A 70,510-nucleotide genomic window follows, 5' to 3' on the forward strand; every position below is an offset into this window, starting at 1 on the left:
AAAGGGCAGACCTGGACCATGCCAGCCCCTCATCCGCCTTCCCCCTGGATTCTGCACGTACGGAATTCTAAAACAGTTGACTCAGACAGTTCCTGCCTGTTCAGTAGTTGTTCCAGGGCAGGACGGATTCCTGGAGGTTTCTACTCTGCCGTTTTCCCACAGTTCTTTTGAGCTGAGTTTTAAAGGATGATTTAGCTGGTCAATGCAGGGCGTGGGAAGTGTACTCCAGGATAAGAGGAGAGGTCACAAGAGCACGGGGGCCAGTGGCTGGCCTGGTGCCTTCTGATCCCTAAAGTATGCACCCTTCTATCACCCCAAACACCTGTTTTTTGAGAAAAGCCAAGGCTGTCTAAAAATCAGTGTTTTGTAAGTAGACATGATTCTGTTTTGCCACATGTGCAAAACAGGGAGAGAGAAGAAAGCTGGCAGACCTTAAAATGTCCTGCTCAGGCTTAAAAATGAGCTTTAAGTAACCTACACACATCTCTTTAACTCATTTACTCTCCATTCATTCATCCGTTCATTCACTCAGCCAACCTTCCCTTAGCCGGGCCCTGGTTCCAGGCACTGCCGAGAGCTAAGGAAGCAGAGCTGAATCGGAGCAGATGGGCTTCAAGGGGCTGAGCGCCTTCTTCCCACGGGGGAGGTGCCAGGCTGCATCGCCGGCGCCTCCTGAAACACAAAAGCGAACAACAAGCAAACCAAAGGAAGAAAAACACTCAGGGGAGCTGATGTGGCTCAGTGTTTGAGGGCCTGCTTCCCACATTTGCGGTCCTGAGTTCAAAACACAAAAAGAAAAAAGTTGAGTCTGATGGTTCCCACTGCTGCCAAGAATCAGAGAAGAGGATAGAGCGAGCACGGTGCCCAGGAGCTGACCGGCACGTGGGTGCCCCGGCAACATGGGCACTCCTGCAAACCACGAGGTCATAAAAAGAAAGCTGGGCCACGCCGAGAGGGGAGAAGATGGTGCTTCAGGGCTCTGTCCCCTTGAGAAGCTCTGAACAACAGGGACTGCAGAAACACCTTTCTACAACAGCTGAAGGTGACAGCTACAGCAGGAAAAAGGCCATGTAAAGTGAGTCGGACCGCATGGCGCCCTGGACGGCCCCTGCCTGCCCCATCTTGGCAGATCCAGCCCACGCTCCCCGCGCGGTCCCGGCCCTGGCTCTGGGAGCAGAGCGGCCCTTGTGCGCACACGGGAGCAGGGCTGTCTGGTGCAGTCTGTCGGTGCCCTGTGTGCGGGAGCAGCTCGCTAAGGTCACAGGGCACTGGGAGAGCGGTCAGGCCGTGCCGCCTGGAGCAGGGGCCTGCCAGCTGCAGGACACAGTGCATGCCTGGAGCCACGAACAGCTGCTTCCTGGAGAGGAGAGGACACTGCAGAGCACGTAAATGAGGGGACTCGGGCCACACACACATGCCGGAACAAGAAACGTGCACAGAAAGGGCCAGGGAGGGCCTGTGCTTGTCCAAACTCACTTTATGGATATGCCCTGAAGTCGAGCACTCGTCCAGATCAGTTGCAAAGAATGGGAAAGGAGTTTTCTCTTTCTTGTTTTTTTTTTTTTTAAATAGTTCTTAGTATTTAAGGCAAACTCTTGTCATAGCATTAGCTGGTTACAAGCTTAAGGGACATATGCCACAGAGTCTATCCAGCAACAACACACTAACATATCAAGATGTCCAAGTTTCCACAAAAGATTACAAAATATACAAGAAACAGGAAGTGATGACCCAGGCAAATGGGAAGATTCAAGCACTAGAAACCATCAGTGCCTGACAAGACCGGGACATTCTAGACAAAGGCTTTAAAAAAAAGTTCCTAAATATTGTCAAAGAGTGAAAGAATCATGGAAAAAGAGCTAAAGGAAATCAGAAAAACAAGACATGAGCACAAAGAGAATTTCAATAGAGCTGGAAATTATGAAAAAATCTAACAGTGATGAAGACCACAGGAACAGAAATTAAAAATTCCCTTGGAGAGGTTGAACAGCAGATGGGAGCTGGCAGAAGAAAGAATCAGTGAACTTGAAGATAAGACTACTGACACCATCCAGTCTGAGGAGCAGAAAGAGGAAAGAATGAAGAAAATGAACAGAGCCCGAGGAGCCTGTGCGCGCCATCAAGGGACCAGAACGCGCACTGCGGGCATCTCAGAAAGAGAGAAAGCGGCAGGCAGAATATCCGAAGAAGTGATGGCTGAAAATTCCCCAATTTAACAAGAGACATAAATACACCTAGGTGTTCAATGAAACCCAATCAGGGTAAACTCAGACCCCTACCACACCACGCTATAATCAAACTGGTAAATGTCAAAGATACAGAGAGAATTCTGAAACCCAGAAAAGCATGTACAAGAAAGCCTCAACAAGATTAACTGCCAATTTCTCATCAGAAACCATGGAGGCAAGAAGACAGTAGGAAGGCATTTAAAGTGCTAAAAGCAAAAAAAAAAAAAAAAAAGGAAAAAATATTGCCAACCAAGAATTCTCTATCCAGCAAAACTGTCTTTCATACATGAGGGAGGATTAAGACATTCTCAGATAATCAGAAGCTGAGGGACTTGTCAGCACCAGACCAGCCTTGCAAGAAATACTAAAGGAGGCCTGCAGATTGAAAGGAGAGGACTTTAGACCAAGCACTGGCGTCACATGAAGATCTCCAGTAAAGATAATGACATGCGTAAATGAAAATATCACTTCTATTATATTTTTTATTTGTAACTCAACTTTTGACTCCCTATAGGATCTAAAAGGCAAATGTGTAAAATATAATGATAAATCAATGACTTTGGATGCGTCATGTATAAACACATAACTTATGACAAGAACTACATAAAGGTGGGGGGACAGAGAGGTACAGGAACATAATTTATGTGTATTATTGAAGTTGGTAAGTTGGTATCAAAGCAAATGAGATGGTTATATATTTAGGATGTTAAGTTTAAGCTCCATGATAACCACAAAGAAAGTATCAGAGAATATGCAAGCTCATAGAAACTGTAGAGAGCACAGAGTACCCGGGGTGGGAGGAAGGCACAATGGTGACGGAATGCAAAATGAGCACGGGCTTTCCGTTTGGGGTGAAGGGAATGTTCTAGTAATGGATGGTGGTGAGGGAAGTACAATGTTGCGAAAGTGATCAATCCCAGTGAATGCTGTGTTTGGGAGGGTTGGGATGAGAAGACTTACCTGTATATGTTACCACAATAAAAAAAAATAACTAAAGATATATTAAATGCAATACATGATACTGGATAGGCTCTAAGAATGAGAGAGAAAAGGCTCAAAAGTACATTGGATTGGGAAGCGGATGTGGCTCAACTGATAGAGCGTCCGCCTACCATATGGAGAGTCCAGGGTTTGATACCCAGGGCCTCCTGACCCGTATGGTGAGCTGGCCCACACGCAGTGCTGATGTGCACAAGGAGTGCCGTGCCATGCAGGGGCACGCCCCCTGTGTAGGGGAGCCCCACATGCAAGGAGTGTGCCCTGCAAGGAGAGCCGCCCCATGTAAAAAAACACACAGCCTGCCTAGGAGTGGCGCCGCACACATGGAGAGCTGACGCAGCAAGATGATGCAACAAAAAGAGACGCAGTTTCCTGGTGCCGCCTGATAATGCAAGCAGACACAGAAGAACACACAGCGAATGGATGCAGAGAGCAGACAACTGTGGGAAAGGGGAGAGAAGGAAAATAAATCTTTTAAAAAAAAAGGACATTGGATTAAAAAAGAAAAAAGACATTGGGACATAAGAAAAACTGCAATACAGAATGTAAGATTTATATCAGTGTTAAATTTCTTGAAAATAACCATACTCAAGGTGATTATACAAATGAATATCCTTTATAGTAAATGTATGAGTTCAAGGAGTATGATACATGTAACCTACTTTCAAATGACAGATGATAGTATGATACAGCAAAAGCACAAAACGTTACAATTGGTGGATCTGGGTATCTAGGGGGTAGGGGTGTACTGGAGTTCTGTATGGAGTTTGTATCATTTTTGCAACTATCCTTAAGTTTCAAAACATTTCAAAATAAAAAGTTAAACAAAATGAGATTTTTAAGAATTCCTTCTAGAAAATTAGAATGCAAAATTGTACATAAGTAATTACAATGAAAACATTTTATATGGGAAAAAAAAGAATGAAAAGAGATATACCAAAACATTAACAGTAGCTGTTTTGGGGTTATTTTATTATTTGGCAATTATTGGTTAATACTTTTTCTTTTTTCTGGCCTATTTGATTTTAGACATTAGACTATTTCATATGCTGTGGTAATTGTTATTTTGCATTTGTAGCGATAGTAACCATTTACTGATTAGCGACTCTATACTAGTCACTAGTTAACCCTTCACCTGAATTTTCTCAGTAAATCCTCAGAATAACCTTTTGAGATAGGTATCAATTTAAAGTATGCAATTTGATGAATTTGACACCTACAACCAAGATACGCAACCTTTCCAACACTTTCAAATGACTCCTTGGAGAGCCAATAATTTTGTCTGTTTCTATTTCCATGACGTTTTATATCTTCCTTCACAAAAACCTTAGAACATGAGAGCTAGAGGGAGCCTTAGTGAGTCATCTACAGCTGCGGTTCGAGAGTCGTGGAGCTCCAGGCCTGCTGGGAACCTGGTGAGCTCCGCAGGCCACTGCCCTGGACAAGTATGCATGCGCGTAAACCTTGCATACTCTTCTCAGGGTCTGACAGTCATCCATCCACCTTTCTTTATTTTTCATTTTAAATTTTATTGTGGTAACATATATACAACGTAAGTTTTCCCATTTTAACCATTTTTTTGCTTTTGTGTTTTTATTAGAGAAGTTGTAGATTCATAGAAAGATCATGCAGAAAATGTAGTGACCATCTACCTGCCCCCATTTTATAACATTTTCATTAGCATGGTGCCTGTTACAGTGGATAAAAGACTGTTACTGTAATTGTACTATGAACCATAGTCCATGGTTTATATTAAGGTTCACTGTGTTATACAGGACTGTGGCTATTGTTTAATTTTTCTTCTAGCGACATATATACTACCTAAAATTTCCCCTTTGAGTGACACTCAGAGATATAATTCCATGGTGTTAATTACATGCAGAGTGTTGTGCTACCATCACCACTATTCATTACCAAATTTTCCCATCACCCCAAACAAACTGCACCAACTAATTAACTGCCCATTCCCTACCCCTACCTGGCCCCTGCCAATCTGTGTTCTAGTTTCTGATTCTATGAGTTTAATTATTCTAATTATTTCATATTGGTGAGATCATATAATATTTGCCCTTTTGTGTCTTCTTTACTTCACTCAACAGGATGTCTTCAGAGAACATCCAAGCTGTTGCACATATGGGAACTTCATTCCTTTTCACAGAGGAATAATTACAACGGTATATGCTGCATTTTGTTTATCCACTCATTGACTGATGGACACTTGGGTTGTTTCCCTCTTTTGGCAATTGTGAACAACGCCACTATGAGCATTGGTGTGCCAACATCTGTTCGAGTCCCCGCTTTCACTTCTTTTGTGTATATACCAAAAGGATTGCCAGGTCCTATGATAATTCTCTTTTTAAGATTTATTTTTAAAATTTCTCTCCCCTCCACCCCCAGTTGTCTGCTCTCTGTCCATTTGCTGTGTGTTCTTCTGTGTTTGCTTGCACTCTTTTTTTTTTTTTTAAAGATTTATTTATTTATTTAATTTCCCCCCCTCCCCTGGTTGTCTGTTCTTGGTGTCTATTTGTTGCGTCTTGTTTCTTTGTCTGCTTTTGTTTCTTTGTCCGCTTCTGTTGTCGTCAGCGGCACGGGAAGTGTGGGCGGCGCCATTCCTGGGCAGGCTGCTCTTTCTTTTCACGCTGGGCGGCTCTCCTCACGGGCGCACTCCTTGTGCGTGGGGCTCCCCTACACGGGGGACACCCCTGCGTGGCAGGGCACTCCTTGCGCGCATCAGCGCTGCGCATGGCCAGCTCCACACGGGTCAAGGAGGCCCGGGGTTTGAACCGTGGACCTCCCATATGGTAGACGGACGCCCTAACCACTGGGCCAAAGTCCATTTCCCATGCTTGCACTCTTATCAGCAGCACCAGTAATCTGTCTCTCTTTTTGTTGCATCATCTTGCTGCGTCAGCTGTGTGTGCGGTGCCACTCCTGGGCAGTCTGTACTTTTTCTGCGCGGGGCGGCTCTCCTTGAGGGGCGCACTCCTTGTGCGTGGGGGACACCCCTGCGTGGCACGGCACTCCTTGCGTGCATCAGCACTGCGCATGGCCAGCTCCACACGGGTCAGGAGGCCCTGGGTTTGAACACTGGACCTTCCATATGGTAGGCAAACATTCTATCAGCTGAGGCAAATCCGCTTCCCTATATTAACTTTCTAAGGAACTGCCAAACTATCTTTCACAGAGGCTCCACCACTTCCCACCACCAACTAGTATGTATTCCTATTTCCCCACATCCTCTCTAACACCTGTTTTATTTTACTTTTGGTAATAGCAGCCATTTTAGTGGGTGTGAGATAGCGCTTTCTTGTGGTTTTGATGTGCATTTCCCTAATGGCTAATGATGTGCAGCATCTTTTCATGTGCTCTTTAGTCCATTCACATCTTCTTTAGGGAAATGTCTAATCAAGTCTTTTGCCCATTTTTAAAAATTGGGTTGTCTTTTTGAGTTGTGGTGTTTCTCTATTTTAGATATTAAACCCTTATCAGATATGTGGTTTCCAAATATTTTCTCCCATTGTATATATTGTTGTTTTACATTTTTATCTGTTTTTATTTTTTTATTCCGTCTCCCCCTTGCGGCTTGCTTGCTATCTGCTCTCTGTGTCCATTTGCTGTGTGTTCTTCTCTATTTTGATTTATCCCCCGCCCCTTTGCGGCTTGCTGCGTGTTTGTTCTGTGTCCATTTGCTGCATGCTCTTCTGTTTTTACTTGTCTCCCTTTTTTGTTGCGTCGCCTTGCTGAGTTGGCTCTCTGCAGTGCTCATGTGTCAGCTCTCTGTGATGTGTGGGCGAGCCTGCCTTCACAAGGAGGCCCCGGGACGTGAACCCAGGGCCTCCCACATGGTAGACCGGAGCCCAACGGATTGAGCCGCAGCCGCTTCCCTGTTATTTTACTTTTGTGTAAAGTTCTTTGAGGCACAAAAGTTTTTAATTTTGATGAGGTCTGATTTATCTGTATTCTTTTGTTGTTTGTGTTTTGGGTATAAAGTCTAAGAGATCACTGACTAACACAAGGTCCTGAAGATGTGTGCGCCCCTACATTTTAGTTTTATAGTTCTGGTTCTTCTATCCGGGTCTCTGATCCATTTGAGGTAGTTTTTGTATATGGTAGAAGCACCGTCTGTTGAAGGGACTATTCTTTCCCAACTGGGTGGACTTAGCGCCTTTTTCAAAAATCAATTGGCCATAGAGATGAGGGTCTATTTTTGAAGAATTTCTTTTTTTTAAATTTTTATCTCTCCCCTTCCCTCCCCGCCCGCCCAGTTGTCTGTTCACTGTGTCCATTCACTGTGTGTTCTTCTGTGACCACTTCTATCCTTATCAGCGGCACCGGGAACCTATATTTCTTTTTGTTGTGTCATCTTGTTGTGCCAGCTGTGTGTGTGTACGGCGCCATTCCTGGGCAGGCTGCACTTTTGCGCTGGGCGGCTCTCCTTATGGGCGCACTCCTTGCACATGGGGCTCCCCTATGCGGGGGACACCCCTGCGTGGCAGGGCACTCCTTGCGCGCATCAGCACTGCGCATGGGCCAGCTCCACACGGGTCAAGGAGGCCGAGGGTTTGAACCACGGACCTCCCATGTGGTAGGCGGATGTCGTATCCATTGGGCTAAGGCCGCTTCCCTATTTTTGAAGAATTTCAGTCTTCTTTTTCAAGATGGTTTTGGCTGTTCAGGTTCCCTTATCTTTCCTACTAATTTGATGATTAGCTTTTCTACTTCTGCAGAGGGCTGATGGGGTTTTGATTGGGACTGCATTGAATCTGTGTATTACTTTGGGCAGAACAAACAATATTTAGTCTCCTAATCCAATAAACACAGAATGTCCTTCCGTTTTAGGTTTTCTTTGATTCCTCTTAGCAGTGTTTGTAGTTTGCCGTGAAGCTGTTTGTGGAACACGGGAACACTGAAAGCAGCCTGCTTGATGCACAGGGTCTTTGGATCCCCTGCGAACCATCCCGGCATCTTTAGGAGATGAAGAGCCCAGCTTAGGGAGCCTGGGCTAGAGCCTGGTCTCCTCACTTCACTGTCTTCTCAGGTCCCCAAGTCCCTTCAGTGACTAGTCGTCCACCTAGAGAAAGGTGGAGCCAGGCTGGAACACATTTCAAGCCACGTCGGTCTACCTCCCAACTTGCTGGAAGCATCTGTGTGAAAGGCACATGCTTCACGTGTGAGGGATGATGAAGCGCCACACCTGACAACAGCCTCTCGGCTGGCTTGTCTGCCTGGACTGCGACTTTGGGCAGCACCTGACTTCTCTTGAGCCTCAGTTTCCATATCTACCTACGTCTGCTACATTATCAAGAGGGAACCCGTGTGAAAGGGCCAAAGAACTGAATAAATGCAGGCTCTGTAGCCACCTGGGGTCAGTCTCTTCCTGGTCACAGTCCTGCCACATCAAAACGGGAGGGCAAGGAAGGAGGTGTGCCCAGGACACCGCGGGCCCTGCCGGCTGCCTGCTCTCAGGGAGAGCAAGCAGGAGCCGAGGCTCTGCGCGCCCCTCGCCACGCTGGAGCACCCTGCCTCGTGGTCCATCCCCAGCACGTGAGGCGCTTGCCTGCCTGCCACCTCTCAGGCCTGGGCACTCGCTGGTTCTAGAAGAATACACAATTCCTTTAGAAACTGCATTTCTGGAATCCCTGTAAAATGCTAGGCAGGCACTCTGTCACAAGCCAAAGCTTTGTCACTGGCCCCCGACCAAAGCCGCACACTGGTATGCTCCCCTCTACGCCCAGCCTGGCCCCTGGGTGAGCGCCGCACGGCTAAAATTAGCCTGGCCAGCTGCCGAGCCAGGAGCCGGGCTATTCTGGGCCCAGCAGGCCTGCCTGGGAGTGGGGCTGGGCCCGGGGGGAGCGCGGAGAGGCTGGTTGCTCCAGTCAAGGTCAGCGACGGGGAGGCACGTGGAGGATGAAGCCACAGGACCACGGGCCAGTGTTGCAGCGACGCTTCAGCCTGAAAGGTGGGCACGGGGGGCCACTCCAGCCTCAGGCCCCGCCTCGCTCCTCCGTCCTGTTCTCTGCTTTCTCCTTTTTACCCGGGGCTTCCTGTTTGGGCTCAGCCTCCAGCAAAATTGTTCCCTGGATTTCAGCCACAACTGCGGACTGGCTGATGGACCGAGCGTCGCATCACAGGTCGGCACCACACTGTGCACTTCATAGGGATCAACGCACATTCTCAAACACCTGTACGAGGCAGATACCAGATCGCAGGCATCCTTTTTGCGCAGCCAGTGAGGACGAGGCTTGTGGGGATGGGCCAGGCAGTGGGATGCCGATTCAGACCAGGACCCCAAACTCTTCTCAAAACAAGCCCCCAAAATGCATCTTATCATCTAGATTTCCTACTTCAGAGACACCAAAGAAACAACAAGAAAGCTGGCACTTTTTTTTTTTAAAGATTAATTTTTTATTTCTCTCCCCTTCCCTCCTCCCCCGCCCTAGTTGTCTGTTCTATTTGCAGCATGTTCTTCTTTGTCCGCTTCTGTTTTTGTCAGCAGCACTGGGATTGTTTTTTGTTGTTGTTGTTGCGTCATCTTGTTGTGTCAGCTCTGTGTGTGGCGCCATTCCTGGGCAGGCTGCACTTTCTTTCGTGCTGGGCGGCTCTCCTTACGGGGCGCACTCCTTGCCCGTGGGGCTCCCCTACATGGGGACACCCCTGCGTGGCAGGGCACTCCCTGCACGCATCAGCACTGTGCGTGGGCCAGCTCCACACGGGTCAAGGAGGCCAGGGGTTTGAACTATGGACCTCCCATGTGGTAGATGGACGCCCTAACCACTGCCAAGTCCACTTCCCTGGCACTGACTTTTAAACCATAAAAATGGGCATCTCTGAGCAGTCCTGGAATGGGCTGCTCATTTCCCACCAGAGTCAGGGAGCAGAAGTGTGGGCGGGCACCGCAAGCTGTGCTCACCATCACCTCGGACCCTGCCACCTGCTCCCAACCCGCCACAGACCCCAACACGCAGGGTCTCCCTGGGGAAGTGGTGGGAAGAGCCTTCCTTAGGAAGGTACTCCCAGTCTTGGGAGTTGAAACAATGACTTTAAGGGAAAGGAAATGAAACTGCTTATGGTTATGTGAAATCTTACTGAAGTACCTCAATTTTTAAAATGTCAAATCAGCCAGACAAGTCAAATATAAATTCCGACTTGCAAATCTGAGCAGTCACAAGTTTCTGGAGAAAGCCAAAGAACAATGCACCTTGATTTGTTTTTTAAGGAGGTATGGGGACTGAACCCAGGACCTTGTACATGGGAAGCAGGTGCTAAACCACTGAGTTATACCCATTGCCCCTTGGTGACTTTTAATGTTGAATAAACAAAATATAATCCTTATGATAAAAGATGGAAACACTTGAGGTTATTTGGTCTATAAAGATTCCAGGTAGCTGGGTCTCACCCGGGACATGCGGGCTACCACTGGGCTTCATTCCAGGGACAGCAGCGCTCAAGGCGACCCAGGATGACGTTCTAGACAAGCCACTCTGCAGATACAGAGGAGCGGAGACTCTCAAGGAGCTGCTCTCCACCTTCACGGGAGGACAAGCGACACCGCGAGTGAGAACGGTCAAGGCAGAACCACTGGTTACCACATCGGAGCAATGGGCTGCTGGGAACTTTAAACGCATACCAATGTGTCACCGCGCAGGACAGCAAGGCCCGAGGTGAGCCAGGCACAGCCGTGGCAGCAACTGCCACCCAAGGGCACCGCCAGGCAGAGGCCTGGGGAGAGCACTGCCCCGGGGAGGGAGAGAGCACCCCGAGTCTGTGCAAGGTTTCCTTTTTTCTTTTAAATTCACTACTTGTATTTTAGTCTCTCGTCTAGGATGGACTTGAATTTCTTTAAAGAAAGAAAAGCAGAATGTGAATGTGGGTAACGTTATATTAGAAGGAAAATACAGATTTGGAAACGCCAATCTCTTAAGAAACCAGTTTTGGGTATATGGCACCCATTCTAACCTAAAGATTCTTAAATTAAGTACTCCGTGTTTAACTGCCTCTCTCTGTGCTGATGATAGAGTACTCAGGGTGCAGGGAGCCCCAGAGCCTTACTGAACAGTTTGGCTAATCAGGTCTGAGGGTCTCCAGCTGGAAATCACAGACACTGAAACGTGAGGAATGAGGACTCCGTTACCCAACTGATTTTATCAGGAGCCGTCTTCCAACTTTACTTTTGGCTGACGTGGCCCTCAAAGCTGTTAACTGCACAAAGTCACAGACACGACTAGAGGACACAGCTCCACATAACAGTGCACAAACGCGCCGCTGGTCACAAACACTGAGATGTCACTCACAGACACCTAAGTGCTTTTCCTTCTCCATTTCCGGTCTTGGGTGAGGTCTGTCCTGTTTCACTCACTACAAACACAGGAGTAGCCTTCGGGTGAGACGGCAGCCCCAGCGTGGGGGCGCTCCCTGCTCTGCTGAGGCCGGTTTCTGGAATCCCCCCTGTGGCTTAAACGCCCTCCCAGGGCACGGAGCTCCGCAGCCTCGGCTGTGCCAGGGCCCGGTGCCGCCTGCTTCTGGCCCGGTGACTCCACCTTCCGGCTCGCAGCCCCCTCTGCCCTTCCGTGCAAGGCCAGCAGTGAGAGGAAGACACAGGCCTTGGGCGTTCAGCGCCTCAAATGTAAACATTTAAGCATCACTCAAACGTAGTTGTGGCTGTACGAGGCAGAACAGCCTATGTGAAATAATCTTCCTCAGGCGGAACGGGCGGATACGTTTTCACCACTGCAGCGCATCTGGTAAGCTGGAGAAACACAGGTGCTCCTCCTGCCGGCCCCTGTGGCTGGCTCCGTCCTCGGGGGTGCTCCCCGGGGCCGCTGCCCGCCGCATCCTGGGGTCTCGGCAGGGGTGGGAAGAAGCCCTCCGTGGCCTTGTGGGGCCCACACTGCGCTGATCAACCACGTCCGCATCGGCACAAGACTGAACACACCACACACACAGAGGCCGTTTCGCTTTAATTGAGAACTATTAGCCCTTGAGCATAGCACTGAGTTTTAATTTGGAAGACAAAACTGAGCAGAAGACAGCCAAGAATTTCCAATGTAACTTTTAGTTTACTAAACTATATATTCTGAGGGCTTCCATGTTCAAGTGTTTCTAGAAAAGGAAAGCTCTCTTTGTCTCTAGTAAAGAGAAACTAAATGCTCCCTCTTTTTGGTCTCCCCATACTCCCCACAAAAAAAAAAAAGAGACAGAGAAAGCTAAAAAGGGAGACATTTAAGTGCAAAATAAAAAGAAAATCTAATTAGTATGAAATTAGTTTTTATTTTTACCTCAAAATAAATGCTTAACATTTTTCTAAAATCAAAACTAAAGATAAACACTTACGAAAAGGGTAGAAGCATATTTTTTCCTTCCTGGAGAAACTAGTAAGGCAGATATCCTAATGTAGCTTGGTACTTCTGTAGGACTAGTCTAGGCAGTTAGAAAAAAAAAAAAAGAAAAAAGGAAAACCAAAGAAACAAACAAACTTCCCAGCTTTTCTTCTATTGTCAGTTGTACCTCATAAGGCTATGCCTGGCAGGCAAAACCCCAAAATAACCCCCCCCCCAAAAAACACCCCAAAACAAGGGATTTGAAATGTTTGGAGAAACCTTGTAACAGGTGACCATCTGTTCATGTAAAATCCTTCCTAAGGAGATTCCGTAACGGTAGCATCCACCGGCAACCCGGCGGGAGTTTCTGGGAGGCGGTGGAGGGACGCCAGGCAGAGCCACACCGGAGCTGCCGTCAGCGCTCACCACAAGGTCGTCTTGAAATTGAATTTCAGTTTCAGCAGATACTTCAGATTTACCTGAGCAACATCATAGACAATGTACCTAGAGGGAAGCATGTCAAGGAGCCAACGGTTTGACGAGTGGCGGATTTCCCAACCCAGCAGGCTGCCAGGAGCTACCCGGAGGCTTCCTCATGGGTCTGGGGGCCTCGAGTCCCCAGTCGGCGGCCCTCCTGGGTTCAGGATGGGCAGATAAAGGAGGGGACACGATCCTCTGGAAACTGGGAAAGGGGATCAATCCCCCACAAACCAGACCTCTCGTCCCCTCAGTGCAGGGAGAGTCCACTTAAGGGAAATACAGGCCCCAGGCCAACTGCCGGCACAGAAGCCCCAGAATGGCCTGGGGCTCCCAGCAAAGCCATCAAAAGATACTCGTTATACAGCAGACAGGTGTCATTCACACCAGACGACACCCCCGGCCCGAGAGGCACCTCGACCCCATCCAGAGTAATGCTTGCTGAAGGGTCAGGGGTGGTTTTGCCCAAACCTGCAAAACAGGAGGCAGAAGCGATCATTTGTGGGAAGATGTTGAAAACTTCCTGGAGAGATGAGATTTACTTCATGTGGGGCTTACACGTTCATGTTAAAGACATATCAATCCCCCACTCTATCCTCCTTCCAGATATAAAACTAAGCCGTAAATCCAACGTCCAGGGTGCCGGCCTTGACTGACTTTAATGAGGAGAGTGGCAGCCCCTAATGGTTTCCGTCTCTGCTGAACTGAGCTCCAAAGAAGTCACTTCCCCCAGGTGGGCAGAGAGAGGCCCTAGGTCCCCGTGTGCCGTCCAAGAGCTCCCGGGGCTGCTGGTCCCGAGAAGCCCCTCCTCTGAAGCGCAAAGCCGCCCTGGCTGCCGGGGCCTGCCTCTGTGCTGACAGCTGCAGCCACAAAGAGCTCAACGGTTTTTAATGGACCTCAAGCTGCGGAAGAGCTAGACACAGGAATCAGCCTCTGGGGGAAACGAGGCCCCTCCCCGGCCGTCCCGGGGGCCTGAGCTTCGCAACACGATACCTTTGACACTGTGCTTGCCCTTGGGTAACTTGCTGATATGTGACGCGTGCTTCAGCTCGTACCTGTTCAAGAGAGGACAGTCTCAGAAGATCCGCCAAGGACTCCGGGCTCCCAGTCAGCCGTTAGCAGAACACTGAGAAGACGGGTGAACACCCAGGAAACCCCGTCTACCTCCACTGCTTTGAGCTCCCTCCTCCCCAGGTCCAGATGCTGCAGGGGAAGCTTTCCGCATGTAGCCTATGCCCGATGGTCACCACTAAGGGTCCCCGTGACAGGAAAGGGTCTGCCGGGAGCTGAGGCACCGCTCAGGAGCTGGCTGTCCACTCCACAATGAGCTCCGGACCCCTGGTCTGGTGACAGGACCAGGTGGACACCTGACTGAAGCGGGCCTGGCCCTGGGACTGGGACCCCAGCTCGGTCTGGGCTGGCATAGAGAAGGCAGCCCTCTGGGCTCACAGGGGGTCTCCTGTGCGTAATTCGCCCCCTGCCGCCTCAGCACACAGGAAGCAGCGCTGCTGCCCTGGCCGCCGAGGCCCGGCCCTCCCCTCCCCGGGGCGTGAGGCAGCCCTGTACCTCCAGCTGCGGGTTCTGTGCCAATCAGAGGCCTGACTGACGGGTCCAGAGACTGGAGGGGACGTCCCTGGCCGCCTCTCCTGCCCACGCTGCCTGTCCCCACAGGCAGCGCCAGCCCCAAAGCCGGGCTACTCACATGTTCCCAAGAGCGACCTCGCCCAGCAGGACCAAGCCCGTGGGGTCTCCCTGGGACGTGTGGCAGTAGTTGGCGCTCTTGGAGACCATGTCGGCGAAATAGATTCCTTTCCCAAACATGTAGCCCGTCTGCAGGGTTGGAAAAGGGACAGCTGAGGACCTTGTGTGGGGGCCAGGGGCGCCGGTTTTTCACTGAGCAGAGGGCTGCAATGTCACTTCCAGCTCACAAGGTCCTGGCAAGGTGTGCAGCCAGAGGCTCCGCTCAAGGCCAGAGTGGCCGTGAGAAGTTACGTAGCCTTTCCAGACCCCAGCTCTTTCTTCTCTGAAATGGGGGAAACAACCTCCAGGACTGTTATGAAGAAAAACAAGTTAATAACCATTACTTAAGACTGCTGCCTGGCGCATGTAAACATCTGTAAGCACTGCCTACTACTTCTATCCGTTATAAGGGAAACGTGAGGTTCAGAGCTCAGATAATTTGCTGGGTCACACTCGAGCGCACAGCACCAGCAGGGCATTAAAACTCTCTGCTCCTGAAGCCGACACAGCCGCTGAGAACCCTGGGCTCACTCCGTCTACAGTCCAGCGGGCGACAGGACAAGCCTTCTGCAGGGCTCACCCTAACATCTGTCAAAGTCACATTTTACTGATGGAGACCGAGCCCACGGAGGCTGCGGAGCGGAGGAGCGCACCGAGCCCACGGAGGCTGCGGAGCGGAGGAGGAGAGCACCGAGCCCACGGAGGCTGCGGAGTGGAGGAGGAGCACGTCCTTCCAGTCACCATGTCCCGCGGCGTTTCAGAGCAGGGCCTGGCCCTTATTTTTCTTCCAGGAGTTATGTGTGACACGCGCACAGCCGCACGCTGACCGCCTCCCCGGCCACAGCAGAGCCGTCGCCTGCGACGCCCTTGAGCAAGGCCCCTCTGGGGCCGTGCGCATCTCATCCGGCATCCACAGGGGAACTGCGGAGACAGGCTGGCCCACGCTGCGACCCCAGTCTCCCGGGCCAGACACTTACCACGGGTGCCTCAGGTGGAGCGATCCGGAGACCCTGGGACAGGATGCCGGCAAAGTTGGTGGCCCGGGACCCGTGCCACAGCAGCCTTCGGTTGTGCAGCTGCCTGAAGGGCTTGTAGCGCTGGCCCTCCCCTTCACGCTCTATCCTAAAGATCTGCCAGGCACAAGCAAGGGCGACAGAGGGTCATCTGTTGACTCGGTCAATGGAAACACCCGACCAGATATGAGAAAACCCACCAGCTGTCTGCAGAGCAGGCTGGGATGAAGTAACTGACTTCTCAAGGTCTTGTCCAATAATGAAATTACGTTTAGCATATTTTCTGATTCTAAAAATGCTAGGTTTTGACATAGGACGTGTCCTTTAAAACGTAATAGGGAGGGAAATGGCTGTGGCTCAAGCAACTGAGCTCCATTTACCATACGGAGGACCCGGGTTCAATACCTAGGACCTCCTGGTAAAAAAAGAAAAAAGGCGCCCCAGACCGACATGGTGAGGCACAGGCGCCAGCGCAGCAAAGCGACACACCAGGAAGACCGTGACACAACCAGATTAAAAAAAAAAAATTAACAGGGAGCAGATGTGGCTCAAGAGGTTGAGCACCTGCTTCCCAGATGGGAAGTCCTGGGTTTGGTCCCTGGTGCCTCCTAAAGATAAAAACAAACCAGAGGGGCAGCGGACTTGGTCCAGTGGTTAGGGCGTCTGTCTACCACATGGGAGGTCCACGGTTCAAACCCCGGGCCTCCTTGACCCGTGTGGAGCTGGCCCATGCACAGTGCTGATGCGCGCAAGGAGTGCCCTGCCACGCAGGGGTGTCCCCCGCATAGGGGAGCCCCACGCGCAAGGAGTGCGCCCCCTAAGGAGAGCCGCCCAGCGCGAAAGAAAGTGCAGCCTGCCCAGGAATGGTGCCGCACACACACAGAGGGCTGACACAGCAAGATGACGCAACAAAAAGAAACACAGATTCCTGTGCCGCTGACAACAACAGAAGCGGACAAAAGACGACACAGCAAATAGACACAGAGAACAGACAACCAGGGTGGGGAGGGGGAAAGGGGAGAGAAATAAAACAAAAACAAAAACCAAGCAAACTAAAATTCCAACTCAGGGGAGGGCTGTGGCTCAGCGGCTGAGTGCTGGCTTCCCGCATACGAGGCCCCAGGATCGTTCCCTGGTCCTGGTACCATTGAAAAAAAAGCACACCGAAAAACCAAACAAGCAAAAAATCCAGAGTAAAAAAGCCACCCCCAAATTGCAAGTCCACTAACTTCTCTGCTCGACTGACAAATGAGTCGTTTCCTCTGGTTCTCTACAGCCCAGGAAACCGCCCTTCGCCGGGGACCAGGGCTGGAGGGAGCGGGAGCAGGGCGGGGGCGCAGGGCGGGGGCTTACATCCTCCACCTCCAGGTCGTAGGCGTTGTGCGTGGCCGCGTGCGTGTTCCGGACGTACTTCCTGATGATCTCGGCCTCTTCAGAAGCCCTGTCCACCACCTGGAGGGAACGGCGCCAGAGTCAGGGAGCGCCGCCCCAGGGCTCGTGCCGGGGAGCTCTGCGCGGCCCAGCGGTCCAGGCGGAGCCAGGCAGACCCACGACTGTGCCAGGCGCCACCTCGCCACTGCGGATCTTTTCCGTCTTAAAATTCTAACCTTTGGGATATCAGAACGGCTAGAAATATGGGACTGTCTGTGAATAGGGAATCTCCCAGAACAAGGAAGTGGCTCTAAGACAACAATCCAGTTCACTGTGTGGAGTTAAAACTTGATGGGCCCAATATTTCTGAAATTTGAAAAAATATAATTTATTTTTGATAACAGCTCTTCAATCTTTAAAACACCCCCTTTATTTCCTTTTGACTGTTAGGAGTTCTGTGCTGTTATAAACAAACCCGATATAATGCACTTTAAGATGGAGTGCAGTTAAGAGGTAAGAGTTTTTCTTTGTTTATTTGGAACAGTGGGAATCAATGCTTTGTTTTTTTTCTTTTTCATTTAAGGCTACTGCAGGCATCCAACACTTCTGCACCTACTGTAGTTTCTAAAAAACAGATATCACCTTTTATAGTTAGGTGAACCCATATTTGTTCTGCATCTCTCCAATTTTTTTTATTTTTTTAAACATTAGCCCATGGTAGTAATTTATGTAGAACAAAAGCATTAAAAAGAAGTAAATCATTTGCACTCTATAATTTGTGGTACAGCATTGCTTATTTTGACTTTGGTATGTATTTCTGCAAACAAAATGTTTTAAGATTTATACTACTGACAGTTTTACTTTACTTATATACATATACGCATATCTGGAACTGCATTTCTAGAAACTATTGCATTTGGCTATCTAAGCAAAATACCTGTAACCAAAAAAAAAAAAAAAAAAAAAAAAAGGGAGTTATAAGGAAATACTCTTGAAGTTGTATAGAGTCTTACAGCATCTTTGATAAACATTTCTCAGCAAAAGCTCCGGTTAGGCAGATTTGTTGAAAACATAGCAGGCAAACGGATTCTGGCAAGTCTCTTTAAAGACATTTAATTGTACAGAAAACTTAAACTGTAACATTGCCTTGGCACTCATGGACGGCTGTAAATTACCTTCATCTGTGTGCAGCATGAGGCGCACTGCACAATACCTGTGACTTATCGGCTTCTGCTGTGGGTAGTTTAACTTGTAGCTGAAATGCTGCTTTCGCTCAAAGTGCCCTGTTGTTCCAGTGCCCTGTTGTTCCAGTTACTTTTAACTGCCACGTAAAAACAGAACTGTGTGTTGGGTTCACCCGTTTTCTCCTGCACAGGCCACACATGAATTTAAAATGACCTGTGCACATTCTCACGGTTCTATTAGGGCTTCTCAGGACCTCCGCGAGGGAAGCAGGGAGGGGGCCCCTGGCCAGCCCGGGCACCTGGAAAGGATCTGATTAGCATCTCTGTGCCGTCTATCCAGGCAGTGCACTCCTGGCTGTCTACAGGCTTTTTCCTCCCTCCCAAGGAAGTTCTGTTTACCTCTCAACCTTTCGGGACGGTACGGTCCTTTAGGACCAATTAAAACACGAGGCTGGAGCCAGTACTGTATTTGGCTGACTCTGGTTCAGTGTATTCTTAGGTCATCACATCTCTCATACAGTTACAGGAAATTAAGATGCCAGGTAACATGAAGTGAGTCCAGAGCAATAAAACTGACGGGAACCGAGCAGAATTCCGCTGCTACTGCCCGTGCCTGCCGAGGCCATGCCACACCAGCCCTGACCGATCCACACGCGCTCTCCCTTGGAGGCTGGGCGCTGTTTGCAGGCCCATGTGCTGTCTGCCCCATGCTTGGCACTGCGCGAATGGTGGCACACAGCGTGGGACAGTTTCATCACCAGTTTGACAGTTTATTAACCACAAAATAACAATAAACCCCGAGCTTCTACGGCAGGCCCGGTAGACACACAGGACAGCGCTCTCAACCCGTGCAGACCTGCACTTCCTGGTGGCACAGGCAGATCCGCTGCAGGGCTCGGGGACACTCACTTCTGAGTCCTCAGGGCCCAGTGCCCACTGATGGCCGTCCAAGGGGGCCCAGACTACACTAAACAAACACAGGTAACACAATAACAGCCGTCCAAGGGGCCCAGTCTACACCAAACAAACACAGGTAACACAGTAACAGCCGTCCAAGGGGCCCAGTCTACACTAAACAAACACAGGTAACACAGTAACAGCCGTCCAAGGGGCCCAGTCTACACTAAACAAACACAGGTAACACAGTAACAGCCGTCCAAGGGGCCCCAGTCTACACTAAACAAACACAGGTAACACAGTAACAGCCGTCCAAGGGGCCCAGTCTACACTAAACAAACACAGGTAACACAGTAACAGCCGTCCAAGGGGGCCAGTCTACACTAAACAAACACAGGTAACACAGTAACAGCCGCCCAAGGGGCCCAGTCTACACTAAACAAACACAGGTAACACAGTAACAGCCGTCCAAGGGGCCCAGTCTACACTAAACAAACACAGGTAACACAGTAACAGCCGTCCAAGGGGCCCAGTCTACACTAAACAAACACAGGTAACACAGTAACAGCCGTCCAAGGGGCCCAGTCTACACTAAACAAACACAGGTAACACAGTAACAGCCGTCCAAGGGGCCCAGTCTACACTAAACAAACACAGGTAACACAATAACAGCCGTCCAAGGGGCCCAGTCTACACTAAACAAACACAGGTAACACCAGTACCACAAGTAATAGCCGTCAAAGGGACCGAGTCTACACTAAAGAAACACAAGTAACACCAGTACCACAAGTAACAGCCGTCCAAGGGGGCCCAAGGCTACGCTAAAGAAACAGGGGCGCACCAGAGCGCAGCATCCTCACAGCCACCCCCTTATTCTTCGTCAGAGTTCAGACTATCTGGGAATTCTGGTCTTCCTCACGGCCTCCTGCTTAAGAGGCTCTGAAGTGTAGGACATGAGAATAACCCCTCATAAAGAGCGGGCCCAGAGCGTTCCCATCCAGCAAGTGGCAAGCCAGCACCCTAGGAGCCGTATCCTCCAGGGCCTCACACACCTGCGCTGTCCTAGGCAGGGAGCAGAGGCTCTTGTGGTGTAAACACCGTGCCAGGACCAAGAGAATCTGAGGCGCTGTAGCCCTGACGCACCGGAGGGGAGGGGGCAGGGGCCGAGAGCAGCGAGGCTCCGAGGAGGAGCCCGGGCTCGCCGGAGCCAGCCAGGACTTGGCGCTCGGCTGGCCTGGCGGGTGACGCCCACCTTAGCGTCCAAAAAGAGCGAAGCCCCAGGGCTGCATGTGGTGTCAGCCGGGCCCTGTGACCCTGGGAAGACTGAGCCCAAGTGTCACCACGACCGCTGGCACCAGCACTTCCATTTCTGAAGTGGGACACTGGTAGCCAACCTTCTCGTGTTCTTGTCAGAGTCCCACCAAAAAAGAACCTTCCATAAGGCCCTCTGAAAATCAGGCTGTACACTAAATAAGGGTCCAGATGCAAACAAATGCCAGCGACCCTGACGCACACTCGCGTGGGAGCCCCTGTCAACTGGTGCACGGGGAGGGGCCGGAAGGGCTGTGTCACCTGAATGTTGGTTTTGAGCTTGTCGTAGTTGACGTCGAGGGGGTCTCTGCTGCCATCGTCAGAGCCCCCCCTGAGCAGGCTGTAGGCCACCTCGATGTCCAGCAGGTTGTCCAGCATCTCCACCTTGGCCTGGAAGGCAAGAGGAAGACCTGGCTGAGTGCGGGGGGGAGAAGACCTCTGGCCGGCAGAGGGCCCTCGTGAAGACGGGACCCTGCAGGGACGGCGGGGGGCGCCGGCAGGGGGACGCTGAGCAGGAAGAGGCCCCTCCCCACCGAGCGCCAGGGCGGGGCGGCACAGCATTCTGCTGGGCGGAGGCTCCCTTCAAAGCCGCGGCACGCCCGCCCTGCGCAGCCCACGCTCCCCGGAGCCACGCTACCTGCACGCTGTCGGCACTGTTGAGCAGCGGAGGCTTCTTCATCCCAAAGTCGTGGGGGATCAGGGTGTAGAAGCGGTTCGAGAGGTCCAGGACCTGCGAGTCGCTGCTGCCCTGCGACACTGCCTGCAGGGTGAGACGGGAGCGCCGGGCAGCAGCCGCTCCAGGCGCCCGCCGGGCCAGAGGCCGCTGCCGCGAGCAGACTGCAGGGCGCCTGCGCAGGCCAGGCCCCGCAGAACCCCGGGACACCTTGTTTCTCCCCTCAGGAGGCACCGGGCACTGAACCCGGGACCCCACACATGCAAGAAGGCGCCTGACCACTGAGCTGCACCCACGCCCACCCACTTCCACCCTTCTTGTTGCTGTTGCACCCCCAGGCGGGGCAGGATCCTCAAACGCGCCAGCACAAACACAAGGGGCTTCCCGTGCGACAGCACCCTTGCGTGGAGAGCTGTGTGGTCGTTACGTGAAGTGCTGCAACACCAGAGTCTAGCTGGTAGGCACCCGGGTACTGGCTGCACAGTTCTTTCAACTTTCTGGATGTTTGGAAATTTTTCATCATAAAATTGTTACACCGTTCAGTCAGGCCACCTTCGCCTGACCTTCACGTTGGGATGTGGACGTCGTTTTCACTGTCCCTGGAGGTCCAGGTGGCCAGGCAGTCAGGCTAAATACCCTCTTACTGCCAGTGACAGCCAATGCTCTGTACACAGAGGGAGCGCGATAAGCGCACAAAGAGACAGTGAGCTGGGGTACCAGGTCCTGGGCAGACGGTCCCAGGCGGCCGGGGGTGGGGGGCAGTGGGCTGGCCCTCTGCAGGCCGGAAGGCCGGGTGTCCTTCTCCTGGGACAGTGGAGCTTCCGTCAGGGCTGTGGCTCAGGACTTGTTTTCCTGACCCTGGTTAAAGGAACTGCTGCCGGCCCTGACACGGAGCCCTGAGGCAGGGCCCGGGAGAACCGCTCAGGAGTCCAGCCCGGCTCACCTGCTGGACCTCGCTGAGGATGGAGTAGGCGGCCTGGATCTGCCTTCTGCTCAGCTTCCCCAAGGGCATCTTCTGAAGGTCAATCTGAGGAGAGGGCACCGAGCGGCAAGTGAGGGGCGAGTGGGACTGAGCACACCCCTCAGGCGTCCTGCGCTCTGGCAGAAGCAGCCGGAGCCTGCCCAGGCCGGGAGGCCTGGAGACCCAGTGCCACACAGGGGACGTGCAGGAAAGACTCTAGCTCACTGCATCACTGCTGGATACGCCAACGAGGGCTGCCCCCCAGCAGCTCTGGACGAAGATGCAGCACAGCCCTCTCCGCAAAGTACAGCTAAGGGGTCCCAGGAAGGAGAACCATAAAAATACAGAGATGGAACGTATTTTTAAAAGATACACATCTGAATGTGTGTTTACATTCAAATCAATGCTATCCCTTTCAAATCAGCCACCCAAAAAGGTTAAATATTTGTTCCAACAATATCGCTACTGCTCAAAACACTTCGGAACCACCAGCAAGGGCTCAGCGAGCTGGCGGTGCGTCCGTCGGAGCCGTGGCTCCACTTGGGAGGGGCTGCCTTGCTGCACAGGCGGCCTCAACCCTGCCCCTGGGCGGCCCTGCCTCCCCCCTCACGTCCAGCAGCCCTCAGTGCCAGAACAAGAGGCTGAGCAAGCACCTGAGAAACGGACTGCTGTGAAGACTGAACAAGATGCTGTGGAAGGTGGACACCGACCAGGGGTCAGCGCTCAACGACCCTGCAGCACGGGCGGCGGCGCAGGCGTCCCGCACCCTCAGGGACAGGACTTTCCGCCCAGGGCAGATGCGGCCCTCGGAGCAAAGCCTGGGAAGGAGGAGCATCTGCTCTGGACCAAGAACAAGGTTCAGTAAAACCAGTGACTGAGGGAACTGCAAACAAGTTCTTTCAAGGGCAGCACGACCAGAGGGAGTAGATTCTGAAGGGAGCAAGCTCCCAAGTTGCATAATCCTGTTATTTGCTTAAAAAAGCAAACATCCAGTCTCAACACAGACCCCTCAGAATGTGTCACCAGCCCCCCTGAAAAGAGAAGAGCTGAATTATCAGACATCCTGCTCCAGGCCCCCAGGTACCAGGAGCCTGAGCCACAGGGCAGCCAGCGGGCGGCGTCATGGCCTGGCCTGGCCACAGCATGCCCGTCCACGCACCGAGGGCGCCGCGCCGCTCCTGCCAGCCCAGGGTTCGCCTTCCCAAGGGGAGCCCCAGGCGCCTCCGACCCCACGGGTGACCACGCTTACCCAGCCACGCGGCCACACACCCCACCGGCTGCATCCAGCCTGCTCCAGCAGCAGGGTACCTGGCCCTTTTCTTCCTGCTGAACTAGTTACGTGTCCAAGTGGAAAACAACACAAAAATGCCGTTCCACAAGAAGGGGCTCGGGCCTGAGAACAGTCAGGAACTTCTCTCCATCACGGGTAAACAGTAAGGGAAGTTCCTTCTAAAATGTGCATGAATCTGAGCCCTCTTCTCTCCCTCCCCCAGGCACCCACACTGGGCAGCCCACCCACAAGCAGTTCAAACTAGTTAGAACTCGCAGGCTGCAGGTCCAGGCAGAAGTCAGGTTTGTTTGGAAGGACAAACCCTGGCCCCTTGCAAACCCGTTCGACACCCAGGCCGTAACGCCACACCCTGCTCTCCAGCAACGGCCGGGCCACGGCAGCCTGCCAAGCTCCCGACCGCCCCGGGCCGCCTCCCTGCGAGGTGCTGGGGTGCTGATGCCTTCGGGGGTGGGGAAGAGGAGGCTGCTGGTGGTTCCCACCACCCCGGGCTGACCCGTCCCCACTTCCAGGCTGGCCAGTGGCCTCTAGGAAGAACATGTGAAGGAGCAGGACTAGTCTGAGGGTGACCCCGAAGAAGGGACGAGGGGACAAGGCTGATGAGCGAGTCTCGCCTCTTCACCAGGTCCCCAGGAGCCCGGGAGAAGTGGAGGTGAAGAGCCCGCCCACCCACCCACCCTGGCTGCCGGCGTCAGCGGCCGAGCAGCTGGGGGGAGCAGCGCGTGTGTCTGCAGAGGTGATGCAAGCCGGTCCCAAGTCAAGGCCAAGCACCACTCTGAAGTGCCGCCAGAGGCAGAGGCTGCGAGCAGCAGCTGGCATCACCTCCAGAGGAAGGACAGACAAGACGAGGCGGGGGGGAGTGCTTGGCTCCAGCCGTGGGTCCTGCTGTTCCGCCTCGAGCAGGAGCACGACTAACCCGACTCCCCCCACCCCCCTTCTTTCAAAACCGCCGGTCCACAGGCTATTGGATGGGCAAGGGTCACAGCACTCTTCTGTACGAGGGCTGTCCTGGTCTTTCCTAGGCAACGCCAGCTGGTCCCTTAGTTGGGCGACGACAACCACAGCTACGTGACAAGGGGCAAAGTGGCGAGGAAAGCGCACGGGGACTGGGGAAGCCCTGGACAAGACACCACAGGCGTCACAGCAAAGCAATGGCCCTCCCCAGGGAGCAAGCACCAGGGGCCCAGCACTCTTGGGCCGGAGAAGAGGCAAGAGAAGCTGACACATGAGGTTTTCTGTTTTTGAGAGAGAAAGAAAGAAATGCAGCTACAGAGGTCTTCACCAGCCCAGCACCCAGATCCTCCTCCTCCTCAGTAAATGATGGCAGATAAAACAACTAAGTGCAGTGACCTCGTACTCCACCATGGCTTTCTTCATACTTTCCACATCAAAGATCATCTTGATGAGATCCTGAACCGGCTTGGGGAGCTTGGACTTGGTGCCAGGGTTTACCGTCAGCTTCTTCACTGCCTCTTCATCCTTGAGGGAAAAAGTAAATTATTAAGAAAGACCCAATTAAATACCCAAGTAAAGCAGCGGTGTGGCCAGAGGGACAGGATGGGGTTAAAGCACGCAGGACAAGCGGCACCAGCCACATGCTGCGCTGTAAAAAGGCTCGGGCAGTCGTTTCCAGGAGGTGCGTCAGGAGGTTGCCACCTCAGACGCTTCACCGCACGCACCCCAGGTGCTCTCGATGGCTCCAGGGTCTTGCCCCAGCCTCCGCAGCTGTGTCCAGCTCTGATGGGCTCTGACCCGAAGGTGCTCAGGCCCCTCAAGCTGTCACCACCTCCCGTGCATGCCTGCGCCCAGGACGGCTGGCCTCCTGCCTGCGACCCTGCAGTCCCCAGGGGCTAGGCGCGAGGAAGGTAAGCTCGACCAGCGGGACACTGGGAGATGGGCACGTCTTCTCCTTTCCACTGCACGCCCTCGTCTAAGGGCCAGCTGTGGAAGCCTAAGTTCACATGGCCGTCTCATATGTGCCAAAGGACCAGCCATCAGTCCCAGGCACTGGCGGCCAGCGTGACACGCTGAAGTGCGTGCAAGCTCTAACGCCTGCCCGTCTCCTCCTGCTCTCTGATCTGCGCTTCCTGGTCACCTAACAGCACACGAGACTCTACGCCTGCTACCTGCAGAGCCCAGGCTTAAGCAAGACCACCCTTCTGAAAACTGTCCTCACCACCCCACTTTCAGACTTAACTCCAAGAGGGCAGGAGTTGCACTCTCTCTACCACTGTGTCCCTAGAAATAATATGGTATGTGGTATTTGCTTCAAAGGAAGGTTAACGGGATCGGGCATGGATGCTGGAGCCTGCCTGGCTTCCCCAGGCTGCAGAGGGCTACCTGCTGCGCTGGTGCTCGTGGCAGCTGTTACTACCATCAGAACGGACCGGCTCTTAATGCTGAAACACGAGCTGAAAGGCAATCTTTCATCCTCTGGGTATAACTTTGTTGGAGGGAAAACTATGTGTTAGAGTCTTATATAAATGCATAGACCCTGTGACTCTGAGTCATGATAGCAAATACCTGTTAATCTAGAGGCTACACAGAAGGGGGAAATTGTTTTGACTAACTATGAATTATGGCCCAAAGGGTGGAATTCTCTGCAGGCCTAAAAACCAGGCTCCAGACTGAGGCAGTCAATACAGCAGCCACTGAGTGAGGTCTGAGATGTGGCTACCCTGAGCGGAGGTGTACCTACATACAAAACACATACCAGGTCGCAGAAACTATGTAAAAAGGAATGTAAAATACCTTATTAATCGTTTTACTGATATCAACCACATGTTGAACTAATATTTTGGATATACTGAATTAAGTTACTAAAACTAGTTTCACTGTTTTTGGTTTTTCAAATGTGGACACTAAGAAAAAATTTTAATTATGTATGTGGCTCTCACAGTGTTTCTACTGGACAGAACTGCTTTAGATGACAAGGAAATGCTACTGGTATACTAGAACAAAAGTGGACGGTTACAACCCAGCATGTAAGATAGGACTCCAATTTTATGGTGGAAAAAGTGATGTGAAATGAAAAGATTCACTGTGATTTTAAGTGTGGTTAATCCTTGGTGGTTTTTCTTTTTTTGTTTCCTGTGCTTTTGTCTATATTTCTCAGAATTTTCTAAACTAAGATTTAATATTTTTGAGAGCAGACAACAGTAACCTCAGAAGGGATACTACTGAGTCAGCTTGAACTTGACCAAGCTTTTAAGTTCAAGGCCTCAACCTCAACATTATACAAGAGCTAATTCTATGTTTAATGCTGAGAGCTCAGAATACCCTCTGTAAACCAAATTATTTCCCTTTGACACATGCTAAGGCCCCAAAGGATTCTGAGCTAAAATCTAAACCCATGTACAAATCTCTCTCCATCCACAGAATAAAAGCATATTGTTTTCCTGATTATAAAATATTCTTATATATAGGTATTTTGCCAAAACAAAGGGTCACAAAAATATGAACTGAGAGACAATTCGAGGCTGTTTGGTAACCTATACAGGGATATACTCAAACTACAGATAGATATTTTGCCTCCTTTCCTATTTTGGGTCTGAAAACTGAACCTAGCAGAGCATGTCAAGTCATTAAAACTGTAGTCGTGATGACACACCAGGCCACATGACCCATGACCAAAGACAAGTTCAGATAAAAAGCCCTAGACAGCATCTGTGAATTACCCCCCAAGCTGACTCAGGGAGAGACACACAGCCATACGCCCTGTGCTGCTTTCATCCACACGCTGCAGTTCATGGCGTGGGTTTTATTCATGAGAGGGTGCTGGCTTTTATTAAATGCTCTTTCTGCATCTACTGAGAAGATGGTGTGTTTTATTCATCTGGTTTATTATGTTGCCTGATTTTTGAATGTTGAACCGACCCTGCACTCTGGGATCAACCCCACCTGGCTGTGGTGTGTGAACCCTTGTAAGTTCTGCTGGATTCAGTCTGCTGGCAGTTCGTCATGGGCTCTGTGCCCGTACCTGTAAGGGCACTGGACTGCAGCTTTCCCTTCTTGCCAGGCCTGTCTGGCTTTGGTGTTAGGGTAACACAGGGCCTCAAAAGGACTGGGGTCACTTCTAACTTGCTAAGTTCACTCGTGATGCCACAGCCTGTGTCTGGTTTTGAAGGACTTGGCTCCCTTTACTAGAGCAGAAGGCATAAGGACAACGAAAGGATTACCTGGCCATAGTCAATCTCCAGCGGGTAGAACTTTTTGGGATACTTAGTGAAATTTTTGGAGTCCCAGGCATTCCCGGTTTTTTCTTCATATAATTTCATGAAGTGCTCAACGGCATCTTCCCTGGATGACATCTGCTCCAGCTTGTTGCTACCAATCACTGTGCCCACACGGCCCCAGGACCTGAATATCCAGTACCTGTGTGGAGACAGGGGCGAGTAAAGGGAACGGGGCACGGACGGGGCAGCCGGCCCTCTGCTTCCCTTCCCTGCCTCCTAGGGGTGGAAGAACCTCAAACGTGCAAAGATGATGGTGACTGGAGAACAATTCTGACAAAGAACAAAAGGAACCTCTCACAATAAAAGACTTTATTTTTGTTTAAATTAATTAAAGTAATTAAAGAATGCTCTTTTGTATCATACTGGCAAATGGACTTCAAAAATACCAAAGAATAGATTAATCTCTGATCTGGCAGCCAGCTTGAGGAGAGAATCCTGGGTCTTGTACCACTGTATATCAAAAACAAAAACAAAAACAAAAACTTCTGTCCCCAAAGAAACAGACCAAGTACTGTTCGGAAGTCCCATGTTCTAAGAGACACAACCATTAACGACACCCCCTAAAACTGAGGGCAGGCGTCTCCCTCGGGTTCCAGATGCTGATGTGCAGTGATGAAGCAACAAGAGGCCAGCTGGCCGCTTACACGCCTGGCTGCCGTCCGCCCATTCCACCTCGACAAGAGTGCACAGGGGTCCCAGATGCTGTGTCGATCTACCCCAAAACCAAATACAAGATTTGTAAGCATTTTTAAGATCAAACCAGAGAATGAAAGGAAACATAAGGCTTCCTGCTGGCCAGCTGGAGCCACTGTAGAACTGTTTGGGAAGCACTACAATAACTTATCCTGAACACTCTTCCTGACCTTATCAGTTCTCAATATCCTTTCACTCTAAAACCAATTAATGGGTGTGTGGGGGGTGCTGTGGGAAGCTGGTGGAGGAGGCGGCTGCAGGAATTGGTCCCTCCACCAAAACAAACCTCGAACCACGACCAACTGTCTGAACAAACTCTAAACGCTAGTGTACAAACGCGGCATCATCCAGGGAAGAGTTGGAGGAAGAGCTGGTAAGCTGCGTAAGTAGGGGTGAACTCCACGCACCACGCAGCAGCTGCCCCCCATCCTCCAGCCACGTGGAAGGCAGCAACGGGCACTGCAGCCCGGGCTCCCGCTCAGCTGCCCAGGAAGGACCCACAGCCCCAAAGCCCAGGGGTAGGTGGTCTGACTGCTGCCCGCTGCTCCTGATCCGCTATTTCAGATCAGTGAGGCCACTGCTCCAGTGCCCCTCAGTCAGGAGGGGAGGGGGGTCTTAAGAGCCAGTGGCTATTTTTTTCTCCCTCTTTTCTTTTTCCTCTTCCTGTTTGGGAAGAAAAGTAATTTGGAAAAGCTACAAATTCCCAGCTCCAGCCCTAAACAACAACAAACCTAGGAATCTCAGGAATTGTAACAACATAATACTCAGAATGTCCAGTTCTCAATAAAAAATTACCAAACACACAAAGAAATAGGAAAGCATGGCCTATTCACAGGAAAAAAAGAATTTGCCAGAAATCATCTCTGAAGAACTTCAAATACTGGACGTAGTAGTGAAAGACCTTAAAACAACGATACTAAATATGTTCAATGAGTTAAATCACCAATTTACAAAGAACTAAATAAAATTAGAAAAATGTGTCCTGAACAAAATAAAGAGAAAGAAATTATAAGAAGGAAACAAACTGAAAACTAGGAGCTGAGAAGTATAGTAAATGAAATGAAAAAGCCACTATTAGATCTCAACAGCAGATACTAATAGGAAGCAAAAAGTGTCAGCAAATGTGAAGACAAGACAACTGGAATTATCCAGTGTAAGGAGAAGGTGCAGAAGGAAACGGAAAAAAATGGAGAGTCTGAGGGACTTGTGGGGTGAGGCAAATGAAGCAAAACAACACGTGCCTGTGAAATAGGAACATGGGTAGAACTGCACATGTAAGACAGGTCTTTGAAGCTGAACAAATGAACGTTAATACTACGAAAAGTTAGCCAGACCAAAAAAGCCACCATTATGCTAGGTGAAAGAAACCAGACAAAGGCGGCGGACTTGGTTATGGCATCCGTCTACCACATGGGAGGTCCAAGGTTCAAACCCCGGGCCTCCTTGACCCGTGTGGAGCTGGCCCATGCGCAGTGCTGATGCGCGCAAGGAGTGCCCTGCCACACAGGGGTGTCCCCCACGTAGGGGAGCCCCACGCGCAAGGAGTGAGTCCCGTAAGGAGAGCCACCCAGCGCGAATGGAAGTGCAGCCTGCCCAGGAATGGTGCCGCACACACAGAGAACTGACACAACAAGATGACGCAACAAAAAAAAGAAACAGATTCCCGTGCCGCTGACAACAGAAGCGGACAAAGAAGAACACACAGTGAACAGACACAGAGAACAGACAACCAGGGTGGGGGGGCAGGGGAGAGAAATAAATAAATCTTGAAAAAAAAAAAGGAAACCAGACACAAAGTACTATCTCTTGTAGGACTTCATTTATATATGAATCAATTTATGAAAATAAAAAAAAAGAAAAAACAAAACAAGCAAAAAACAACATATGCATCACTGGAGTCTCAGAAAGACAAAAGCAAAAGGGGCAGAAAAACTGTTTGTAGAAAGAGTGACCAAGAGTTTCCCAAACCTGAAAGACATGAATCTACAATCCAGCAAGGCCAAGGAACCCCAAGCAGGACAGACTCTAAGAGAGCCACACCAAGACACAGTAGTGCGAGACTGTTACACTCCAAGGCAAAGAAGATTCTGGAAGCAGCAAGAGGGAAGCAATTTGTCACACACAGGGATCCCCAAGGGATGAACAGCGACGTCTTATCAGAAACCACGGCAGCCAGAAAGCAGCGGGTGGCGTGTGTAAGTCCTTCAAGACCAATGGAGCAAGTCACAGAGCAGCGCAGGTGTCCAGCCACCACCAGAACCTAACATGTGCCCACTCGCTGTGACAAGCCCTTCCGTGCCGGCTGTGCGGGGGCAGTGCACTGGATGAGGATGCCGTCTAGCTGTGCAGGGAAAAGCCAGCCCATCCCTCCACCACGTCCTGAGCTCCACGATCCACTCTTGCCTATCTCCATATTAAAAAACAACCGAGAAAGAGCAAACCCGAACACCCTCAGCAACCAGGTGTGGCAGCTGGACATCACTTTTTGAGTCCCAAAAAAAGAAAGACATTATGAGTGTAACAGCCTTTAATTACATTGGCCCTTGATTAAATTACCTCTTAGGGTTAGGGCTTTGATTAGAGACGTCAGTAAGGCTGACTCAGTGGAGCCCCTGCCCCTTGTGGGCGTATCTGGACCAATACTCATTCTAGAAGACGCTGGAAAGGAGAGAGCGCTGTCACTCTTTATCCTGGGCCCCAGGGAGAGAGGGACCATATGCCCGAGAGCTTACAGCTGACCGTGGGAAGACAGCCGAGATGCAGGAAACCGTGAGACCAGCCCTAACCAGGAGAGAGGGGACTAGAAGCCGAGGGAAAGGGGAGGCCAGGCAGAGCAGTGACCGTCCTGCTTCAACACGTGGCGACTGGCTTTGGTGAGATGGCAACCTTGAGTTGGACTCTTTACAGCCTTGTAACTGTAAGTTTTTACCCCAAATAAATACACTTTATATAAAAGGCAACAGATTTCTGTACTTTGTGTTGGCACCCCTCTGGCAGACTAATACACTAAAGAATCTGAATTAACAGTAAAGAGTAATAAATTTGGTGCCTGTCAAACTGTACTGGCTCCAGAAGTTGTATTACGTGCATAAAGGTATCAGAAAACCTGGGTTCTTCAACTGGTTGCAAGAAAAGGAGAATATGTGAAACCACATTTCGGAAACAACTGGGTGGAAGGACAGATGCTACCAGGAGCTGAGGGGCTCCCCTCCTCCTCGCTGAAGGCAGTACGGTATTTTTTTGGTTGGGACTGGATTTAATTCCCCAGTTACCTTGTTAAATAGCTTCAGTTTCACGATGCTGACAGCTGAGCACTGACTGGCAGGAAATGCCCATTCCTCTTAAGAGCGCTCGCTGGCATCAACACGCTCCCTTTCCCAGAACACACCTGCTTTCCTTGTCGTCCTCCAGAAGCTGCAGCTTGTAGTAGGAGTTGGTTCCTTTCACGATGTCCACCAGGCCGAGGGTGGCACTGAAGACCTTCCCGCCCTTCTCCAGGACGTGCGCAGAGTGCTCCAGGCCTGTGACGGAAGCAAGGCTCCTGGTTTTCTCTTCCGCTACGAGGCCAGCACTCTTAGGGAGAGGGGGGTCGCAGCCCAGGGGTGCACAGCCCGGACAGACTAGCACCAGCTTTGGGAGGCATGCTGCTGGCCAAGGCTCAGCCCGCCCCCACCCCGCTGCCGGGAAGAGCGTGGTGGGCTCTGCGCACGTCTCCGCTTGCTTACCAGAATCAGGATCGACTGCTGCTCCTCCCTTAAGAGTTAGCTTCATTCTCTTTTCAGATTTGTTGATACCTTTGAAGGGAAAAGGAAATGTAAACATTAAATTAGTAAGAGAGTGGAAGGCCAGTGAGTTCTTTTCACTTTCATTTTTCACTCATGCCATCTGTGTGCTGCCCCCACCACCCCAAAGCAGCTCCTAGGGAAAGCTGGTCTGGACAGCATGCAATAGGCATTTCGGGGGCCCAAAGGGAGAGGCTCTGTGCAGACCTGCTGGGATGGGAAAGAAAGGCTGGGGCCTGTGGCAGAGCAGGACTGCCCGGCGCGCGCCCCAGGGAGGGAGAGCCAAGGGGCCTCACCTTCCTCCTTGACGGGGCCCTTGCTCTTCTTGGAGGGAGCAGCCGACTTCCCTCTCGGGGCCACTGCTTCTCCAGGCTCCGTCTTCACCTCGGCCCCCCAGGGGGACAAGACGTGTGCTGAGAACAGCTCCTGAAGGCTCTTAGTTGAGGTAGAGACGTCCTGCAGGAAATCCTCAGACACAACGCGAATATTGGCTTCTTTTACTTCCTCCATCTTCTTATTCATCTTCTCCACCTCCTCTGTTCAAATGGGGGAGGTGTGACGTGACTAAGCAGTAAGTTTAAAACTAAACTTAAATCTCCACTCACGACAGTTTTGTTGACTTTGTACTTCCAAACCCGCAGCATCACAGCTTTCCTTTCCTGCCTGAACCTGATGATCATCCGGTTTCTCATGCTCACACTTTCCTCTTATCAGCAACAGGCCCTCTGTGGAACACCAGCACATGGTCGGGGCAGCCTTCTCCAAGGCACTGCAGACTGAGCCGTCAACCAGCACCGGCAGGGAAGGCCCTCGAGTCAGTTACACTTGGGCAACGCTGTGCCCTGCCTCCCTCGTCAGAGACCGAGGGCAGCCACACCAGCACGGGGAAAGCTCGTCACAAGACTTGCAGCCAAGAAACCCACTTAGCTTTAAGTCTGCGTTTCCCCAAACACGCCAGCACTGTGAACCTGTTTCGGCAGCAAGCCTAACACCTTGTGGCACAGCGCGAGTGCTGAGAAAGCAGCTTACGGCCTTTTGTCAGGAGCACGGCACGCGGGATGCACACACCAACACGAGCAGCAGTGCAGAGTACAAAACACTGTTTATCTCGGTAAAGAACCAGAATGACGACGACAGTGAGAGGCCCGGTGTCTGAGTGCCACACAGGTGCTGGGCCTGCCCCGAGTGTGGTGCACCCGCCCTCCCCGTGGTCGGGAGCCGCCCCACTGGCCGCGGGCACTCACTCCGAGTGCCGCCGCACAGCGAGGCCTTGCCGGCCGTCCTGAGCGTGGCGCACTCGCCCTCCCCGTGGTCGGGAGCCGCCCCGCTGGCTGCGGGCACTCACTCCAAGTGCTGCCGCACGGCGAGGCCTTGCCGGCCAGCCCCGAGCAGGGAGCATCCAGCCCTCCCCGTGCCCACTGGCCGTGGGCACTCACTCCGAGTGCCGCCGCACAGCGAGGCCTTGCTGGCCGTCCTGAGCGTGGCGCACTCGCCCTCCCCGTGGTCGGGAGCCGCCCCGCTGGCCGCGGGCACTCACTCCGAGTGCTGACGCACAGCGAGGCCTTGCCGGCCGTCCCCGTCAGCTTCCCGCCGAGCTTCTCCACGGTGGCCTTCACCTCATCCCTGCTCCGCGAGAGCTTCCCGAGAGTCAGGATCTTCATGTTGGAGAGTGGTTTATCTGGCAAGGAGACCAGAACATCAGGCAAGGCCGGCTCTGGAGGAGGCTGGGCGCCCCGGGTCTGGGTGGCCTTGCACCCCTCCATCGGCTTCTCCTTGGGGGACAGAGGCTGGGGAAGCCGATGGCAAGGACAGAAACACCGAGAACGCACACACCCCTCGCACAGAAAGGACACGGTGGGGGGGCGTGAAGCAGGCCGCTCGTAGACAGGCCAGCTATGCTGCCTGGTCCTGGGCAATCGGGGGCCGTGCTGGGGGAAGAGGGTCCAGGAACCCGAGGGGGTGCGGGAGGAGGAAGAGCAGGAGCCAGGCGGCCTCCAGTCCTTTTTACTCTCTTCCCAGCCCAGCCTGCAAACCCAGAGCGGCTGTCAGATAATACACATTAACACCAGTCAAAACGGTGGAGTGTGCAGGACAGCCATTCAGAGCTCCTGGCCAGCATGACCGCAGAGCTGACCTAACGAATTCCAGACAAAACGAGGGACCCTGGTGCTGCAGGTGTCCCACACGATCCCGGCAGGAAAGCCTGGGACAGGGGTGCCCTTTGCCTGCTGCACGGGGGAATGCAGCGGTGGCGACACCTTGGAACAAGAAATGCCCTAAGGAGACGTCTCCAGCCGTCCCCGTGACAGCCAGCAGGAAGGAGCACCAGGCCTGGGGAGAAGTGGAGCAGTGCCCCGGGGTCGAGCAGGAGCTTGGGGACACGCTGCAGGCAAGGCTGCCGGCTGGCCCTCCAGAACCCGCTCTTTCAGGACATTTACGACAGTGGAAACTGGGGGGTTCCCTCATCACCAAGCCACGCCACTGGCGGGGAGTGGGCAGACCAGCCCTGGGGAGAGGCTGGCCTCTGACCAGGGTCCTTGGGCCTGTACCTGCTGGAGCGGAGGAGTTCAGGGCAGCGGGCGCTGAGGCAGCGGGCAGCGGGGGTGCTGCTGCTGGGACACTGGTCTCTGGGGCAAATAAACGGTCCTGCTTCTTGATTTTCAATTTCTTGAGGTAAGAGATTTCCCGGAATTCCTAAAGGATGTAAGTTTTAGTGGTTAAGAAACTAGCTCTCCCTAAAAATAACCACCAGAGCAAAAGAAACGCGGCCTGTCCAAATTAAAGAACAGTGGCCTGTACACAGCAGTTACGCAATAAACAAGAGAAGATTTTTACACCGACGGAAAACCATACTCCAGTTAGAAGTCTTTTGGTTCTGTGTTGGATATTTTGCGAGCACACAGAACCAGCACTAGGGTTTTACGCTCTGACCGTGAGGCTGGCCCAGCCGTGCACAAGCCTGAGCGGCGCTGCCCTGCTCCCGGGGACCTGGGGTGTGGTGAGCCCATAGGTGGGAGCCGTTTGCCTGCCAGTGAGCCCCAGGACTCCCCTCACCTTTGGGGTCACCCATTCCTTCCGACCGGGTGTCTGTGTCTTCACTGTACACTTGGTCCAGGCAGTGACATCGCCGGTACAGTAGTAAGCGTCGCTCTTGAAGACCAGCTGGCCCGAGCACTCCCCACAGGGAAGGAGGGCCCCAAACGCCATCCCGTCAGCAACGCGGTCCAAGATCTGAGGTCAGGCAGAGAGACACGTCAGAGAGGCAAGGCTCAGAGGTGGACGCTTCCCAATGCCGGATGAAGAACTTCCAAACTTCGTTCACTGATAAAGGAGAGGCCGCTGGGCCAGGGGCAGCTAGTTTACACTAGGAGCTTAGGAGGCTGTATTTCCACGTGCAATGTTTCTGGAACGTCCCCGTCCCTCACTGACTTAGAATAAAGGAGAGCCGCAGCACGGTTACTGCACAAGGTACAGCACCAGCCTCAGTTCCAGGAAATAAGAGCTGGTACACCGTCGCCCACGGGGGCCTCTCCCTCCATCGGCAGCCCCCAGGGAGTGTGGACAGAAGCCGGTGGACTGTGCTTCTCAAGCCAAAGCACGTAGCATGGAAATACAAGGCAAAGAGGGAGCCCGCCTCAGTCCTCACTGAAATTCTAAGTCAAAAGCTAACATGCAGAAGAGAGCTGGACAGGCATGCGAAAGGCTGCAGTGTCCAGACCCTGGCAGAGTGGCGACCACGACGGTGGAGGGGACAGTGCAACACGATGGACCAGGAGGTGCCCAAGCAGAGGGCCTCCCACACTCCCCTGGGACGGGCACGCCACAGTGGCCCGGCCCCACACGCCCACCACCACAGGGCAGCTCACCGCTGACTCCCCGGAGGGCACTTGCTGCTTGTTGAAGATGAGGAGCTCCTTCAGGTCGTTGGTTGAACACACTTTCTTCAGCTCATCCTTGATGTTCCAGATCAGGTCATTCTGGGCCTATGGACAAGACCCGGTGGCTGAGCTGTCCCTCCTGAGAAGTGACCCTCTTGTGGCTACCAAATTAACCTGGAGCACGGCGGTAGGGCCCCAAGGAACAGGGAAGGCGTGGCCTTCGCCGCCTAGGACCAATTCCTGAGAAACAAACCCCAGGAGGTGCAGAGAAGACCTGGAGTGAGAGGCTGGGTCTAGGGCCCGTGCTTACCACCCACCCACGCCTGCCATCTTCAGGGTGGGATGGGATCCATGGTTGCTCTCCACCAACCCTGAAGAGTCGGGGTGATTCCCAAACACCTCAGATTGCCCTTAACAGTGTTTTACATTCAGCACCGCGCAGGACTAGACCTAGCTCTGCTAAAAACCTGGTTTTACACCCTTGTTTCCGATCTATCCAGTGCTGATCTGTGCAGAACACGCTGACATGCCTTCTCACTCCCCTCATGACCACCCGCTGCTGCTGCTGCGCCCCCAGCCTCATCTCGGGCCGAGGTCTGGGTGAGTCTGCTCCCTCTGGGGGACCCTGGCGAGGCAGACCCCACCTCTTCAATGGAGGTGAGAACGCCGGGCCACTTGCAGAAAGAGCTGGCCAGGTGGGGGTGGGTTTTTATGTTCGGACTTGCTTTGTAGCTTGACAATGCTGGAGACAGAAGAACGGCAGACCCCCCAAGGGCCCTACTGACTGGGCGCACGCAGGCATACTGTTTGTTCAAAGACAAGTCTGCCAAATCTGATGCGCTGATAAAGCAAGGGGAACCAGGTGAGAGCTGCTTCCACGCTTCGCGCCACCAGTAAAAGCTGAATAGCGTCCCGAGCGCCAAGCACATGGCTCCCCGGACCACGTTCCTAAGAGGAGACCTCCTGCTCGTCCCTGGTTTCCCAAGCCCTTCCTGAGGACCCCTCACCCTGCTTCACCAAGGACACCCTCGTTTAAACCCAGCCAACGACCACCAATTTAAGGGGCGAACATCCTCTCTCATCACCTGCTTTCTAGTCCTCTAATTTTTTATGACAAGAGGTGGTCCTCATTTTAAAATATGGGAAACCTTTATCGCTTTCCATCTATCCTTTGGTATCCTTTATTTTTATTTTTTGTTAATATTTATTTTTTTAAAAAGATATTTAGATTACATAAATGTTACCTAAAAATAAAGGGGAGTCCCATATACCCCGCTCACTCCCCCTCGCTCACACCCCCTCCCAGACTTTCCCACGTTAACAACATCCTCCATTAGTGTGGTATGTTTGTTACAATATTTGGTTTCCGCTGTTCGCCAGCGACCCCGGGGGTTCAGATGGAGAGTGGGGGATACCTGGGCCACAGCACAGATTTCACATCATTTCAGGGTGAGGCTGGCGAGGGGAGCAGACCCCTGATCAGCAACTGCTTGAACCCTGCTGACACCAACAGCTTAATGTGGGTTCTGGCCCAAATAAGAACTTTTGTTTCTTTGGGAAGAAGGAAGAAAACAGTCTGGTGTGAAAAGTCACGCTTGGGAACTCTTAAAGGTCTTGGCAAGTGGCCACACCTTCCCAGAGGGAGGGCAAGAACTGGAGACACTAGCTCGCACTCACCTTGAGGGCCTTTTCTAGCTTACTATCCTTGTCTTTTTCTTTTTTGGATTTCTTCTTGGCCACTTCATCAATTCCATCTACCTCATCACCTTTTCTCTTTCTGAAAGAGACACAGGATATAATAAGAAAAAGAACCACTAAGATGGCATGACAGAATATCTACAACAAGGTACGTGTTTTTAAACATTTTAACCACTCTGCCAGGCCCTGCGCCACGTGGCACCCCCTTCTCCCAGGGCCCTCGGGTGCTCCCTGGAGCGGGAAGCCCCTCTATCTGGCCGTATTCTCAACCAAGGCGGCAGGTGACTCCACCCACTGCAGAAGCCACTCGCCCAGCCAGGCGGGCGGCAGGGGCTGCGCGGAGCCTTGGAACACCCAGGACAGGGATCCAGGGCTCAGGCCCCGCTTGACAGCAACGAGGCCCCGTGGAAGGGTTCAGCAGGGACTATGCTGGAGGCAAGCCCATGGCTGAGACAGGCACTGCAGGGAGGGGAAGGCAAGTCTAGGGGCCGCGCTTCCACGCTAAGCTCCAAGCTGTCCCGAGCAGGCTGCTCCAGAGGTGGAGCTGTGCTGCCACCTGAGCCAAGTAAGAAACGGGCATCACGCTGAACTCAAGGGAGGAAACCCGATACCAGGGCAGAGGCGGTCAGCACGCGGTCCAGCCATCACCTGGACACGTTCTCATCCACAAAGAGGGAAAACATCACCTACCCCACAAGGCTGTGGTGATGGACAGAAGAAACGCCCCGTGCAAAGCGCTTAGTACAGTGTCTGGCACACTCAAAGCGCTCACTAAATCCTGGTTATTACTACTGCATAAACGTGAGCTTAGGAATTCCTACAGCACCACGTGCTGCAATGCTGAGGGCTTTCTGATCCATGCGCCTAATTCCCAGTTTTCTCACATTCCAGAGCCATGTGAGCTGCTGCCGTGGTTTATTGGGTAGGCTGTGCCTGGCACTGAAATGGCGATGGGGGAGGCCAGGACCACCGCGACCCTGGCAGGCCCACAGCCACTGCCCCAGGAGCAGCGGGCACACCACCACCCGCCAGGCCTCCACCTGCGGGCACGATCCCTGGGGAAGAGGGGCCAGCGCAGGGAAAGCTGGAGAGCAGCAAGTGCCCAAGGACTCGCGATGGCCCCTGGCAGCGTTTCCATCTAGATTCTAACACCTCCGGATACCTACACCGGTCCAAGTGGTGAGCCAGGAACTTTGCACCCACTGCCCCCTGCCCATCTCCCATTGGGGATTGGGTGTGGCCCAGGGCTGAGCTACTGCTTCCCAAGTATGAGGCCCTGGGGTCAATCCCTGCACCACTTGTAACAACGGGCACAGACATATGGGGACGGCTCCAGCCCCAGAAGCCTACTAGGGACCTAAGGGGATGTGAAGAACAGGCACGAGAGTGGCCTTTAAAGGTATGAAGGGCTGTGCAGAGAAGTGGCCTTTTACTTCACCTGTCCCTGAACAAAAGATGTAGGAGGGGGAAACACACCGCGGGGCGGGGGGGGGGGGAGCCTTCAGGGGGAGGTCCCCTGGTGAGGCTGGAACCACTGGGAAGGACACAGCAGCTCCCTCCAGCCCTCTCCTCTGCCCGTGGCGGCCGGGAGGAGCCAAGCTCTGCTGTTGTCCTCCCTCACCTGCCCCTCCCTGGCTCCCACCAGGAGGGATGGACCCTGGAGGGCCTTCGGCCCCGCTCACCCTTCACTCTTGACTCCTGGGAGCTGCTTCTTCAGGGCTTCTTTGTCCTCTGGAGTGAGGAGGCTGAAGCCCTTGAGCTGGCTGGCGCTGTACTCGGGCCGGAAGCCCAGCTCCGCCCTGCTGCTGACGAAGCAGTGTGGATGGTACCAGCGGTCGATCATGCCCAGCTGTGGCTTCTCTGGGTCTAGCATCTTCTTGGACAGGCGTACCTGGCCCTGTAGGAAAAAGCGCAATGTGGCGGGACTGCACTTGACCAGCGAGAGGCCTGGCCAGCAGCCAGGGGGCCGCCGGAGAGCTTGGCTCTGCTACGGCACCAAGGGCTGTGCCTTCCCCTCAAACCCTAGCTTTCTCGTTTTGGGCGGAGTCCCGCCGTGACATTTCCCTGAGAGTGTTTCTGTTGGCCTGGAACACTCAACTGTGCCGAGTGGAGCTGGGGCAGGCGCAGAAGCCACTGGCCACAGGTGCAGTGCAGGCGACAGGCAGAGACTGCAGCTCTGCTTCCTCGATGGACTCGCAGGGTCTCTTCACACAGAGGAAGCCCTCCCGAGCAGGCAAGACCCCAGTTCTGCCGCTCTGCCCTGGTCACGACGTCCAGGCCGGCGTTCCGGGTGTTCCCTGCCTGCGAGCCCCCGCTCCAGAGGACTGCGCAAGAGGGGCTGACGCCACGCAGGCTCCTTCTCAGGCAAGCAACACCCAACAGCAGACAGCTCTCACACTCCCCTCGAAGCGAAGGGGAGCTTAACTTTTACTTCCATTGTTTGGTGGCTGAAGGTAGCTGGAGAAGATCTAGCAATGTCCATGTTTTTCTCCCGAGATACTCACTGACTCATCGCTTCCTGTGAAATGCCCCAAGGAGCCTTCCATCATTGCCTTAAACTAACCAGCCGGGACCCTGTATAAGATCAGGAAGGCGGGAGGCTGGAGGCACAGGCCGAGCCTTCCACCAGCACCTCTCGCTCCTCAAAGGGCCGTCCATTCCCCACTGCACTTCGCCTCAGCGACCAGGAGCTGGGAAGCACTGGTAATGCAGTTGCGCTGATTTAGGAGAGAAACTGGAGGCTCCTATCAGAACTTCACACACAACCTGGCCCTAAAAAGACGGCCGCCCCGCCCTCGTGCACGTGCTTCCCACGCGCTCCCAGGACTCCCGAGAGCAGGCACGGCCATGTCTGAGGACTGGCCTGTGAGTCAGAATTAGGACCTCCTGGCTTAAGAGGCCACCATCACCTCTGTATCCACTGAGAGTTTCACTTTATTTTTAACCACCAGTGTTGATACTAATTATTGAAAGCTCTGTTTTCCCCCCTTTTCTTGAGGTATCTAATGCAAGGAATTTGTAAAGATCAGACATTTGAACACCCAAACACTCACCTTTTCTATCTTCTCCATACAGCCCTTGCAGGTGCTTCTGTTGGACTTGGCATACTCTGCTGCAAAGTCACCCAGTGTCTTCTCCGTCTTGCTGCCACCTCCATCCTGGCCTTTGCCTGGACAATACGACACAAGGCAATGCTCACCCCAAGAGCCTCAGAGCTTTCTCCAAAGTGCCTGTTCTTCTCCACCTCCCCAGGAGCCTTACCCTAGACTACAGTTGGTTCATCTCATTTCTGTCCATTTGTAACAGTGACTGTTGGTAATAGAGCTTCTTTTCTGGTGATAAAATGTCTTTTCTTAAGAGACAAAACCTCTCTTTGACACAGCTTGATGTTAGCTGGTGGTTGCTGTGATGACTTCCCACCTCTCCCCATTTTCTGTGGTGTCCCTCCTCACTGCAGAGTACTTATTAAGTACTTGCACCGATTCAAATTCTAACTCTGTCTTCTAGTTTCCTACAGACTTTTGATTTATCTAATCTAAATGCTGAATTAAAGAGAGTATCTTGATATAGAAACAAGCACCAGTAAATAAAAGAATTAAAATATGTGCTCAAAGCGTCATTTCAAATTAGTGGGGAAAGGATGAATTATTCAGTGAAGAGTTTTAGGGAAGCCAGTCAACCATTTGGGGGCAAAAGTTAGATTCTTTTCTTATATAAAAGAGAATTCCAAGATGTACACACATACATACAATGGAATATTATTCATCTATAAAAAGGAATGAACCTTAAAGACATGTTGAGTGAAACAAGCCATTCACAAAAGGACAAATATTGTATGATCTGACTTGTATGAAATAATTAGTATATGCAAATTCACAAAGTAAAAAACTAGAGGACAGATTACTAGGGGGCAAGGTAAGGCTGGGGAGTGGGGCGTCAACGCGTAGTGTGAAGTGTTCTGAGTGGGATGATGGGAGAGTTTTGCTAATGGATGGTGGTGATGGTGGCGTAACATTGTGAATCTAACTAAGCCCACTGAATTCTGTAACAAAGTAGATAAAATGGGAAATGTGAGGTTGCATATATGCTACCAGGATAAAAATTAAAAAACAAAACCGCAAAAACACAGAACTATACAACACAAAGCGTGAATCCTAATGTAAACCATGGCACGTGGTTAGTTAATAGCAGAATTTAATAATAGTGTTCCATCAACTGCCACAAAGGTACCACATTAATGCAAAGTGTTAGGAACAAGGAAGACTGTGCTGTATAGTTTGGAAAAGTAAAGCCATCAGGGAAGCGGATTTGGCTCAACTGATAAAAGAGCATCCACCTACCATATGGGAGGTCCAGGGTTCAAATCCAGGGCCTCATGACTAGTGTGGTTAGCTGGCCCATGTGTAGTGCTGAGTGCACCCACTCAGGGGTGTTGCCCGTGTAGGGGAGCCCCACGTACAAGGAGTGCGCCCTGGAAGGAGAGCCGCCCCACGCAAAAAAAGTGCAGCCTGCCCAAGAGTGGCATTGCACACATGGAGAGCTGATGCAGCAAAATGATGCAACGAAGAAACACAGATTCCCGGTGCCACTGACAAGAATGCAAGCGGACAAAGAAGAATACACAGCGAATGGACATGGAGCAGACAATGCGGGGGGGGGGGGTGTGGAGAGAAATTTTTAGAAATCTTTAAGGAAAAAAAAAAAAGTAAAGCCATCTGTATTCGTAGATGCTGTGATTGTGTGTAAGAAATCCTTAGGACTCTACAAAAAAGCTAGAAGAATGAGTAAATGAATTTAGCAGTTGGTGGGGGCACAAGGTCAACATACAAAATATACACAATAAACAATTAGAAAAAGAAATCAAAACACTACTATTTAAATAGAAATAGAAGATATAAAACAGATAAATTTGACAAAAAATGTGTAAGACCTCTCACTGAAAGCTACAAGACTTGCCTAAAGATGCAAATAAATGGAGGGAGATGGCACATTCATAGATTGGAAGACTCAATTTGTTACGATGTCAATTACCCCGTTTGATCTATAGATTCAATGCAATGCTAATCAAAATCCTAGCTGGCTTTTTGGGGGAAAGAAACGGAAAAGTTTACTGCAAAATTTATAAGGGATCTCAAAAGACAGAGAAAGGCCAAAACAATTTTGAAAAAGAACCAAGTTGGAGGAACGATACTACCTCATTTCACGATTTATTATACAGTTACAGTCACCAGGTGTGGGACTGACAGACAAATAAATCAACGGACCTGAAAGGAGTCCAGAAAAAGACCCCCAGTTATGCTGTCAAAGAAACCAAAGCCATCAGGGGTGGAAAGGAATCCTTTTCAACAAAGGGTGCTGAAAACAGGGTGGCCACACAGAAAAAAGATGAACACCTACGTCACACCTAACACAAAAATTAATTTAAGGTAGATAAAAAACCTAAATGTAAAAGCTAAAACAAAATTTCTAGAAGAAATCAAAGGAGTATATCTTCACGATCTTGAGTAGGCAGTTTTCTTAGGACTCAGAAAGCACTAATCAATAAAGAAAAAACAATCAATAAATCAGACTTCATCAAAATTAAAACTTGCTCATCAAAAGTGTCATTAATTAAACAAAAGGAAAGCCACAGACAGAAGGGATTTGCCATATACATATCCAATGAAGGACATCTAGACCAGACTAGTACCTCTTAAATCAAATTAAAAATGAAAGTGAAGACCTGCCCCTACTAGAGGGGCAACGTGCAAAGATGGGCCACCCCATGCGGGTGCGGGTGAGAATGGACTGCCCAGGGCCCGCTGTGGGAAGGTGAACGGCACGGCTCCTTTGGAAAACAGCCAGGCACTTCCCACAGAGTTAAACACACATCCACCTGCATGACTGAGCCATTCCACGCCTAGGTATTCACCCAAGAGAAATGAGAGCACACATCTGCACAAAGCAGCTGTTACTTGTAATAGCCCAGAACTGGCAAAAACCCACGTCCCCAAGAGGAGGATGAATGAGCCAACTGTGGTGCATGTGTACAAGGGACCACTTGGAAACACAAAGAGAAATGACTGTGGATTTGGCACAACAAACAGGGTGTCCGCCTACCACATGGGAGGTCCAGGGTTCGATCCCCAGGGTCTCCTCACCTGTGTGGTGAGTTGGTCCCCACGTAGTGCTGATGTGCGCAAGGAGCGCCATGCCACACAGGGGTGTCCCCCACACAGGGGTGTCCCCCGCGTAGAGGAGCCCCATGCACAAGGAGTGTGCCCCTTAAGGAGAGCCACCCCGTGCAAAAATAGTGTAGCTTCCCCAGGAGCAGCACCGCACACACGGAGAGCTGTTGCAGCAAGATGACACAACAAAAAGAGACACAGATTCCCAGTGCTGCTGACAAGAATACAAGTGGACACAGAAGAACACACAGCGAATGGATACAGAGAGCAGACAACTGGTGGGGGGAAGGGGAGAGAAATAAATTAAAATCTTAAAAAAAAAAGACAAGCGACTGGCAACATGAGACAGCTTGGACGAAACCTCCAACGCTGAGCTGAGCAAAAGAAGCCGCACACATGCAAAATTAACCTGGGGGTAGAAATCAGAACAGTGGTACCTGGGCGGGTTGACTAGCAGAGGGTATACAGAACTTTCTGGCAAGATAGAAATGTGCTATAACTGAATGGGGTACTTGTTATTTGTATGTAAAAATTGGTCAAAACTTGCCAGAACTGTATAATTAAGATCTATGAACACAACTATGAAAACTGTTTTTCATATTTCAGAAGAAAGATTTAAAACACATAAAAGATACCAATGAAGAGACCATAAGAAGACAGATGTGACTACTCAGACATTCAATCAAAAGATGGAACTTCAATGTGGCAAGAAATATAATACACAAGGCCAGAAGAAAAATGTCAAAATGGGAAAAATATTTGCAAAATGTATGAAAAAGAAAAGAACCTATTACATCTGACTAAGAAAACGTCAAGGGAAGCGGATGTGGCTCAGGTGACTGAGCTCCTGCCTACCACATGGGAGGTCTGTGGGTTCGGTTCCCAGTGCCTCCTAGAGAAGACAGCAAGCTGGTGTGATGGCAGAGGTGGCAAGCCGATACAACAAAAGACACAAGGAAAACATAATGAGACACACAACAAAGCAGGGAGCAGAGGTTCCCAGTGCCTCCTAAAGAGAAAAACAAGCAAGACAGCGAGCTGATGCGACAGGCAGGTGTGGCAAGCTGAAGCAACAAGCTGACGAAACGAGACACAAGAAGAAAAAACATAATGAGACACAACAAAGCAAGGAATGGAGATGGTTCAAATGATTAGGCACCCCCTTCCCATATCACAAGTCCTAGTGCCTCCTAAAGACATAGCACACAGCAAATGCAAACAGGCAGAAATAAAGAAAATACATCTTAAAAAAGAAACAAAAAGTCAAAAAAACCCAACAGAAAAATGGGGCAAGGACACAGACAAGTATCAAGGTAATACTAATGGCTTACAGACATAGGACAATGCTCTATTTTGCTCAACAGACATACCGAGCAATAGTGAGGAAGCGGTGATATGGGTCTATATATAAAGCTGGTACAAGTGTAACTGACACAACTTTTCTGGCGGGCAACTTGGCACCTTAGAATTGTTCATCCCATTAGCAACAATTCCACTTCTTGGAAATGAAGAATTAACTGGGGGAAGCAATGTGGCTCTAGCGATGGGGATCCTGTCTACCATATGGGATGCCCAGGGTTCGAATCCCAGGGCCTTCTGGTGAAGGCGAGCTGGCTTCCATGGCAAGCTAGCCCGTGTGGAGTGCTGGCCTACACAGGAGTACGGGCCCGTGCAGCAAGACGGCCTGAGTGGAGTGTTGGCCAGTGCGGAGAGCTGATGCAGCAAGATGATGCAACAGAAAGACACACAGAGGAGAGACAATAAGAGACGCAGCACGCACATGAGGTGGTGCAAGAAATGGAACACCTCTCTCCCACTTGAGAAATCAGTTCCTGGTGCTGCCTAAAGAGAAGACAAGCAGACACGGAAGAACACATCGAATGGACAGAGAGAGCAGATAATGGGGGGGGGTATGTGTGTGTAAAGAAATAAATCTAAAAAAAAAAAAAAAGAGCGAGCTGGCAGGAGAAGCAGGTGCAAGCTGACTCAACAAGAGACATGAGAAAAACACTGAGAGACAATGAAGCAGAGAGTGGATGTGGCTCAAGTGATTAGATGCCTCCCTCCCACATTGGAGGTCACAGGATCTGTTCCTGTTGCCTCCTAAAAAAACAAAGAAGATGAAAAGACACAGCAAGTGCAAACAACAAGGGGGTAGGGAGAAATAAAATAAATCGTTATTAAAAAAAAATAACTGGACAATTCCCAAAGAGCTACAAGAAGTCTGCAGCAGCTCTATTTGGCCAAATTGTTACAAACCTGGTCTCAAGAGCCAGACGGCCTGGGTTTAAATCCTGGCCCAAGCATTCAGCTCCCATGTAAACTTGGGTCAGTTACTTAACTTCTCTGTGCCTCGGTTTCCCTATCTGTAAAAACTAAGGTCTGTTGCTATTAGATTAAATCAATGTATGCCAAGTTCTTGAAAGAGTGCATAGACTTTATCAAGACCTCAATAAATGAATACTAGGCAGCTATTAAATATAAGGATGGAAATCTGTAACTTTCAACATGAGAACAGGATCTCATTTTCTATAGTAAAGAAAAAAACGTGCACACACGCATACATGTGAACTGGTATTTGTATAGAAGAAAATCTTGTAAAGAGCCAACCCCCAATGTTAATGAGTGATAGTTACCTCTGGATTATAGGACCTGGGATGATTTAAACTTTTCATATGTCTGAAAACATGGTAAATCAGGCTCTTTGGTTTAAGATGGTTTCACAAAAGAAAAACATTTATAGCAAAATTGTTATGCCTTTTTGCATTAGGTTATAACTTCTCACACATACACACATGAATTATAACTTGATATCCTCCATCTAGGGCCCCAAAACAACAGCTGTCACTTTCCTGACTACGAAGAGGAAGAAGGCAAGTCCTTTGCTGAAACGGACACACTCACCCTCCAGACCCTTACTGGGCAAATGGACACGCACTCACAATTCCGAGCTGTTACTGGTCTCAGTCCCCAGCGGCTCTGAAGCAGCTGGAGGTAAACACCCTGCCCTCTGGCGTGGGGGCAGGCCCAGAGACCAGATACCACGGGCCCCAGCACCCCGGGCGCCATGCTGCTGTCCCCTCCCACCGGTGTCCTGGAGGTATGACGACAGGGTAAATGGGGTCAGCGTGACCAGTGTAGGAAGGCAGAGAAACGAAACGCAGTCCTTCCTAAGGGATGAAAATCTGAGTTTAACAAAACCACCTGGCACCACCCCAATGCAGGACAGCGCGGGGCTGCTGAAGCAACAGCGGCACGCGCCCTCTGCGTGCCAGGCGAAGAGCCCTCCTTTGCTGTCTTGGAAATGGCCCCTGGAAGCTGCGGGCTGGAGGCGGGCCCTGGCTGCTCCCTCTGTACGCACCCGTCACGCCCCCGGCCTCTGCCGTCTTCTTGATTTTCTGCTGGTCATCCCACCGAATCTCGGAGAACCCATCCACTTCGACGTCAGGGTGCCGGATGGAGTGGCCGACCTTCCAGAAGCAGGAAAAGTGGTACCAGTGTGGGACCTTCCCATCAAACATGGGGGACTAGAAGAAAGCAAACCAGGGAGGGAGATGAGCAGTACGCTCCGAGCTGGACTCCCTGGGCCTGCCTCAACCCCAGCCCCTGCACCTGAGCAACGCAACAGCTCTTGTTCCCATACCTGGAAAACGAGGACGGCCGTGCCTGTGCTCCCCCTATCTCACAGGAAAAACTGCAGACAGACAGAAATAGCACCCCTGCTCCACATTTCTTCTCAGACAGCCTGGAAAACCTCTGCCTGCTTTTCCTGGCCTGTTCTCTAGGACGTGAAGCGTGGTGGCATTTTAGAGAACAGAGCTCTGCCCCAGGCCCCCTTCTTCCCCACGCCACAACCCCTGAGGGCGAAGTGGGACACACAGAGACGCTCTGTTCCGTCTCGAATCCCACTGCGTCTGACTGGGAAAGGTCGGGTAGCTGCTGCAGTCAGCCTGATTATTCAAAGGGCCTGGGGGGCCCAGAGAGGGCTCTTTAAGTGCCCCTGCAGTTTAGAATAACGAAAACAAGTCCCAGATAATGAGCAAGGCTGGGAAAATGTGTCAGCTCACAGCAGCCACAAAGGTGTGCAGTGAATGGACACACTTCCGAGAGTGGAAAACAAAAGTGAACAGTTTAGAGGAAGCAGGCTAGAGGGGCGGGCGCCAGGACCCCGGGCCTATGTCTACACTGACAGCTCCTCCCTCACTAAGGGCCCTGTCCTGGTGCCGGAGCCCAAAGTCCAGCACACAGGGGCAGGGGAGGCCCCACCACAGCGGGGCTTTTCCTTTGCTACATCACACTCAGATCAGTATTCTTGATGTGACAGTGTCGGGCAACAGGGGTGGTGGCGGGGAAGAGCGAGGGGGAGAACCTGGCGCTGACTTGGCCCCTGGTGCCCTCCCAAGCCACGGTGTGTACCCCATTACCAGCCTTTAAGTGCCCCTCCCCGACTCTACAGAGGGAGACAGTGGGGTGGGCAGTGACCTGGCCTGAACCTGAATCTGATGCCACAGTTCTTTCCACAACACGCTTGAAAGAAATGGCCCACTTACATGCATATTTACAGAACGTCAAGCTAAGTGGCATAAACGAGTCGAAAAAATACCAAGGCGGCACTAAAACACAGCGCTATCCTCGCGGGCACGGGCGAGGTGGCGGACAAGCCCCGATGGGCTGCACTAAGTGCAGGGGGGGCCTGCACCCCCAGGCCTCCTCGGCTGCTCCCCTGCTGGCACGCTCCCCGCCCAGGCCCCGAAGCACACCCCCAGCCCCAGGTGAGGAGCAGACTGCTGCGTGGCTACCTCGTCAGCGCTGGGTGCTGCGGGGCCACTGGCTCCCAGGGGTGTGGTGCCTGCCTTAGCATCAAGCTCACAGAGGGCATGTCCACTGTCCCAAGGCCAGAGGGAAGGAAGGAAGGATGGGAATCACTGCCGTGGAAACCAGACAACAAATGGTATTCCTGGGCGTGGGCTCGCGCGTGGCTTTCACACTTCCCACCCGCTTCCACGGAGGCAGCTGGTGCAGACGCGGAACAGAGGCAGCCAGCAGGCAGCCCGCCAGCCCGGCCCCAGCCCACCCTCCTCTGCAGCGCCCCAGACTCAAGCCCCCGGCTGGGGCGTCTCTCCCTGGCTCTGGTGCCATGTCCCCCACCACCACCACTGCGCCAGACACCAGCGAGGCTGCCCAGGTCCAGCCGGACTGCGGCGCACTCACAGCATGGGCGGGGACCGCAGCCCCGTCCTCCCGCAGCTCGGACCCCGGGGCCAAGACAAGCTCGAACCCAAGACTCAGGAACGAGGACCCGGCAGGAAGGGCACGAAACCACGGCTCCATCGCCGTGGCGGGGGCAGCTCAGCAAAGCTGCAGGACACGCCGTCGTTCACTCAGCAGCTCCTACTAAGCACCTGCCCAGGGTTAGAGGTGAGCAACCAGGTGTGCACAGGTCCTCCCCCAGCCACCCGTTCTCTCCCTTTAACAGAGACATACCACCTGCCCTATCTCCCTAATAGGGCTCAGCAAGGGAGAGAGCTCCCTGGGGCACCACAGCCCCCCAAGGGCCCCGCACCTCCCCTCAGGCAGCAGTTAAAGGTCCGTGACAGCAGCTGACCCTGCACAAGTGTAAAAGAGCGCAGAGAAGAATGGCTTCTTTCTTTCCTGCTTCAAAAGGCTCAGGCTGTAGAAGAACCAACTTTAAACTCCAAAGACAGACTCAAGTCCACAAAGGAAACATCACGGTCCATTCCCAGTTACAATCACACAAGACATTTACTTTTTTTAAAGGAGGCACTGGGGACTGAACCCAAGGATCTTGTACAGAGGAGGCAGGTGCTCAACCACTGAGCTATGTCTGTACCTGACTGGCTATATTTAGTGGTTTTTTTTTTTAAATTTCTCTCCCCTTCCCCGCCCCCAGTTGTCTGTTCTCTTGTCTATTTGCTGCATGTTCTTCTTTGTCCGCTTCTGTTGTTGTCAGCGGCATGGGAATCTGTGTTTCTTTTTGTTGCGTCATCTTGCTGCCTCAGCTCTCTGTGTGGGCAGCACCATTCCTGGGCAGGCTGCACTTTCTCTTGCGCTGGGCGGCTCTCCTTACGGGGCGCACTCCTTGTGCGTGGGACTTCTCTACACGGGGGACACCCCTGCGTGGCAGGGCACTCCTTGTGCACATCAGCACTGCGCATGGGCCAGCTCCATATGGGTCAAGGAGGCCCCGGGTTTGAACCCTGGACCTCTTCATGTGGTAGGCGGACGCCCTATCCACTGGGCCAAGTCCACTTCTCTATATTTACTTTTAAGGGAATCTGAAGGCTGAATGAGTGCCCACAATTTTACAATTTTAACTGACAGTAATTTAAGTTTACTTTCTCAAGAGAGCCATCCTTGACTTTCCAGAGCTAACCCTCCACCCTTCTGTAAGAGTCTGGGCTTGTCTCAACACAATGGCGCGTCTCTGTCCTTCCCACTGCAGCCGGATCTAATGGACAGTCTGGTGAAGACTATGGACGTCCCTTTGTCGGAATAATATTTAACAAGCACAGGAAATAACATAGGCTCACAAGGGAAAGCTATTATTCTAAGATAATCATCAAAATTTTTCAGAAGTAATTTTGGGATATAGTAAACCACGATCTTTAAAGTGTTAAATAACAATCTAGTACCTGGTCTAGTAACTGCTGTAAATTTGAAATAGCGATGAGAATAAACGATATTCTGAAAAAGATCCAAAACTATAAAGCGATATGAAAACATCTATAATTACTATTGGCGATAAAAAGCAGAGATGCCTTTGCTGTGTTAGTTACATTCACAATCTGGAAAATAACATATTTTGCCTAAAGGTCAGTGAAAATAAATATGCAAATCCCCCCTCCCCGCGTGTCCCGTCTCCCACCCAGAACAGAAGTTAAGAGTCCCCAGAGCAGGCTCCCCATATAGCTGGGGTAGAGATCGAAGCTCTTCAAATCATAGGCCCTGCCTTCCTCTTTTCTGGTCTTCCCACCCCACTTCCGTGAATGAAGATGCCAAACCACGCTCCCACGTTGGCTGGGCCTCCTGGGTTCCTCTCCTGGGCGCGCAGGGAGCCTGGCGCGCAGCTCCGTCAGCGGGCATCCGCCCCACTACAGCAGCACGGTTGGCTTACCCGTCATCTTCCCGTGAGCCAACCTGGACGCTCCCAAGGGCGGAGTCTGTCCTCGTGTCCCCAGTACCTAAAACAGTGCCTGAACATAACAAGAGCTCCACAAACGCTTACTGAATGAAGCACAGCGTGCCAGGGACTGAGCTAGAGAGGCCCTGAGGACACCAAGACAACCTCATGCTGGCACTTGGCACCCACTCCCCGCCTTGTCTCCCGTAAGTGCCGGAACGCCGTGAGGGCTACCGGGTCCTTCCTAAACACACCCCCACGTCACGACAGAGGGCACATCAAGAGCTATCCCTAAGCTTGGGTAGCAGGCAGCTGCGCCCTGCCCCGCGGGAGCCTTCAGACACACCTCGTCGCGCACAACACCATCTCAGGAGAGGGGATCGCAGGACCCCCAACCTGCCCCGAGCCTCTCCACTCAAGCCAACAGCTGCAAAAGCATCCAGAAGGCAGCCTGGACCAGGGAAGTTTGGGGAAAAATGCTGCTTTAAAGCGTAAATGAGACCAAAGGGAATGCACCGTACAGAAATGACAACTACTTTGTACAGAAGTGCATAATTAAAATTTAAAAAATGGTGAGCCTGCGTTGAAATGATGGTCAAAAATAGATCTTAGACAAATGCAAGCGGATGCAGAAGAGCTCACGGCCAGTGGACACAGAGCAGACAACAGAGGGGAAGGGGAGAAAAATAACAAATCAAATCTTTAAAAGAAAAGAAAAGAAAAAACAAACAAAAATAGGTCTTAGAAAAATCCCCTAAACCATCACCACTAACGTACAGCAAGAGGTGGGTCAAGACCCGAGCAGCTTCCAGAGACCTCGCTCGCCTCCCCCCAGGCCAGGGGCCTTGAAACTAGAACTCCGCCACCGCCCGAAGATAAGGAGAGCAGCTCCTAGTTTTTGAAATGCAAAAGACATTACCAGCGACAAAGCCCATTTCCCGAGTTTTTCCTGCCAAATCAGCAAAAGGCCCTGCCGCGGCGCCACAGCCCCCGCCAGCTCCCCCTCAGCCCCCGCCTCCTCAGCCCCCCCAGCTCCCCCTAAGCCCCCTCAGCCCCCCCAACTCCCCCTCAGCCCCCTCAGCCCCCGCCAGGCCTCCTCAGCCCCCCCCCCAACTCCCCCTAAGCCTCCTCAGCCCCCCCGCAACTCCCCCTCAGCCCCCTCAGCCCCCGCCAGGCCTCCTCAGCCCCCCCCCCAGCTCCCCCTAAGCCTCCTCAGCCCCCCCCAACTCCCCCTCAGCCCCCTCAGCCCCCGCCAGGCCTCCTCAGCCCCCCCCAGCTCCCCCCTAAGCCTCCTCAGCCCCCCCCAGCTCCCCCTCAGCCCCCGCCAGGCCTCCTCAGCCCCCCCCCAGCTCCCCCTCAGCCCCCTCAGCCCCGCGCCAGCTCCCCCCTCAGCCCCTCCCCCTCCCCTCAGCCCCTGCCGGCCCCCCGCCAGCCCCCACAGGTCTCCGCCAGCCCCCTTCAGCCCCCCTCAGCCCCCGTCGGATCCCCTCAGCCCCCCGCCAGCCCCCTCCTTCCCCCTCCCCCTCCCCCAGTTCGGCCCTGCGGCCCGCACCTGCACCATGATGGCCATTCGCAACGAGGCCTTGGCGATGCTCTCGCCACATTTCTTGCAGGAGGCGCGCCCGCTCTTGGCGTATTCCACCCGGTAGAGCCTGTCCGAGGCCTCCGCCATCCTCCTCCTCGTGCCGCCGCCGCAGCCTGCAGCCCGCTACGCCGAGCACACCGCGCCGCTCGCCCGCCGCTCGCGGATAGATTGCTGATGCCTGGCCGCGGGAACGCCCCCGGCGCGCGCGTACGCGCCCAGGGGGCGGGACCTCCTCGGCGCCCGGGGCGGGGTTTCCTGGGCGCCTGCGCGGGCGCGTGATTGGGAGGTGGGATGGGCGTGGCCACAGGCAGGGCGTGACCGCGTGAGGCGGGGCTCCGCTGGAGGGTGGACAAGGTCTGCGGCGGGGCTGCGCGGGGCGGGGCTCTGCTGGCGGGTTAGGCGTGTTTGAGGGCGTGGGCTGCGCAGGGCTCCTGGACGAGGGCGAGGCTGCGGAGGCGGGCGTGACTACGTGGGGCGTGGTTCCGCTGGCAGGGGCGTGGCTTCAGGACGTGGCTGCGAGACTACGTGAGACAGGGCTTCGCAGGCGGGGTAGGCGTGTTTGAGGGCGTGGCTGCGCGGGGCAGGGGCCAGGGGCGTGGCTTCGCTGGCGGGCGGGCGTGATTTGCGGCGTGGCTGCGCGGGGCTCCTGGACCAGGGCGAGGCTGCGGGGGCGGGCGTGAATGCGCGGGGCGTGGCCCGCGCTGGCCGGGGGCGTGGCTGCGCTGGCTGCTGGCGGGGGGCGGGGCTGCGGGGCTGCGCGGGGCGGCCCCGCCTTGCAGCCACGTGGAGGACCCGCCGTCCCAGAGCCGCCTCGGGTTCCTGCTGGAGGCCTGCCAGGCCGGCCCTGGAGGCGCTCACCTGGCCTGCACACCTGCCGAGGCTGGCGCCGCCTCCGCGCTCTTACCGGGGGGTCTCAGCCGTACCCTGGTTTCCGAATCACTTCACAGCTGGAGATAACCCAAAGTATTGTTAAACTCAAAATGTCGTCGCTGTAGTCAGGAAACCTTTACGACTGGATCTTGGTACTTTACGTAGAAAGCAGCCAATTAAAAGGCGTGTTCACGCTCCCTCTGCGCGGACAGCTACGCCATCCCTGAGTTGTCACCCACTTGGATAGCATTCTGGTCCCATTCTGCTCCGTGGAGCTGCCGAACTGTTTTCCACAGCAGCTGCTCCGTTTTGCATTGCCACAGACAACGGGTGAGGGTTCCTCTTTCTCCATATCCTCACCAACACTTGTTATTTTCCAATTAAAAAAAAAAAAAGGTGGGTGCGAAGTGGTATCTCACTGTGGTTTTGATTTGCGTTTCCCTAAAGTCTAACGGAAACATCTTTCCGGTGCTTATTGGCCGTTTGTGTATTTAAATATTTTTTATTACCAGTAAGTTTGGAAATCTTTTTATAATTCACTGGCTCTTTTAATTTCTTCTGTGAATTTCCTGTACTACCTTTGTCCATTAAAAAACATTCTCCACATTGTTTAAGCTTCAGAGTTTTAAAAATGATATAAACATGTTTTGCTTTATTTCCCTTGTTTGTGGTTAATTTCCAGCTACTTTCTACTATACGTTACATTGTCTGGTTTATGAAAAGAATGAGACTAGAGAAAAAATTGCTCTTGCCGGATGAAGGAAGAAAGAACCTCTTGAGGAAGGCTGTGGGGGTGGGTTGAAGCAGGGGCTGGACGTGCGCCAGGCAGGCCCGCTCCGTTTCCGGCCCAGCCTCTGGCTTTCCCTTCTTTTATTTTAAAATCACAATGCAGAGAGCCTCCTTGTTGTTTTTAGGGCTATATAAATCCTACGTGCTGCCTGTAAAAGCAGAAGTACGGTGTGTGATGTTAAGGAAGCGTGTGTGCCTGCATCCCGCCACCGTCAGTGGCCTCGCGAGGGCTCGGGGCGCCGTCAGGGCTGCCCCCAGCCAGTGCTGGGGAGGGGGGGAATGAAGCTTTGGCTGCCCAGCGTGGGGGGAGGGAACGGCCACCAGGTGTCCCCCCTAAAGTCATGTCCACCTGGAACCTCAGCTGTGCCTGGAAACGGCTCTGCAGCAGGAACTGGCTAAGGAGCGGGATGAGCCTCGTGGAGCAGGGTGAGCCCGAATCCAACGGCTGGCGTCCTCTCGGAAAGGGAGAGGACCTGACGGGGGACATGGCCTGGGCAGGCCCGCGGAGCCTGAGGCCGCCTGTGCCTTGATGTGGCTGCAGAGAACCTGACTCCCGGCTTCTGGCCCCAGAGAGGCCAGAGAACGAGTCTCCATCTGCACAGTCGGTGGCTGTTTGCTACCGCAGTCCTGCGTGTGTTCAGGGCCCCTGCGCGTCGCCGCCTGTGGCCTCGGGCGCCCGCGGGTCAGGCTGGGTGCTGGTGGGTGGCGGGGAGGCTGGGCCCTGCCCTCGCCCTCCGGCCTTTCCCACTGCCCGGCGCCTGCTTCTGCAGGCTCGGCGCGCCGGGGCTTTGCAGAGCCAGACCTCCAAGAGGCCCTGGGGACCTTCCTACTCTGTAAGTGACTGATGTCACCCGACATCGATGTGTGCCCAAGGGACACCTGCGACAGGTGCTTGTATAGAACAGCTTCTCTAGACGAAAGAATAACAATAACCAAAGACCCCAGGCAGGCGGCCCCAGCCTCTTCCAACGTCCCACGTCGCGGCAAAGGCATTCTCTCTGTGTATAAATTCTTGGCCGTCCAAGAATTGCTGCTTGAAAGTCTCACTCGTTTTCTAACCCCAGTCCCCAGTGAATCAAGGAAGGAGTAAATGAATGACTAGTACAGCCTTCCTACTTTGCAATACGGGTAAATTAAATTCCTTTGCATTCTTAACCCTCAGCCTCCTGCCTCGCAATGGAGGAACGAGTGCTTGAGCACAGACGTAATTAGGTAAAAGCCAAATGGACTGGTCTTTTAAAGCCCCAGGCGTGTCAGACGGGCGTGGTGAAAGGCGGGCTGCCTCACTCACGCCCACCACGTGCACAGCCGTGTGCCGGCGCCCCTGCAGCCGCCGCTCGGCCCACGTGGCGCAGTTGCTACCAAGCACATTTCTCACGGAGCAAATACGCCCAGTTATTTTAAAGCACAAGGCCAACAAAAAGACACAGTTGCCTTAGAAAATTATGTTCCCTTCCGAGCCCACGCCACTGTTCTGGATGCTGATTTCCTGCCAAGGAGTGGGGTTTTGCCATGAAGGAAGAAGGCAGCCCGGAGAGAAAGCCCGGGGAGCAGGGCCCGGCGTGGGTCTGCTCAGAGTCAAGCCTGGGGGACTGCGGCGAGGGCGTGGAGGGAGAGCACAGCCGGGGAAATGCGGCTGCTCGTTTAAAGATCCTTGCTCTTGTTATCCTAGTGACTGAGATGATCTCATCTCTCTCCTTTATTCTCTTGACATATGCATAAAACAGGGCAGGGAAGGAAATAAAGCTGCAGAGAGATCTTCAGCTCAAGAGTGAAACAGCTGAGCCAGCCACGGTTACACTGTGGCCCGGCTGTGGGTCTCGTGTTGGTGCGACATCGCTGCTGTGGACGTTGTTACATAGGGCTAACCGAGTGGAAATTTCATAACCATATTCACACAGACACACTTTTTGATGGGATTTATTTTTCAATAGCTCTTCCTTGTTTACATACATGGCATCAAACTTCTGCGATTCTCCTTTCTCCACAATTTGAATGCACAAGGTTTAGTTAGAACTGAATAAACACAAATTATTAAATGTTTTAAGATGTGATGTTTTTGAATTACAGCAAAATCCAATTGTGGCAAGATTTATTATTTGATATATTATGAAATAATTGAATCAAATTTAGTTCCCTGGAATACAATTCTGTGCTGCAAAACCCACAGCCGTATAAAATCGGAGAGCTCTTGGAGACGTGTCTGGTCCCACGATTTCCAGCAGGGCCCAGAGGTGATGTGGTTTTCCAAAGGTCACCCAGCTAGTGCGGGGCAGCCAGGGCGCGGGCTGGGCGTCCAGGCCCGTGTTCGCTCCGCCAGGGCCTGAGGGGAACACGGTTCCCTGAGGAGCCTGCGCTGTGTTCTGAAAGAGGCGTTCTTCCACTGGAGACAGATGAGAGAGGAGGTTGTGAGGGAGGCAGGAGGGAGCGAACCGGTGACGGCTCCTCCTCAGGAAGCCAACCTGACAGCCTGTTCCCGCTCACACCACAGGCAGGGCTCCGACCTTCTCCAGAACCCGGAAGGGGACCTGTCCTGGGAACTCCACGAAGCGCCCACCCCTCTCGCAAAGCCGATGGCCGAGGAGAGGCAAGAGCCAAGGCGCGGGGCGTCCACAGCCGCAGCCGGGCTTCCTTTACGGCCGTCTGCCCACGGATTTGACGGGCCCGCTAAATTCTGAAGTCCTTGAAGAAAGGGCAGCATCTCGCTCATCTTTGAAACCTTAGTACCTACCACAGTGACTGGTTCTCAGATGCTCAATAAAGGTTTGCAAAATAAATTAGTGGCAACTGCCCCATCTAGAGTCAATTCCCAGAGAGCTGCCTGATAAATTATAGCGCCATTGCCTGATAAAGTTGAATTTGCTCATACTTTGACCCATAATTCCATTCCTAGGAGTCCAAGTCATGCCCTCTGGCTCAAATTCCATTCCATTTCCCTAGGGAAATTTGCCCCTGGGCACCAGGAAGACGTGAACAAAATGTGCATGGCAGGGTCACCCAACAGAACAACTCGCATGACTACAAATGGTAGAAGAGATGACTGTGTTGTAATGCAGCCATTCAATGGACCAGGACAGCAACATACACGAAGGAACTACAGCTCACGTGGCAGTATGTGTGGAGCTCGACAACAGTGCTCAACAAGAAAAGCAAGTCGGAGGAGAATTCCATTTTCTTGGAATGTGTGGGTGCATTTACACAAAAGTGAAACTAGGAAAAACCAAACTATATGGTTTAAGGTTGCATACAAATGTTATAACACATTAAAGAAAAGCAAGGAAATGATTAACATACACGTTCAGATGTGGTTCTTTCTGGAGGGTGGAGGGAAATACCACTGGGTTTGAACAGCTGAGTGCTGGCCCACGGCTGAAGGGTCTGCCTGCAGCGTGAACGGGCACCACGGAAGGGCTCGTGTCCTCAGTCCAGTGGTCTCTCCACAGGACCACGTCTTTCCTAAGGGGGAACGGCTGGCAGCCCCCTCTCTCCAGACGCTGGCTTACCAAGGGCCTGTGCCCGTTAGCAGGCGTGCTCCTGGGGTTCAGCACCAAGAGGTCTTTTTTAGAGGCAAGGGTAGAGCAGTTTCCTCTCAGAGATCGCAGAGCTGGCCCTTTAACCAGCCCAGCATAGAGTCACCTCAGAAAGTAAGGGAAATATGATAAAAGGCATATATGAAAAACCCACAGCCAACATCATACTCAATGGGGAAAGGTTGAAAACTTTCTAAGATTAGGAACGAGACATGGATGCCCACTGTCACCAGTTATTCAATATTGTACTAGAAGTTCTAACTCGAGCAATTAGACAAGAAAAGAAAATTAATGGCATTGAAATCGGAAAAGAGGAAGTAAAACTCTCACTGTTTGCGGATGACATGATCCTGTACTTAGAAAATCCTGAAGTATCCATGACAAAGCACCTTGAGCTAATAAATGAGTTCAGCAAAGTTCAGCTGATCAACACACAAAAGTCATACCTAAAAAAATAAAATGTAATTTAAAAAAAGTTTAAAACAACGACACACACACAAAATCAGTAATGTTTCCATGCACTAGAACGGAACAATCTGAGGAGGTAATCAGGGGAAAAATGCCATTTACAGTAGCAACAAAAAGACTCAAATACCTAGGAATTAATTTAACCAAAGAAGAGGAGGACCTGTATGCAGAGAACTACAAATCAATGCTAAAAGAAATTTGAAAACACCTAAATGGAAAGACATTCTAGTTCATGGATTGATTGGAAGAATAAATATCATGAAAATGTCAATCTTGCCCAAACTGATTTATAGATTCAATCAATACCAATCAAAATCCCAAGAGTTTACAGAATTAGAAAAGACAATTACCAAATTAATTTGGAAGGAAAAGTGCACCTGAATAGCCAAAGCATTTTAAAAAAGAGACACAGGAGGAATTTCACTGCCTGACCTTGAAACATATCACAAAGCCACAGTGGTCAAAACAGCATGGTACTGGCATAAAGACAGACACATCGGTCAGTGGAATAGAATTGAGAACCCAGAAATAAACCCTCGCCTGTACAGTCAATTAGTTTTTGACAAATCTGCCAAGTCAATGTTAATGGGACAAAACAGTCTTTCAACAAATGGTAAAAAAAAAACAACAAAAAAACACAAATGGTGCTAGACAACTGCACACTCTGTAACCAAAAGAATGAAAGAGGGCCACTATCTCATTCCCTATACAAGAATCAACTCAAAATGGATCAAAGACCTAAACATAAAAGCCAGGAGCATAAAACTACTAGAAGAAAATGTAGAGAAACATCTTCAAGACCGGTAGTAGGTGGTGGTTTTCTTAGACCTTACATCCAAAGCACATGCAACAAAAGAAAAAATAGATAAACTGGGCCTCCTCGAAATTAAACACTTTTGCACCTCACAGGACTTTGCCAAAAGGGTGAAAAGGCAGCCCACTCAATGGGAGAAAATATTTGGAAATCACATATCAGATAAGGGTTTAATATCCAGGATATATAAAGAGACGTTACAACTCAACGATAAAAAGACAAATGACCCTATTAAAAAATGGGCGAAAGACTTGAATAGACATTTGTCCAAAGAAGAAACACAAATGGGGGGAAAAAACCCACGAAGAAATGCTCAACATCACTCATGATCAGGGAAATGCAAATCAAAACTACAATGAGAGATCATTTCACACCTATCAGAACAGCCACTATTAAAAAGACAGAGAACTACTAGTGTTGGAGAGGCTGTGGAGAGATAGGAACACTTACTGTTGGTGGGAATGTAGAATGGTACAGCCACTGTGGAGGACTGTTTGGCAGTTCCTAAAGAAGCGAATATAGATTTGCCACATGACCCTGCAATACCTCTACTGGGAATATACCCAGAAGATCTGAGAGCAGTGACATGAACAGACATCTCCACACCAATGTTCATAGCAACAGTATTCACGATTGCCAAAGTTGGAAACAACCCAGGTGTCCATCAACAAATGAATAAACAAACTGGTCTACTCACACGATGGAAGATCACGCAGCTGTAAGAAGAAATGAAGTCGTAAAACATATGACAACATGGATGAGCCTGGAGGACATTATGTTGAGCAAAGGAAGCCTAATTAAAAAGGACATATACTGTAGGATTGTGCTACTATGAACCAAATGTATTGTGTAACATATTCTATGATTTAAAAAAATTTACATGTATCCAGTACAAAAAAATAGATGAATAAACAAATACCGTATTTTTTAAAAAAAGGGAGGAGAGAAGCTCTTGACGGGATTCCTTGCAGACCACCTGTGTCCTTTGTCAGAATCATGTGAAGAGGCGCAGTCCACCAGCAGGTTCTGAAGTCCCAGGAGGACCCGGATTCAAATGCTGCCCTGCCTCTTGCCAGCCTCAGGACCAGGAGCAAGCTATCAGCCTCTGTGAGCTGCCACCTACTCATCTGTAAAATGGAGGCAGTGACAGCACCTGCCCAGGAGGTCCCTGAGAAGGTCAAGCAAGATGATGCATGTGAAAGCCCCAGCACAGCGCCGGGCACAGAGGAGGGCTCGATAAATGTCGACCACGGCTCTGAGAACTCAGGCAGGCCGTGGCCGCGCAGGTGCACGGGAGGCCAGTGGCTGCAGCTCCGGCGCGGCGTGACCGCAGAATGGCTCACCGGTTCTCGGGGCTCCTCCGCAGCTTTCTTAATCCCCTAACTGGACCCTGCCCTTCTCTCCAGCAGGACTCAGTCAGGAACGGTGGGGAGGCTGATGGAGAGCTCGGAGAGCTCGGGCAGCGATGGTTAATCTCCCGTGAGAAGGAGCAGTGCCAGGAGGCCTGCTGCTGTCCAGCCAGAGCCACGGGAAGCCAGGTCGCAACCCGCAGGGACAGCCAGAGCCGAGCCGGCACCGGGACGCGGAGACGGACCTGGAGGGCCGCAGACCGCCCTCCGCTCTGGCGGGAGTGTGGAGTCGACCCCACAGCGGGGGGTGCCTGGCCCGCACCGTCCCACCTGGACTGCACAGAGCGAGCCAGCCCCCTCCGCCCTCCAGCCCCCTCTGCCAGCGACGTCCCCTCTGGCAGCCTGTGATGGCCAGCGGAGGTGAGCGGCCTGAGAGGGGGCCGAGCTCGCAGCCTGGCCTCCGAGAGCCCCGCAGGCGAGGCCGACTGAGCTCCAGGCTGTGGCAGGAGGGTGGAAGGGGCAGGGGCCGGGCCTGGGGGTGGAGGGGCATCCTCACGGCAGGGGCCAGGCCTGGGGCAGGCACATCCTTGCAGCGGGGGCTGGGGGGGGGGGGGGAGGGCGGTCGGCCCATTCAATTCATCCTCACGGCAGGGGCAGGGGCAGGGGCCAGGCCTGGGGGGGTGGGGTACATCCTCGCAGCTGGTGGGCAGGGGTGGGGTCGCTCATCCTCACAGCAGGGGCAGGGGCCTGGGGGGGGCTCGTCTTCAGGGTGGGGGCCACGGTGGGCCTGGGGGGGGACTCATGCTCACAGCAGGCCGGGGCAGGGGGCGGGGTGTCCTCAGGGCAGGGGCATCCTTAACCGGTGGCAGAAGACCCTTTGGTGGCCGACCTCTTCAATCAACGCCCAAGAGCGTTTAAATCCTGGGAAAATCATACTCAGAAGAACACTGAGGTCAGCAGCGAAGGAGCAAAAGACGGGGACAGTGTGCAAACTGCCCAGGCGGCAGGGAGGGCAGCCCCTTGTTTTCTTGGCCACTGTCCGGTCTCCAAGAGCTTCCTGTCTGTCTTAGCCAGAGACGCTCAGATGAGGTAAGAGGACAGGGAGGCCTTCCTGTCTCACCGACAGGCCTGGGTGGAGGCCCGGGGGCAGGAGGGGGCCGGGGGCCCGCCCAGTGGCCACGGCTCGCGCAGGGGCGGGGCAGGGGGCTGACAGTGAGGCCCCCCCCAGCGGTTAGATCCCCCCCTCCTAGGGCCGGCGAGTGAAAACGGGGAAAGCGCTTCCCTCCTTCCATGACGGTGGAGGTCTGGGGCTTTTATTAAATCAGTATCTCTTATTTCCTCTCCTTTTTTCTCTAAACGCCATCTCCAGATACCTTGAAAACCCGCCCAAGGCCCCAGGTAGCACAGCCGCGCCTCCCTGGACACGCAGCCGCAGCCGGCTCCGCCTCTGCCTGAGCCGGCTCCGCTCACCTGGGCAGCGGGTGCTGCCCCACGCCCACCCAGTCCTGCCAGAACAATGGCTGGTGGCTCTGCATGTAAAGCTCCCCAGCCCCCTTGCCCCGGGCGTGGGCTAACCCTCAGGGTAACTGGCCTGACAGCCTTTGGCCTTTGTGCCTGCCCTGCCTCACTTCCCATGGTGCTCCCAGAGGGCCCTTCGCCTCCTAAACAAGCTACCACCCGAGGCATCAGGCCCGCTTCCGGGGAAAGATGGGAAGGACCGAGGGCTCCTCTCCACGCGGGGCGTTAGACGACCAGGGCGTGTCCGCGCTGCACGGGTGACAGCAGGTCCCACACGCTGTCTCGGTGGGGAGGGTGACCACGTGCCCTGGTTTCCCGGGACAGTCCAGGTTTATTCCCTTGGTCCTGGTGTCCGTGGTTCAGCCTGTCTGGAAGAAAGTGTTTGGTCTTGGATGACAAATTCTGTGGCCGCCCCATTTATAGGAGCCTTGCGGCTGGGCAGGGGCTGGGATGTGAGGGACGCACAGGCTGTGAGAGCTGCGAGGGGCGTCGCACTCGCCTCATACAAGCTGCTCACTCAGCCGTGGCCGGGCAGGCACCAGAGGCCCGGTGATGCCCTCTCGCACCATCTTACGCGTCCCTTACCTCCAGCCTATTAGCAGGCGGTGGCTTCCGACGCAGCCAGTAAGTCGCCTTTGCAACACTGATTTTATGAGAGTAAGAGCAATCTTTGCTTTGAAAATCTGTTTTATTTTACTTATTATTTCTCTAAAGATTTATTTATTCGCTTCTCCCCACTCGCTCATTGTTTGCACTTGCTCTGTTCTGTGTCTTGAGGAAGCACCGGGTATTGAACCCGGGACCTCCGACGTGGGAGGGAGGCACCTAATCACTTGAGCCACCTCCATCCCCTGCTTTGTTTTGTCTCATTATGTTTTCCTTGTTGTGTCTCTTGTTGCATCATCTTCTTGGGTCAGCTTGCTGCGCCCACCCGTCACACCAGCTCTCTTTCCTCTTTAGGAGGCACCGGGAACCCAACCACAGACCTCCCAAGTGTTAGGCAGAGCTCAGTCACCTGAGCCACACCCGCTTCCCCCACTGTGTTTTAAATGCTTTGAAATTAGGAAGATTCTAGGCCCTGGCAAGTTCATCCCATCGCCTGGAAATGAACTGCCTTACTGTCCACTAGGTGGTGTTCAAAATACACCCACAGCCCTGCACAAAGCACTGGAAACACGAGGAAGCCAACCGGGCGTGACATGGAAGAGAGGAACCCATAAGATCTGATTCGCAGGGTTGGTTTTGGTTGGTCTACTGGCAGCATGTTGGAAGAAGAGATCTGGGACTTGGCAGGATGTGCTTTTCAGAAATTCCCTGGGGATTGCACTGTAGAGACTAAAAGAGAGCCACCAGACTGGAGGCAGAGACAATCCAGAGGCTGCTGCAGGTAGCCAGCGCCCGGGGCAGGGGCCGGGGCCAGGGCCAGAGCGGGGGTGCTGGGGCGCAGAGCAGTGGAGGGGCTTGGGAGGCAGAGGAGCCAGGCCTTGGCGACCGGCTGGAGCGCCTGGCTGAATCTGCTTGTCCCAATCTTCCTCTTCCTCTACAGGCTTTAAGCTCCTTGAGGGCAGAAATGTTGCCTTATCAGTGTCCATGTGCCAGTGCTGCAGAGTAGATTTTCTCTCTCTTTCTATATAAGGGGTAAGAATAAATAATAATAGGTAACATTTATCAAGCACTTCTACTGCGCCACTCTTGTAAGCACTTCACATGTATTAATTTCCTTTATTTCCCCCCAAATGCACACCTTGGGCCCCTGCCCTGGGTCCCAGCCTCGGGGCGGAGGAGCCCGGGCAGCGGAGGCCACGTCCTCCTGCGGCCTGTGCCCTGCGGTCACAGCAGCCTCCGGGCCTGCGTCTCTCTCCTCCGCTCGGAACTTCTGGCTGCTTCAGAGCTCCCATCTGCTGCTTCCCTCTTTCCTCGTCACAGAACGCCTCCAGCCCCGCTCGGTTTCTCTCCTCGTCCCTCCCTGTGACTTGTGCCCACGGGAGCTCATCCCTGGAATTCGCTCAGGACGTTCTCCAGGAGGCTCCCTGGCTCCTCTTCGCTGGAGCGGGCGTCTGGACTCCTCTCTCACAGCCTCCGCAGGCTGCCAGCCCTCCGGCCCGCTGCCTTCCTCAAGGCCCGCAACGGCCCCAGCTCAGCGCTTCCCCCCGAAGGCACCACCTCCCGCCTCGCCTTAGCCGCCACGTGGGTTTCCACAGCGCCCGGCGCATGCGCATGTCCGCACCGCCCGCCAGTGAATGGCGCATGCGCAAGATCGGACCCGCCCCCCTCCCTTCCCGGTTCTGGCGCATGCGCACGCCCTAACCACCTGCCAGGACCTGGCGCACGCGCAAGCCGGGACCACGGGGACTGGAGGGCTCGGCCCCGCGCGGACCCGAGTGTGGGGCGCGGGGACGCTTCTGGGTTATGCAGCTCCCTCCCTAACAGATGTGCAAACCTCACCGTGTCTCAGCTCATCGGCCACTTAGGGTTACTTCCCGCGGACCAAGCGTTGCCCAGGCCCGGGGTTCCCGCCGCGCGCCAGGCGCCCCCTCTGCCGGGGACGGGCCGCTGCGCCACGCGGCCCCCGGGGAAGCGGTTGCCCCTCAGAACGCGGCCCGGGCTCACCTGCCCCCTGGGGGACCCCGGCCCTCTGCGCTTCCGTAGGACGAAAAGGGCCCGCGCCTGCCCGGCCGGTGTCCGGGGTGGGCCTGCTGGGTGGTGGGAGGCGCCCTTGGAGGGCGGCGGGGAAGGGCAGAGGCGAGAGGCCCTGGCTGCTGCTGGGACCCCGCCCTGGTGTCTTGGGACCCCCCACCCTCGGAAATGCCGAGCCATGTGGACCAGGCACATGCGTCCAAGGCCGACCCCCCTGCGCCTGTGCTCCGGCGACCTCGTGCCCCTGGAGAGGGAAATGGGGGTCCTCCAACGTCCCCGCCCCTTCCTCTTCCAGGATCCGGGCCTGAGCCTGTCGCTCCGGCCTAGGGGCGCTTTAGAGCCCCCAGTGAAGCCCTTTGAAGGCTGCCGCCTGGCTCTGCCGCCTGGCTCTGCTGGGTTGGGGCAGGCCGCCTCCGCTGGAGGAGCTCGTGGTGGCCCAGGCCCCCCTGCCCCACTTTGAAATGCTGCCGGCCCCCCCAGCAGCGTCCCCTTGTCCACAGCCCGACCGTCTGCTGCGGGCAGGCTGTGGGAGGCCCCTGCTCCGAAGCCTCGGAGGCTCTAGGCCCTGGAAGGGCAGGATGGCCTGAGCGCAGGGGGCCGGGAGGGAGGGGGCTTACTTGGCCATCGGAGGGCCCAGGACTGCGGCAGGCAGCATGTGGGCCCTGGCAGCAGGGAGGGGGCCAGGGCAGGCGGTCCTGGGGTGCTGACCGCTTGCAGGCAGGGTGGGCAGCGGGCGTGTGGAGTGTGGCCTCTGGCCCTTCGGGTCCTGAGCCAGGAGCAGGTATCCTGCCTCCCTCCCTTCGATGGGCAGCGAGCCTGGGAGCCCAAAACCCCACCAGCTGCCCTGGCCATGCGGACGTGATGGGGTTCGCGGCCCAGGCCCGCCCGCCGGGTCCTGGGCTCCATGCTGACGTGGACCTCCGGCCTCACGCAGAGGTGCTGGGGTCTCCGAGCCACGGGAGAGCAGGGAGGGAGGCAGGCGGGAACCAGGGCGCCTTGACCCACGCCTTTTCCAGGAAGCCTGCGGCTGACCGTGGGCAGCGAGGTGGCAGGGCCGGCTGTGGTGCGCTGAGCGTGGCCTAGGGGTGGGGCCAGGCCTGGCTTTGTTCTTTGGCCCTGGACGGTGCCCTGGCCGGCCCAGGGGGCCCAGCCAGCCCTTTCCCACTTCCTGGACGGACACCCAGGGACACCCAGGGCTTCGGGCAAGGCACGACACCGTAAGAAGGAAATCTGGAAGAAAGTAAGGCTCAACCCACTGTGGAGAAGAAAAGAATTTATTCTCAATCTTGCAAGAAGGGGCACACAACCAGAAAACGCGGCTAAGCCTATCACACAAGCCCTTCCTCGGTTTCTCCATAGAATGGATACTTCAGAGGTTATAGCCCCTCCGAGAAGTCGAACTTTCCCATGCAATCCCCCAGTTTCTGATTAATCACTTCCCCCATCACATTCCAGCAGTTTTAGCTTTTACCTGCTCCTTTTGCCAAATAAGGAATGGAATTTAGTGCTGAATTGGTATTGACTTAGCGCCTTCTTTTGCATCCTTTTTACTGGCTATAGGACTGGCTTAAGCTGGTTTGCTTTGTTCCTGCTTAACCCAGGAGTGGGAGACTGAGGCAGCGGGCTGCCAGGTTACATTAATCAATATTTTCTTCCTTCCTGCTTTATATTACCTTTATGTGAAAACTCAGCTGATCCCGTCTCTGACACCACCGCCACACGTCAGCCCGTTAGGGATGTCACTCTCACCGGCTGGCCTGAGCAGGTGGGAGCCCCAGCACACACGGGAGGTCGCTGAAGGGCAGCTGCTTGCCCGGCCACGGGGCCTTTGGAAACCCCGCAGCGCGCAGCCTCAGGACTGGCTTACCGTTAGAGCGTCACTTTTCTGGCTGGGCCATATTAAGAGCGTGTGTTATTTTTAAATAAACGGAGATAAAAAACGGAAGTCCAGCCCCAAACGGGGACCCCCTCCGGTTTAGAATCTCAGGCTGCCTGCACTTCCTGAAACTGCACAGGCCTCGCAGCGGGCCTGGGGGGCTGGGGGGCTGCCCGGGCAGTGGGCCTCCAAGGAAGGATTTCCCACCACGCACTGGATGCGGGTCGAGGGGTGGACACGGTGTCTGTTACAGGAGGGGCCAGGCCAGCTGGACACAGCCCCGCGTGAGGGTCCCGGGCTGCAGGCTGCCTGCCAGGGGCCGCTGACCCTCAGCCGGGGGCCGCTGACCTGCACCCAGGGGCCCACCCGTTCCCAGTTGGCTGGAGGCTCAGCGGGCGGCTGCGGCTCCAGGCGCCCAACGTTAAGGAAGCCACAGTCCCCGCCGTTTGCTTGATGGAGGGACGTTCCCTCTTCGATGGGGCTGTTGGCCCCCACCTCGTGAAACCATGGAAACCTGCTGAGAAAAAGCACCCGGCGGGCAGCGCAGGGGTTCCCTGGGGAGCTCCAGCCCCCAGCCCCTCCCCTCCTCTGGCTTCCGGGGGGCCGAGCCCTCAGGCTCACCAGCCTTTGTCCCCACCTGGACCCTCCAGAAGGTAGAGCACCTGGCGGCTTGGCGCGCCCGGCTCCCCGGGAGGGGCCGTCGCCGGGCGCGGGCCCAAAGCAACGCCGCTGTGGGTCGGGTGGGCCCGTGGGGACGAGACCCCTGACCCGCTCTCTCCAGACCCGCCCCGCAGCCTGCAGGAGAGCACCGCTGGTCCCCGCGGCTCGTTGTTTCCACAGCAGGGCCGGGCCGCCCCCGGTGCCAGGGCGCTGGCCGTGGCCGTGCCCGGAGCGCGGCGAGGGAGCAGTGGGCGAGCCCTTCGAGGTAGGCTCCTCCACCTTACAAGTTAGGACCCGAGGCCTCAGGGGCTGCACGGCTGCTGGAGGCCATCAACCCGCAGAGGACAGGAATTAGCCCGTGACCCGCGTGGGACCAGCCAGGCCCTCCTCGGAGAGGGGGTTGACGAGCGGCAGTCGCAGAAAGCCTGTGATTCACTGAAGCCTCCTGCCCGTACAGAAGCCTCCGTCCGACGTGTGACCTGAACGCCAGTGACGAGACGCGAAGCCCGGGGTGGGGCGCCCCGCTGGCTGAGTCGGGGTCTCCGCCGTGCCGTCGCCAGCACCCCAATGTCCGGCGAGAGGAGACAGGAGTCGCCTGGCGGAGCTGCCCGCGCGCCTCACCCGCCAGAGCCATGGTCCGAGCCCGCTGCCAGGTCACCGCCGGGGAGCGTGGGATTTTGGGGGCTGGTGAGCCTGTCCTTCTGGGGTTACGGGCGTTGGGGCGTCACGAGGACGTGCCCACGTCACCGGCACACTGGCAGCGCTGCTTCAGCCCTCTCCGGAGAGCGTGCCGTAGACACTCCTTCCCACGCTGGCACGGACGCTGCCCGGCAGCCCGAGGGTCCTGGCCTGGCGGCTCCGTGCCCCGGGCAGCAGCTGGCTCCGTGCCCCGGGCAGCAGCTGGCTCCGTGCCCCGGGCAGCAGCGGTGGCCAGCCGAGGTCTCAGCGCCGTCACCAGCGGGGCTGCACCTGCAGAGGAGGAGAGGAGGGGGACGGTCGAGCAGCCGGCGGCAGGCCCGAGGCGCCCCTGGGGGCCGCAGAAGGAACGGGCGCCTGCGGCAGCTGGTGTCCCCCTAAGAGATGGGGCCATGCGAGCGGGCGGAGCTTGGCTCTTCTCGACAAAGGCGCCAGGTTCCTGGTGCGCGCCTGGGAGAGCTGGGGAGGGCCGGCGCTCTCTCCGGGCTCTGTCCTCTCCTGGGGGGAGTGGCTTGGACGTGTGTCCATGAGAGGCCTGGCGAGCCCTTCCCTGCTGCAGTGTCCCCCGACGTTCGGGCCGTTCCAGGGGTGCCATGAGGCAGGGAGACTTGTCTTTCTTTTTCGCATTTTTCTGTACTGCTAAATAAAAGGTGTTTTCTTGAAATTTCTCAATAGATAGTATACCTCATCGTTCAAACTAAAAAGCGTACTTTAAAAACCAGTGAAGACGCTTCCTTCTGTCCCTCCCTGCCCAGTTCCCTCCAACCCTCCTCTTCTCCCGTTATATCTTTGGTTTATCTGAATTACAATAGCTTGTGTATACTTCCATAGTTTCTTTATGCATCTACAAGCAGTACAAATATCGTTTTCCTCTTCTCTCCCTGCTTTCACAATGATGTGTGCCGTAATAGTGCTTTGTACCTCCGTTCCTCTTGGAGATTTTTGTCAGTATGTTTCAGCAAAGCCAGGAGTTCTGCACTGTAGAAACTCACGACCGGTACTCCTGAAAGGTGGAGGAACAGTTTTATTATGTGCGGGCCCAGAGGAGAGTCCATCTCCAAATTCTGAGCCCCATTTTTCAGTTTTCATAGGTTTATATAGGATTTCAGGTGGGGTCAGCATAACTTTTGTTCATTGGCTAACGCGTTGCTAGGTGAAATTTTTTAAGTCGGGGTTACAGGGGCAGAGTGCAGCTGCAAGGTTGCGGGCTGATTTATAGAAGGGGGGGAGTCACTCGTTTCATATCTTCCTGCCCGGCCACGCTTTCACAGGCTGATTTACAAGAGCAGGGGCAGGAGTGACTTGTTAGGGATTTTGTAAGGTTACACTTTCATTTCTCAGCAGGTACGAAGAACGTTCTCATTTTTAAATAAAGGGCATGACAATACCACGATTGGGTTTTAAAAATAGTTTCTTAGCAATGTCCTAAGATTGTTTCCAAAATTTAGTTTGCTTCCAAAATTTTGTTATTCCAAATAATGTTGCAGTGAAAAACCTTGTACATACATGATTTTGTAGGATTCCTGGTGGATAATCCCATAAGTGTAAATGCTAGGTCAAAGGGTACATGCAGTTGTAATTTTGTTTGATTTGGCAAATTGCCCTCCATGAGTGTTGTACCAATTTATTCCACAGCCAGGGTTTGTAAGAGCACCTCCCCCAGCTGCATCACAGGCCGTGTGTCGCACTTTTGGAAATTTTCCAGTCTGATAGATGAATGGTATCTTGATGTGGCTTTTTAAAAGAAGATTTATTTATTTACTTATTTATTTATTTATTTTTCTCCCCTCCCCCCCCTGCCACCCGCCCCAGTTGTCTGCTCTCTGTGTCTAGTTGCTGCGTGTTCTTTGTCCGCTTCTGTTGTCATCAGTGGCATCGGGAATCCGTGTTTCTTTTTGTTGTCATCTTGCTGTGTCAGCTCTCCATGTGTGCGGCGCCATTCCTGGGCAGGCTGTACTTTCTTTCGCGCTGGGCGGCTCTCCTTACGGGGTGCACTCCTTGCGCATGGGGCTCCCCTACGCGGGGACACCCCTGCGTGCAGGGCACTCCTTGTGCGCATCAGCACTCCGCATGGGCCAGCTCCACACGGGTCAAGGAGGCCCGGGGTTTGAACCGTGGACCTCCCATGTGGTAGAAGGACGCCCTAACCACTGGGCCGAGTCTGCTTCCCCCGTTGATGTGGTTTTAAAATCATCTTTCTTGAGCTGTAATTTTCATAGGATAAAATGGACTTATTTTAATTGTACAGCTCAAAGAGTTTTGGCAGATGTGTGTACCATGTAACCAACTCCCAATGAAGCCAGGAGCGTTTCCATCACCCGGGTTTCCCTGTGTGCCTTCCCGACCAATGCCCGTCTGGCACGTCCTCGGCGTGTTCTGCGTGGATGGCGCCATCCGGCAGGTGCTCAGCGGGTTTCGTGTAGACGGTGCTGTCCGGCACGTCCTCGGCGTGTTTTGTGTAGATGGTGCTGTCCAGCAGGTGCTCAGCGTGTTTTGCGTGGATGGCGCCGTCCGGCACATCCTTGGCGTGTTTCGCGTAGATAGCGCCGTCCGGCAGGTGCTCAGCGGGTTTCTGAGAGCCGGCCTGATGCTGCCAGGCCAGCAGCTCCTTCCTCTCTGTTGCGGAGCAGCACTTAATATTCTGTTGACATCACGTTTCCGTTTT

At 53.2% G+C, this 70,510-nt stretch overlaps 1 protein-coding gene across 1 annotated transcript; it reads right to left on the bottom strand.

Annotated features, from left to right (window-relative positions):
- Nucleotides 1–12,474: 12,474 nt before the first annotated feature.
- PARP1 (poly(ADP-ribose) polymerase 1) lies at nt 12,475–52,947 on the bottom strand. The gene is made up of 23 exons (XM_058309373.2): nt 52,606–52,947; nt 47,274–47,439; nt 40,799–40,914; nt 39,428–39,642; nt 37,725–37,824; nt 36,036–36,152; nt 35,224–35,400; nt 34,719–34,863; nt 33,707–33,847; nt 32,466–32,705; nt 32,113–32,181; nt 31,776–31,908; nt 27,638–27,833; nt 24,810–24,938; nt 22,154–22,237; nt 21,175–21,297; nt 20,799–20,927; nt 17,128–17,226; nt 15,739–15,891; nt 14,724–14,851; nt 14,015–14,076; nt 13,378–13,492; nt 12,475–13,048 (listed from the first exon to the last, which is right to left on the bottom strand). Exons 1-23 carry the CDS (start codon nt 52,723–52,725, stop codon nt 12,967–12,969), a joined length of 3,039 nt encoding a protein of 1,012 aa, XP_058165356.1. The 5' UTR covers nt 52,726–52,947; the 3' UTR covers nt 12,475–12,966.
- Between the last annotated feature and the right edge of the window lie 17,563 nt (nt 52,948–70,510).

This window comes from Dasypus novemcinctus, chromosome 13, assembly GCF_030445035.2.
Source record: "Dasypus novemcinctus isolate mDasNov1 chromosome 13, mDasNov1.1.hap2, whole genome shotgun sequence".
NCBI lineage: Eukaryota > Metazoa > Chordata > Mammalia > Cingulata > Dasypodidae > Dasypus > Dasypus novemcinctus.

Excerpts from the sequence above, each read along its gene's own strand:
- PARP1 (XM_058309373.2), bottom strand. The coding sequence starts at position 52,725 with ATGGCGGAGGCCTCGGACAGGCTCTACCGGGTGGAATACGCCAAGAGC. Across the intron at positions 22,238-24,809 it reads AAGCCATGGTGGAGTACGAG|ATTGACCTTCAGAAGATGCC; the intron begins GTCACTGCACTT and ends CCCTCTCCTCAG. Across the intron at positions 13,493-14,014 it reads GGGCAAGCACAGTGTCAAAG|GTTTGGGCAAAACCACCCCT; the intron begins GTATCGTGTTGC and ends CCTGTTTTGCAG.